This window comes from Microtus oregoni, unplaced genomic scaffold (assembly GCF_018167655.1).
Source record: "Microtus oregoni isolate MIOR12 unplaced genomic scaffold, Mior012 000010F_ref0000083, whole genome shotgun sequence".
In the NCBI taxonomy this organism is placed as follows: domain Eukaryota; kingdom Metazoa; phylum Chordata; class Mammalia; order Rodentia; family Cricetidae; genus Microtus; species Microtus oregoni.
The window spans coordinates 31,347,186-31,419,274 of record NW_024543069.1 but is presented as its reverse complement, the minus strand read 5'-3'; positions in this window follow the sequence as shown (position 1 = coordinate 31,419,274).

Below are 72,089 nucleotides of genomic sequence, written 5' to 3'. Positions count from 1 at the left end.
CTCCATCCATTTGCCTTCAAATCTCGAATGTCATTTTTTTCTGCTGTGTAGTACTACATTGTGTAAACGTACCGCATTTTCCTTATTCAATCTTTGATTGATTGGCATTTAGGTTGTTTCCAGATTCTGACTATAACAAATAAAGCTGCAATGAACATAGTTGAGCACATGTCCTTGTGGTACGATTGAGTATCCTTTGGGTACATACGCAAGTGATATTACTGGGTCTTGAGGAAGGTTGTTTCCTAATTTTTTGAGAGGTTGCCATACTGATATCCAAAGGGGTGTACCACCTTGAACTACCACCAGGAGTGTTCCCTTTTCCCTAGAACCTCTCCAGCATAATTTGCCACCAGTATTTTTGATCTTGGCCATTCTTACAGGTGTAAGATGGGATCTCAGAGTTGTTTTGATTTGCATTTCTCTGATGACTAAGGATGCTGAGCATTTCCTTAAGTGTCTCTCAGCCATTTTAGATTCCTCTGTTGAGAGTTCTCTGTTTAGGTCTATCCTCTATTTTTTTTATTGAATTATTTGTTCTTTTGATGACCAATTTCTTGAGTTCTTTGTATATTTTGGAGATCAGACCTCTGACTGATGTGGAGTTGGTGAAGATCTTTTCCCATTCTGTAGACTGCCTTAATTGTTTCTCTCAGTGTCTGTGCTACTGGGGTTATATTTAGGAAGTGGGCTCCTGTGCCAATACATTCAAGTGTACTTTCCATGCACAAAGTTCTGTGAACTTTTAATGAGTCAGATTCAAAGGCTTTCCATTCAATTGTTTTAATTCACAAGAGAACAAGCATGCCCTTGATTGATTCTGGAGTTTAGACACCTGTGCCCAAGATGAGACAAAAATCAATACTGGTGTTTTGGGTCTTTCTGGCTCATCCATTTGCCATTAAGTATTTTTCTGTATTAATATGCATTTGAATGCTCAATTATCTACTTATAATTTTGCATTTTAAAAATTAGTGTAGTTGAATGACTTCCAAATTTGAGTATGCAGATGAAGTACTATTCCAAGTTGTATTAGACAAATTAGGCTACTCTTGATTGAAGGCAATTAAGAAATCTTTAAGTATGACTTTTGCTATGTATGTTTTTAATTGATTCTTGCACATGGGAACTTTAGTATAACTGTGGGCCGGTCAAGATAAAGGCACACAGACAAGGGGATAGTTCAGTTAATATTTTAAAGAGGAGAGGGGATATGCAGGGTCACTTTGATATGCCAGGAATTCCAGAGGAAAAAAGCTTAAAATTGTTGAGAACCGCAGACAATAATTGACATGCAGTGTTCTGAGCAAAGCCGTGTGTGTGTGTGTGTGTGTGTGTGTGTGTGTGTGTGTGAAAGAGACTATAATGAAGGTTAAAATGACTTGTGCAGGTTCAAGGTAACAAAAGATTCAAAACCCACACTGAGAGGCTTTATTGAAAGTGACAGAATCTCTGCATTAGAAGCAAATGGTTTCTTCATGACCAGGTCTACATCATGGAATAAGCCTGGTATTACCTTTGACATGATGAAATTAATAATATGGAGTAAATCAGATAAAACTCAATCCCCTTTTATAAAGACTATTTTCCCAAAGGCTACATGGCATCTAATATTTCAGTGACTCGATAATCAACTAAATACTAAAATATAACTTAAATATAAGTGGTTTCACAAAAATATACTATGCTACTTTGAATTGTATAACATGGCAAAAGTAATTGATATATAATTAATGTTGATTGCAATTAGTTTTTCATTTTAATGAAATATAAGGTTCTAAAATTGATCAATAAATTCTAACTTGAGGTCCAGCTTGGCTTCAAGAACAACGAATCTTAGTATTTCCTCAACTTTAGTTTCTATATCACTGAATCTATGAAGTCAACTTAGCTTAATTAAAAATGTCAAGTTGATGATTGAGCCCAATGCAGGATTTTTTTAGGATTGCCATCCTCAGTGACTCTTAGTACTAATGGAAAACCTATATTTGTTCTTAAATTGGAACATCCTTTCCTTTCTTTGTTTTACAATTCTACCAAGTTTTCCAGGTCAGCATACTAAAAGTTTATTTGAAATAAGTAAATGCTAATGATCACAAAACACATTTAAATATATTTTCATTATGCAGAGGACATAACTATCTTAAATTTCAACTCTTCTAAGGATTACTCATTTGTGAATTGCATTTATTTTTCTAATTTATTAATACTTTGATTAGAATCCTTTTAATGTTCTCAACAGAATTGATGAATGCAAGAGAGGAAAACTGATAATTGGGAAGAAAGTGATTTTTCAGTTACAGATTACAGACAAATTGTGTAACCTTTGGAAAACTGAAAAGTCTTTGAACAACGAGTATGACGTTTAATTATTGCATATAATCCCAATTCTGTATACACTACTGTTACTGAAGAGAGCAAATCACTTTCAAATAGTAATGTAACAGAAATGAAACATGTCTTCCATTCTTTAATAGACTTTTTTGTTTAGATTAATCATAACCTAAAATTACTTTTCACAAGTTCTCCTGATAAATTTCAGTATAGGAAACAGCACCAAAGCAAGTACAAAGTCTTGGAAATTGTTTGAGAACCTAAAAATCAAATAATTTTACTTTCATTGTCAAGTCAGAATTCTTTATTGCAAATCAAAGTAATTTCCTGGTTACTTTAATTGGTAGAATACATTCATTATCAGAAGTTTCTTTTCCAAGGGCATTATATAATATGATTGAAAAATGACTAATAGGTAGCGTGTGAATGCTTAATTAGCTTGCTTCTGCCATCCCTGCCACTCTGCAGAAGGAAGTTTAAGTAAAAGCATTTTAATGCAGAAAACACTGTTTCTCTTATTGGGGCCTGATTATTCCTCCTCCACTGCCTTTCTTAGGCTTCTTTTTACCCCTGCAGTTAATTAAAGGTACTTCAAATTTAATTGCCTTTTCAAAAGTCCTGAAACTCATCACTCTTCATTATTTTAGACCCGAGTACTTAACTTTTCCCCACGTATTATCACTGATGACCTCTTTGATGCCTTCATTTCCTTCTCTTTCCTCTGTTGGTTTGATGCCAGATTTATTTGACCTCATGAGGGACCTTTCACCCAGCTCAGTAAAAATTTACAAGTCATAGGTGAGCCTTGATCCCTCAACACTAATTAGCCTTGCTCTTTGCCTTGGTTGGCGTGCCTTGCCATAACTGTAGTACTAATTATGAAGTAAAGTAATTCAAAGTATTGATGGAGTCATTTATACATTCCACTTTGTACTTGATATCCAGGATACCACTCAGGAGGCAGAGAAGTTATTTGTCCTTATTATTAATTGATACAATTTTCATACTTATTTTATATCTAATTATATATGGGCATTTAACTGTAATAAGAAGAATACTAAAAAGTTGAAACATAGAATTCTACTACTTGTTAAGTTTGAGAAATAAAACTAAGAATTAAGTCCTCTGGACATTTTTAATAGAGAAGTATTATTAATGAATAGTGTCGAAGTATAACTCAAAATCAAGCTAAAACCTGAGAAAAGAATGATGTTCACTTTAGCAATTACTTACAGACTGCTCCTTCCCAAACTCAATGACCTTCATTCCGACCTATAAATGTCTAAATGGGCTCCTGAAGGCAAGCTAAAACATGTGGGATCTCTGTCTTCTTGTCTGCCTCCTTTGTTACTTTGCTACTTTGGGTCAGTTTCCTGCTTGACTGTTCATTTAAACAGTGTTCTTGAGTTGGCTATTCTAGGAAGAACATATCAAGATAAGAGTAACTAAGCTATTTTTGTGATTCTATGTTATTTAATAGTCAGGTGATTGCCAACTACTTGCTTTAACATCCTCATTCTGAAAGACGAAAGGATTTTATTATTTTCTAATGTCATCTTGAGCTTCAAAAACCTTCCCAACAGATTGCCCCACTAGGAGACTATTCTTTTCACAGGATGAGTAGTGAATATTATTGGTTAATAAAAGAACTGCTTTGGGCAGTTATAGCGGAGCTATAGGTGAACAGAGCTAGACAGTGAAAACTAATCTGAATGCTAGGAGAAAGACGAGTAGTGTCAAAGAGAAGCCATGTAGCCCCACCAGAGACAGATGCTGGAACTTAAGCTGGTAAGCCACTACCACATGGTGATATACAGATTAATTGAGATGGATTAAATTAAGATGTAAAAGTTAGCCAATAAGAAGCTAGAGCTAATGTGCCAAGCAGTGATTTAATTAATACAGTTTCTGTGTGGTTATTTCAGAACTGAGCATCTGGGAAACAACAATCATCCACTCCTTCAAAAGTAATAGGCCACTGAAAACTAATAAAGGACAATAATTCAATATATATATATATATATATATGCAAACACAAAAACTCTAATATCTCAAGAAATAGCAAAAGTAATTGACCAGTGGAATTACCTAAAATTAAAAATAAGTTTGGGAAGCAACAGAAGTAATAAAACAAAATATATGCATAAAAATAAGAGACAAATTTTCACTAGCTATATATCAAAGAGGGGAAAAACCTGGCATACAGGGGCTGGGGAGTTTTATTATTCTTAAAGCTTGGGTATCTGAGTTTAGACTCACAGCACCCAAATAGAAAAGGCTAGTTGTGCCTGTAACTCCAGTGCTGAAGATGGTAAGCAAAAACAGTGAGATTAGTGGGTCTTGGTAAGCACACAGTATACTAAATGGGTGAGTGCTAGGTTCAGTGGGAGATCCCATCTCAAAACAACATGGAGGGAAACAGAAGAAGACCCCTAAAGTCTATCTTTGGTTTACACATGTATACAAATAGTTACAAGCATTCATTCATGTATGTGTACATACACTGCAAACACACAAGAAAATAGAATGGGGCTATCTGAGAAAAAGGAAGGGAGCAAACAGACGCAGGAAGGGAAAGGACTGGATGTGGGTAATGATTATCATCAGAGTACATATGAGTATATGTGAACAGAAACATCATTATGAAATCTAGCACTTTGTAAGAGATTTCTGCAAATCACTTAATAATAAATTATTAAGACTATGATTTTTTTCTCAACTGGGAGATTAAATCATATTACTTGAAAATATTCCAAGTAAGTGTGTAAGGTCTTTATTTCCTGTCCTCATGGACTTTTTTCTCCTCATTGCCTCCCTATACCTTTTGTTCTTTCTTTCTTTGATCTTCTTCATCTTTCCCCTTTTACTTTCATTGTTTCATTAGCTAAATCATTCCAATGAGTGACAGAGTTATAATTTAAACTATAGTCTCATTCCCACCATAGTATTATATGCTAATTCTGATAGTTTATAAAATAATACAAAATTAAAGAAATAACTTAAATAAAATATGATATGTTCAACACTGAAATATTTATTTAAATTTTCTGCTAGATATACCCCACATCTCTTAAACAACTATCATCCTTTCATAGCTTTTTCTGTCAGAATTAGAGGAGTTTATGTACAAAATAGATGCCATTAAGCACACAGTGAGCACAGAATACATGTCACATATAATTAGTTCGTAATAGAGGAACAGCTCCCTCACTTCCTAAATTGAAAATGTCCTCATAGTTTCACACAGAGAAGTTGTGATGGAACTGGAAAATATCATCTTGAGTGGTATGACCCAGACTCAGACTGATACATATGGTATATACACACTTATAAATGGACATTAATTGTTAAATAAAGGACAATCATGTTGCAATCTGCAGGACCTAGCGAGACTAAGTAACAAATAGTGCTCAAAGGAGATACATAGATCTCCCTGGCAAGGGAAAATAGAAGGATTTGCAGGTGGACTGGATTGGGGGTGGGGATGGGAACAGGAGGAATAAGGCAGGGATTGGCAGAGACAGCAGGAGGTATAGATTAGAAAGAAAACTGGAATCGTTGTATATATAATAGGTAATGAAGAAGCCTAGCACAATGGAAACTCCCTGGAATTCATTATAGTGACCATAGGGATGGCTCCTAGAAATGTGGGATATGAAGTCTGAACTGGTCACCTTCTATAACCAGACAAAGCTTCCAAAAGTGAAATTGGGGAACCAAACCACCAGAAAACCTTCATCCTACAATATGTCCTTCCTGCAAGATGTAATGATGTAATTTGGTACAGAATTTCTGGGAGTGATCAACAAATGGCTGATCCAACTTGAAGTCTACACCACAAGAGGGGAGCCATGTCTACCACTTGAACCAGAGGCCCAGGATTGAATCAAACACAACTGGGGAAGAGAAGTTAATGAAATGATTACTAATGATATTCTGCTATGATCATAAATAAATGCCTAGGCCAACTGTCATCAGAGGAGCATCATACAGCAACTGATGGGCAGATTCAGAGACCAAAAGTCAAATATTAGGTGGAGCCCAGGAAGCAAAGCCCACAGAAGAAAAGAGCAGAAGGATTGTAGGAGTTATAGGGGCTGATTACCATTAAAACTTTGGCCCCAGAGTTAAGAAAGCAATACTCATAGGGGCCCACAGAAATAGAAGTAACAAACGTGGACCCTGTATGTTTCTTAAATAGGTCCTTTGCATATATGTATAGTTGTGTAGCACAGCATTCTTTTGTGACCCCCAAAAATGGGAATATGGTGTGTCTCTGACCCTTTTAATTGTGCTTTAGACTACTTTTCTCCTACTGGGCTAGGCAATGTTTTGAAGATGGTAAATATTCCAGGAAGTTTGTTTGTTGTTTATTTTTTCTTTTCTTTTCTAAGAGAAAAAGAATGAGTTGTTCTGAGAGAAGGGTAAGGATGGGAAGGGACTGGTAGGAGTGGAAAAATGGAAAACTGCAGTTGGGATATGATATATGAAGGAAGAATAAAAGTAAAGCAAGCAATCAAGAAAGAAAGAAAGAAAGAAAGAAAGAAGGAAGGAATTTTTACATTCTTTCCCTCTTGACTTGCAGTGTTTGATTTCCAGATTCACCAAGCCTCAGCATTTAGTGTAAAATGAAGAAGTTTTGAAGAATGATTGAAGGAATTCAGCAAAATGTTCTTTCTCTTCTGTATTGTGCCTTGCTAACACTATCAGGGTCATAGTGACCTCTAGACATGCTATTATAAATGAGGAATCCCACCTTTCTTTAGTTCGCGAGAATCCTGCTGCTGAAAATGATTCTCAGAGTAGGTTTGTACACTTGTGTGTTTGCTTCAATGTCCATCCAGGGCAGTCATGCTTGCTATTTGATTGCTTATTTCTTGGATTGTGTGGGAAGCTATTTTCTATAAACAATTTTAATTGTATTTGCTTGGTCTTTGTCTGGTTTTGTTTTTACCTAGTTTTTTTTTATTATTATTATTAAATCTTCACAAGAGAAAGAGGATCAAGTAAAAGAGATTTTCCAGCCCCTCAGCCTCTGTGCCACATGTGTGAGCTTTAAGATAACCTAATCAGGCCCAGTGGTACTGTCCTGAAGTCTCAGGTCCCCAGGCAGCTGAAGCAACAGCATAACAAATTCTAGGATTGCTTGAAAGACAGATTGAGGTCAAGCCAATGCTGGGATGTTTAGGAATAACTTATTCCTGAATGAAAAGTAATAAAGGCCTGTGAATAGAATTGTTTACACTGCTCATCGCCCAGTGGACAACGCTTGTCTGTTTATCTCTCATGAGTGAAGCCTGCATTCTATCTCCATTTCCAAGAAAAGAGCCACATGTGGATGTGGCTAATAAAATAGTGAAAGTGTGGGGCCATGTTCTGTTACAACAATGAAATACACAGATTAACATTTCTGAAGTCTCAGAAATGGATCATAAACCAACCCATATTTCTGAGAGGGATATTTTAAGGTCCTACAAAAACTCCTTGACCATTCAGGCGGTACAAAAACATAGAACAAACAACTGGCAAAGTCTCAGAAGTACCAATGACCCTATGTTTAAAAAAGGTTGATAGAAAAACCTACCTGCATGCGTTAAGCAATAAGCTTTAATGATAGAGAGACTGCAGGCTTTAGAGGAGTTGGGACAGGAACAACTAGATGCTCAGCACATGGAAAAGCAACCAGCACTTGGAATTCTCTTGCATTTGTTGTTAAAATGAAATCTTGAAAATGGAAAATGGTAACTGATCTAAAATCTGTTAATGAGATGATTCAGCCAATAGTTTGTCTATAATCTGAAATTCCTTTGCCTTCCCAATTGCCGAAAGGATGACCTTTTTGTTATTGATTTGAAAGTTTGCTTCTTCACTATAACCTTACAAGAAAAAGACAGGAAAAATTTGCATTCACAGTACCTTTTTAATAATTCTCAGCCTGCTAAAAGATATAAAAGGAAGATTCTCGCACAGGAAATATTAAAGATCCCAATTTTGTGCCAATATTTTGTAAATCAGTCATTGTAAATGATGCATAACCAATTTTCTGAATCTATAGTTTATTATTACATGGATGGCAATTTACTATATGATTCAAATGCAAATCCTTTAAAACAAAAGTTTGAAGAAGTAAGAAAAGTGTTGATTGTTGGGGATTAAGAATTGCTCTTGAAAAAAATACAAAGAGGTGATGTTATTAATTATTAAGGTTATAAAATGGGCTTACAAAAAATAAGACCACAAAAAGTACAAATTAGGAGAGATTGATTGCAGACTCTTTAATGACTTCCAAAAATTGATAGGAGACATTTCCAATCTATGTTCCACTATTGTGATAAAGACTGATGAACTGATTAATTTAAACAAAATCTTAGATGGTCATAATGACTTAAATTGTCCCAGGGAATTATCACTTGAAGCTGAGAGAGAATTGACTTTGATTAAAGAGAAATTACAATAGACATAGATAAATTGTTTCGATCCAAATTTTAACTGCATTTTGGTCATATTACCCTCCACAAAATCTGTGTAGGAATTTTAATGCTGAGGAAAGACAATATCTTAAATTGAATTACTTTAGCACATAAACTGAATAACAATTAAAAGCTTATGTGGAAAAGTTCTCTGAGCTAATTCTGAAAGGAAAATTGAGACTTTGTCAATTAGCAGGAGCAGAACCAGCAGAAAGTAGCTGTCAAACATTGTCATGGCAAGGATGGTCAACCCTTTAGAATATCCTGCTTCACAGAAAAGTCTATCAGATATGCTAATCCTGTAGCAAAATAGATGCTCCAATGTTTCAGATGAACTTTGGATGACTTTGCAGGCAGACAACAGTTTCTGTCTTTTCTCACATTGTTTGGAAGCTGCTTAGTCTTACTTCCTGCTTTCTCAGTTATTATTATTTCTGTCTTTGATCCCTGAAGGAGTTGAATATTAGATAGTTATACTTTACCAGATGCGGAAAGCAAGTTATTATAGAAGGTAAATTAGGTATAATATTTTTGACTCACCGAGACAGGATACATTTGGAATATTTTCTCTAAATTTGTCAAATGCAAATTGACTAGACATTATTGATATATTTATTGCTTGTATGTATTATATATATAGTCATTATACTTATTGTATATAGTTTTTAATTTATTAATTATAGCCTTTCCCTTTCATTAAAAACTTTACACAAAAATGGGAAATGTAAAGATATTTCATTTGCATTTAATAAATAAAGGTTGAAGTTCAGAGAGTAAAACAGCCTCACTGATCAGCCTTACAGACCAGCAAGTAATGACACATGCCTTTATTCCCTGTAGCCATGCTAGTTTGCCATAGAAATTTAGCAGTAGTGGTGGACACTTTTGATCCCAGCACTAGAGAGCAATATAAGACAGGAGGAGACAGATCTTTCACAGCCTCATTCTGAGATTCCTGGAAGCAGAATCGCCATGTCTGACTGAGGTAAGAGCCAATAGCTGACTGCATTGTGCAGTATTCTATACACTTAAAAACAAGAAAAAAAAACCCTAAAACAAAATTTTCTATTTAAAGCTCTGTAATAACTCTGTAATAGGCTGAAATTATGGTTCATTAGGTTGAGTACTTTCTGTATAAGAATAAGGACCTGAGTTTGTATCTCAACACCTAAATGGAAAGGTAGGTGTGCATGCCTGTAACCCCAGCTTTTATTTATAGAGACTCGTAGGTCCCAGGTCTTACGCACTGATGCTCTAGCCAAAAATAAAAACTTATGTGCAGTGAAATACCCTATCCCCCAAAATAAGGTGAAGAGGGATTAAGGAAGATGCTGGAAAAACACGTGCTAACACTATGTGCACAAACACACACACACACACACACAAACACACGAGGCACACACACATATATCTCATTACCCTTTCATTATGTATTAAAATAAAAATATTCAAGATTTATTACCACACCCAGCTGTGTTACCTTTTGAAATCTGAATATTTTATGTTTCATTTCCTCAGTAGTTATTCTGTGTCTTAGGGATACGTGTGTGTGCATGCACATGTTTAACAGAATACATAATAATTAGTAAGAGGAAGGGCATAGCAGGGAGGGCAAGGGTGGAGAGAGGTAGGCAGAAGATTAGGATCATAATGAATGATGAAAATGTCTTGGTTTGAGGATGTTACAATCCATAAATTCCTTTATATGCTAACTAGAAAAGACAATTTAAAATAAAGAAAAACAAGGAAAAGACAATACTGCCAAACAGAGGCACAAGGCAAATCCTCCTGTGAGGTACAGATGCCAGAGATATTTTAGAATAGAGTCCACTTCACTCAACATGTGCAAGCTATTAACACTTCATCATGAAACAATGTAAAATGACAACGAATAAAGCAGTTTGCATCCTCAGATGGGGGGCCCTGATTCTTCAAAACTGATGCCTGCTTACTGCTGAGCACATTTTGACAGCCTTTGTATTTCAGTTATTTCATAGGCATCTGTGGATGCCAGGATACTACCCCTGTTCAGGCTTGGTATGATAATCACACCTCTAATACTGTGTTTCTATTTGTGTGTTTAACAATTGTTGAACCCTGAGCAGAGAGTATCTGTAAGAAGGCTGAAAATCTGAGCCTTGCTTTTAGAAGTGTATCTTTTTGAAATTTTAGGGAAAGGGGGAAATGCTCAAATAATCCTATTTCAGTGGAAACTCCAAAGCATTACTAAATATAGTCACAAAGTTGATCTGTAAAACAAGTCTTCTAAGAGCTAATCTGTAAGTAAAATCTATTTTAGATTAAATTAGGATGATTTATGATTGTTCCATATGTTTCTGAGGACAGCAACAAAGTCAATTATTTTCAGGATGAGCTAGATTAGTTTGTTCTTTGGTCAAAGAGCAAATACAGTTCAGTGCAGAAAGCACAGGTTCCAATCAACGGTGTTAAAAAAAAAAATGAGTGTCAACACAGAAGGTGCTTGCCAGAGATTATGATTACATAGAGAAAATGAACAGGGACCACTGGGTAGTCTAGACTGGTAGAGTTCCTCTGAATGAAGATGTAATTCACAACAGTGTGGATCCAGAGTGAAGCTACAGATTTCTAGAATGGCATCACCAATATCCATCCTGTTTTAAGTATTTCATGATTCGAACCCAAGGAGACACTTTCCTGAACCTCCGAGGAAGCTGAGGTAAAGTGGTAAGAGATAAGTGAGAAGTCTGTGAGATTTTCTCACTACTTGTGTGAGAAATTACCATTTTAGTAACATTGATAATACAAAACATGTTGGGACATCCTCATATTTAATTAGGAACGTATTACCTAATTAATTATTTTGGCATCACAGTTAGGTATTAATTTTCTTTATTTTATTTTAAATTTTATCCATTTTACATACCAACCACAGTTCCCTCTTCCTCCCTTCCTATTGCTCCCCTTCCACCTTTCTCCCAATCCACCTTCATCCACTCCTCAAAAAAAGTATGCCTCCCAAGGGGAGTCAACATAAGCCTTGTACATTAAGTTGAGGCAGAAATGCTGTACCAAGACACAACAAAGCACCCCACCATGGGGAGTGAGCTCCAAAAAGGTAGCTCAAGCACCAGGGATATATCCTGGTCCACTGCTTGTGGACTCTTAAACAGACCCAGCTACACAACTGTCTCCCATCTATTGCCTTTCATAGCATCCATGAACAAGTACAGAGCAATAATCATGAGGTAATAATATTTTGATTTCTTTTTCCAAACAAGAAGCCTGCTGGCCACATATCAAGAATTTTATGAAATTATTGCATCATTAACTGTACACTTTTAATCTACTGGTTAATATTTGAAACATTTTAACTTATAGATTAGGGTACCAGACTTTTTGAATGCACTTGCAAACATGGGACACAATTATCTCAGCAGGATATCTTTTCTGGTTTATATACCTATTGTTCTAGCTTTTGCTCCTAATTTGTCATTTCCATAGACTCAAGAAACTGATTTCTAAGTTCAGTAAGTGAAAAGGTCAAGGCCAGGTGTATGAAAACATATCTGCTATTTTATACTTGTTTTGAAAATTGACTGCCAGAGTATTATTTCCAAACAATAGAAATTTCTCCTTTGTATTCATTAAGCCTTCTTTAGTCCTTTTCACTTAATCACATCACGGACTTACGGCTTTCAAAACAAATAAATTGCATTTTCTGTAGCTTTTATACTATTAACTCCATGTTCTTTTTTTAAAAAAAATCTACTATATTGTTTATGTCTGATAGTTCTCCTTTAATATTATTCAATGCTTTATGGATTTTTTACATCTGTATTGTACATGGAAACATAGTTAATGAGCCCCAAATGTCCCTCTACTTATCCTTTTTTTCAGAGACCAATTACCTTCATGATCCTGAATGTATCACTGATACAGTGTCTGCAGTATTCATATTCTTAGTGCTTATGTCTCTATTGTATCTTCAACTTATTGGGCACTTTCCTGTGCACACTCATACCATTTTAAACACAGTATTTATTAAGCAAAATCAATTGTCTTCCCTCTAAATAAATGGCTCCATTTCACATCCTTCTTACCTGCTATAAATTCTAAAGATGGGCATTCATCAATAAATTCAAGGCCTTAACCTAATGTCTTTAAATATCCCTTTTAAACACATAATCTACTGTTTCTCAGGATGCTTGTCAAGCAATTATTTCCAACTCTACTTCAAACAATTATTTCCAAGTTCACTGTTGCCTGGTTAACTCAGCAGGTTCCAGATTGAGATTCTGCTTAATGATACAGTCATTCTTGTTTAAGTCTGTACTATAGACAATGTCTAGATTACTCTGTAATACCACGTCATTACCACTCTTTCCTATATATTATTAAGGTTTTGGCACAAATATTCTTAAGGATAAGCTTAATCAGATGTCCTCCTTGTTTTAAATGTATTTCTAAATTATATGCTACACTTATATTAAATTGCTAACCTTGGTCCAAACCCTAAATGCAAGAAACTGAAATAAAGTGGTGTTCAGACAAGAGGAGCCTTGACAGAAGCTATTTTCACTGTCTGATGTTTAAGTTTCCTTTTTTAACAACAGAGTTTTTCTTCCCTTTTGCAATTCAACATAATTTACTATTCTTGTTGGACAGAATTTGAATCTTCATTCTGAATTCAATTTTCCACAACTTTTGTTTACTGGGGATTCATCTTACCCCTGTACTTCAGTAGAATGGTTATACAATACCAGTTAATTTAAGAGCAAAATATAAACAAGTAATACCTATAGTTTCCATGTCAGAAAATAGCTAAGGGAAGATCAATAGGTTATCAGTAACTCAAGGCATGTGAGTAATATAATTAAAAAAAAATCGTGGCTACGATTCCCTTATAGTATAATTAAAAATCACCTAGTTTAGCAGGACCATTCTTGCTTTGAGACCTCTGTTTAGAAATTGGTGGGCACTCTCAAGCCTTTTAACAGTTTCTTTTTGAAATGAATGACTTCCTTTAGGAGTTAGCCTTTAAATACTGTACTTCATTCTGTTTGAAGCGTTCTTTTGATTATGGCTGAAGGAACATGTACTGAAGCTTACAGTAAATGGCATGACATCCTAAGACAGCATTGTGGCCCAGAAATGTCATTTCTTAAAGAAAAGCTGACCTTACCAAAGATTTAAGAAATATTATGCCTTTTAAGAAATGAAATCCACTTAATGCCCAGACTGTTATAACATCGTATAGAAGGAAGGAAAACAAATTCTTCTTATGGTAAATGAGTAGGCATTCTTTTTTTCTTTAAGACAGGACCTCTAGGTCAGGTTGACCTTGAGCACTCTACAAGTGAAAGTATGGTAACCTTGGACTTTTGTTTCACCACCTCCAAGTGCTGGGTTTACTTTTGTTCACAATAATGTAGAGTGTGTGTGGTGTAAGGGGTTAGGCTGTCAGGCTTGCTTTGTAGGTTTTCTGCCACCTAAGCTACATCTCCAGGATTTTTATTGATTTCTGCATAATTATATAAGCAACCAGCAAAATAAATTATTAAATATTGTTTTACACAGTTGTAAAATCATATACATTAAATTTGGCATTTTTGCCTAGTCACCTATGTCCTACATAGAGCTAAAGTTCCAGGGGATGACTTATCCTTTAAGAAACAAAGGGGGGGGGGGCAGAAAAAGAGCATCAGAAACAAAACACTTTGTGATCATTTGAAATTTCAGCCCTGAAATCACTGACTGTCTGACTACATAGAGAAGTACAGCTACAAAATAACAAAACAAAAATGAAAAACAAAATAAAAAAAGAAGAAAAGAAAGAAAATAAAAACAAAACCAACCAAAACCCCAATAAACAAATAATAATTAGAGAAACTCAGTATAAATGGAAAAATATGGCTCTACTCAATAACTTCCCTGTTGAGAAAAAAAAAGAAAGGAAGTCAGATAGATAGCATGGGAGCTCTAGGCAGGGAAGCAGGTGGAGCCCTCCTACAAAACATGAAGAAACCAGAGGAGACCACACAATCTAGGTGAAATCTGTCAGGCACCGGTCATCCCCCCTCCACCAAAGGACTGACAGCATGTCAGAGGAGTAGAAGGCATTAATAAAGGCCAATCTCACTCATGAACATCGACGCAAAAATTTTCAATAAAATACTGGCAAACCTAATCCAAGAACACATTAGAAAAATTATCCATTACGATCAAGTAGGCTTCATCCCAGAGATGCAGGGCTGGTTCAACATACACAATACTATCAATGTAATCCATCATATATGTAAACTGAAAGAAAAAAACCATATGATCATTTCATTAGATGCTGAAAAAGCATTCGACAAAATTCAACACCCCTTTATGATAAAGGTCTTGGAGAGATTAGGGATACAAGGGTGATACCTAAATATAATAAAAGCTATATATAGCAAGCCGACAGCCAACATTAAATTAAATGGAGAAAAACTCAAAGCCATCCCACTAAAATCAGGAACATGACAAGGCTATCCACTCTCGCCATACCTCTTCAATATAGTGCTTGAAGTTCTAGCAATAGCAATAAGACAACATAGGGGATCAAGGGGATTCGAATTGGAAAGGAAAAAGTGAAACTTTCGTTATTTGCAGATGATATGATAGTATACATAAGCAACCCCCAAAAACTCTACCAAAGAACTCCTACAACTGATAAAGACCTTTAGTAATGTGGCAGGATAAAGATCAACTCCAAAAAATCAGTTGCCTTCCTATACACTAAGCATCAGGAAACAGAGAGGGAAATCAGAGAAGCATCACCTTTCATGATAGCCACAAATAGCATAAAATACCTTGGGGTAACTCTAACCAAGGAAGTGAAAGAACTATTTGACAAGAACTTTAAGTCTTTGAAGAAAGAAATTGAAGAGGACACCAGAAAATGGAAGGACCTCCCTTGCCCTTGGATTGGGAGTATCAACATAGTAAAAATGGCAATTCTACCAAAAGCAATCTATAGATTCAATGCAATCCCCATCAAAATCCCACCAAAATTCTTCACAGTCTTTGAGAAGACAATAAATCAAGTTTATATGGAAAAACAAAAAACCCAGGATAGCCAAAACAATCTTTTACAATAAAGGATTGTCTGGAGGCATTACCATCCCTGACTTCAAACTCTACTACAGAGCTACAGTATTGAAAACAGCTTGATATTGGCATAAAAACAGAGAAGTCAACCAATGCAATAGAATAGAATACCCGGACATTAACCCACAAACATCTGAACACCTGATTTTCGATAAAGGAGCTAAAAGTATACAATGGAAAAAAGAGAGCATCTTCAACAAATTTTGCTGGCAAACTGGATGTCAGTGTGTAGAAGAATGAAAATAGATCCATTTCTATCACCATGCACAAAACTCAAGTCCAAATGGATTAAAGACCTCAATATCAGTCTGAACACACTGAACCTGATAGAAGAGAAAGTGGGAAGTACTCTACAACACATGGGCAAAGGAGACCACTTCCTACGTATAACCCCAGCAGCACAGACATTAAGGGCATCATTGAATAAATGGGACTGCCTGAGACTGAGAAGCTTCTGTAAAGCAAAGGACACTGTCACTAAGACAAAAAGGCAACCCACTGACTGGGAGAAGATCTTCACCAATCCTGCAGATGACAAAGGTCTGATCTCCAAAATATATAAAGAACTCAAGAAACTAGACTGTAAAAGGTTAATCAACCCAATTATAAAATGGGGTACTGAGCTGAACAGAGAATTCTCAACAGAAGAAGTTCAAATGGCCAAAAGACACTTAAGGTCATGCTCAACCTCCTTAGCGATCAGGGAAATGCAAATCAAGACAACTTTAAGATACAATCTTACACCTGTCAGAATGGCTAAAATCAAAAACACCTTTGCTGAAGAGGTTGTGGATAAAGGGGTACACTCATCCATTGCTGGTGGGAATGTAAATTTGTGCAACCACTTTGGAAAGCAGTGTGGCGGTTTCTCAGGAAATTCGGGATCAACTTACCCCTGGACCCAGCAATACCACTCTTGGGAATATACCTAAGAGATGCCCTATCATAAAACAAAAGTTTATGCTCAACTATGTTCATAGCAGCATTGTTTGTAATAGCCAGAACCTGGAAACAACCTAGATGCCCTTCAGTGGAAGAATGGATGAAGAAAGTATGGGATATATACATATTAGAGTACTACTCAGCAGTAAAAAACAATGACTTCTTCAATTTTGCTTGCAAATGCATGGAAATACAAAACACTATCCTGAGTGAGGTAAGCCAGACCCAAAAAGAGGAACATGGGATGTACTCACTCATAATTGGTTTCTAGCCGTAAATAAAGGACATTGAGCCTATAATTTGTGATTCTAGAGAAGCTAAATAAGGTGAACCCAAAGAAAAACATATAGTCATCCTCCTGGATATTAACCTTCATCAGGCGATGAAAGGAGACAGAGACAGAGTTCCACATTGGAGCACCGGACTGAAACCCCAAGGTCCAAATCAGGAGCAGAAGAAGAGAGAGCACGAGCAAGGAACTCAGGACCATGAGGGGTGCACCCACACACTGAGACAATGGGGATGTTCTATCCGGAACTCACCAAGGCCAGCTGGCCTGGGTCTGAAAAAACATAGGATAAAACCGGACTCGCTGAACATAGTGGACAATGAGGACTGCTGATAAGTCAAGAACAGTGGCACTGGGTTTTGATTCTACTGCACATACTGGCTTTGTGGGAGCCTAGGCAGTTTGGATGTTCACTTTACTAGACCTGGAAGGAGGTGGGAGGTCCTTGGACTCCCCACAGGGCAGGGAACCCTGACTGCTCTTTGGGTTGATTAGAGAGGGGTATTTGATTGGCGTAGGGGGAGGGAAATGGAAAGCGCTGGCAGGGAGGAGACAGAAATCTTTAATAAATAAATAAAAAAAAACAAAAAAAGAAAATAAAGTATTTTGTAACAACACAGCATTGCTAATTGTAAGCAACATAAAATCAGTCATATTCATTGGTGTTGCCCAGCAGATATGATTAACATGCCATCAATTACATTATTATTGAGCTAACAATAACCCACCATGGCTTATTTGCAATGATAAGGAACATGTGCTGAAGCTTACAGTAAATGGCATCACATCCTATGACAACATTGTGGCGCAGAAATGTCATTTCTTAAAGAAAAGCTGACCTTACCTCTCTTATTTGTTCATGCAGTATGTTGTTTGCAGAGGCCGCTCGTTTATTTCCTGGCTGCCCAGACCTGAAATAATCACACGGAAAATATATACTGCTTGGCCAATAGCTTAAGCTTATTTCAACTAGCTCTTATATCTTAAATTAGCCCATTTCTATTATTGTGTGTATTACCACAAGGATTGTGGCTTACTGACAAGGTTCCAGGGTAACTGTCTCTTTTGGTGGCTACATGGAATCTCTTCTGACTCAGCCTACTCTCTCTCTAAATCTCTGGATTTTCTACCTGGCTTTACACTGTTAAGTCATTGACCAAAAACAGCTTTTTATTAATTAATGGCAATAAAACATATTCACAGCATGTAGAGGGGAATACCATATCACCTCCCCTTTTCTGTCTAATTAGAAAGAAAGGTTTTAACTTTAGCATGGCATGAATACATACAACAAAAACAGTAAATAAGCAAGAATTACAGTTTCAATATTTAGTCCATTTACAGTTGACAAATTAAGGAAAATACATCTATCTTTGTGGGTCTAAAGTTTTATATCTAATTTATCTTTTATAATTGTGACTATCGTTCTTTAACCTCTTCACAGACTCCAGGAGGATATAATACTACCTAAGTAAACAAGAAATACATTGTAAGCAACCTCCAAGACTCTAAGATTGACAGTGATGCCTTACTGCCTGGACAGTCACCCAAAGTTCCTTTGTAACACAGTGATAGAGAAGAAAGAAGGCAGAGTCAGAGAGATGCCATGTAGTTGCCAAAGGAGAAAAATGTGAACCACCAGCGAGAACTTTACTTGTAAGCCGTGACCCTCATGGTAATATACAAAATAATAGAAATTGATTAATTTAAGATATAAGAGCTAGCTAGGAATATGCTAGAGTCATTGGTCAAGCAGTGTTGCAATTAAAACAATGTCTGTGTGATTATTTCTGATCTGGGTGGCTAGGAGTGAACAAGCAGTCTCCACCAATAGTATGTAATGTTAGTTTTCTGTTATAAATGCAGGATCTTGGAGCGAGGAACTATAAAGACTCACAGATATAAATATTTACCTAGTTCTTTCATAACAAAAAGAAAATACAAGACTATTGCAAAGAAAGAAAGAGACCCACACATTACTTAATGCAACAGGACTTTATACCTTGGTCCTGTTCCATGCCTGTTAATGATTTATGCAAATGATGCCACACATGGCTCATTAAACACACAAGCTGAATTCTGGATTTTCTAGATATTTCCCATTATATTCAAAGTCATGATAGTAAAAGAGCTTGGGTCCACAAAAGAAATCTATAAAGCTTCTGATTAGAAATTGTGTGTACTTTATTCACATCCTGTTTCTCAGAGTGAGACATTGCTAGCCTGCTATGATGGGCATGACAGGAGATAGAGAGCACCTGACCTGTGGGGAGGCAGGGAGAAGTCACTGGGTAAAATTTACATATTTACATAGAAGCAAATGATTGATGACTTAGTTTCCTGCTCCAAACCTTGAAATTTGAGTTATTTTCAAGTGATGTGTTTTCTCAGAAAAACAGTGATCAAGCGCATCATGTTGTTTTTTATTTAATTTTGATTTTAAGATAACTTCTTCATTTTATACTTTTATTTATATGTTATATTTAAATATCATGTACAAACCCTTGTATTTGTCAGATTTGGAAAAGGCAATGTTTTTCTCAAATATTCATTTGTAGTTTTAATCAGAAAATGAGTTTTTTGGCTATTATGGTGTATGTTTTATCATATTATATCTGAAGTCAATAAGATTAATTTAATTTATGTTATTTGTTGCTTTAGACTTTATACATTTTTAGATTTACATACATGACAAATTTTATTTAGATTTTTGTCTGAACTAGTTTTGATGTTTTTTTGTAATTTGCTTATTCATTGGAAATATTCAATGATTATTACAAAATACATATAACTTGTTTTTAAAATCCCTTATGTTTTTAATAAGCAGCAATACTTTATTGTGGATTTTTACATAGTTATCAAAACATCTTGAATGTAGATTCCTCTGGTTGTTTATTTGTGATTTAAAATAAATCAATATTTATTTGTATTGCACTTTTAAAATGATACTCTTTATTGCAGCAGCAATTTTTAAATACATGAAAAAATATTTTCTGATATGCAGATCAGCAGAGAAGTACTAATCCATTATGTCTTCTAATTGTGCAACATTATTTGAATTGTCTAAATTGTCATTTACCTTTATTTTGCTTAAATCATTCTTTGTTTTCAAAAATAATTAAAAAAATAATTTTTAATATTTAAATAATTTCAAAAGTCATTCAATAATTCAAGAAATTCTTTTCAAAATTTTCTCATATAGTACATTTTTATGTATACAAAGGTTGTGTGCATGTGTGTATGGGATCAATGAGTTCAAATTTCCTTGTGGAAAATCTTGAAGTTTGCTAATAATCTGTTGTCTAATGTTACAAAATGAACAACAACACATCTACTTTTATTATATATCCATGTTTGTTATTAAACTGTATTCTACTCATGTGATTTCGTTATAGCCTTGAGATGAAAATGTTTTGTCAAATTCTATTGTCCTTTTTGTGCCGTCAGATATTTCATCTATGTTGGATCAGGTTTCTTTTAATAATCTATTTTATTGACTCATTTCCATCTTGTTCTTTTATTTAAAACGATTCCAGTCTTTATCAGGGGAGAACTTTCTCTTGCATTACTTATATAATTACTGTTTATGATTTAATTTTCTCATGTTCATGCTATTGTTTTATACCTATAGTTTAAGTCTAGTTTCCTTTTAGCATTTTCAAATGGAATTATTTAAATGCAAAGTACCAAAAAGTCCCTGTTCATTTATAAACTATATTTATACCTATGCCTAACTATTATAAAAAATAATTGGGTATGGTCCCTTACATGTAGAAGTAATAGTGAACACATGTCAGTCATTTTCCAGACTGTCTAATGAAGACAACATTAAAATATCACAAATACATGTTGATTAGTGATTATAAGATACATTTACCAATAGCTATGAACAGACGACATAGTCATTAATATCAATATGACATAATTACATTTCATTTTATTGATGAGAATAGATTGCTCTTTTTAATAATAAAAAAATCTTTTAAGATGTAATGATATGGAATTCAAAAGTTTCATCAGTCTGCAGAGTATTTCTCTGTTAACTGAAATTATGGATATATTGTAAATATGTTTTGGAATAATACACCAGAATTTCTAAATTATGGCCATAGAATTGTATTTGGTAGTTTAAATGAGAACTATCTACATTTGAACACTATCAAGTATTTGAACACTTGTTTCCCAGTTAATTAAACAATTTGGGTAATTTTAGGTAGGAAGGAATGCACCATGGGATTTCTCATAGTATACCCTTATCCTACTACTGCTTATACTCTCTGCTTCATGCTTACAATAATAGATTAGATTTCTCTATTTCCTGCCCATGTCTCCATGCCTGTTACTGCCAGGCCTTCTTCATGAAGTAATTTATGATAAAAATGTTGTCAAGGTAATAGTTAGGGTCAAACCAGAAGAAGAAAATTGTGTTTGTTAATGACAAATCTCTTACACATTTACAGACATCTCTGCTATGCACTAAATGGTTTCCTTTGGGTTTATAAATAGTGTTTTAATTTGCATTTTATAATTATGTAATGCTTGTTTCAAGAGTTTCTTATTCAAACCTGCTCACTAGCTACAATGATAATGAAATATGTTTATGTCAGAGATGTGAAGTTATTGGTTAAATATTTAGTACTTAATAGATTTTTTCTACCCGCTGCGTCTTGCAAATATGCTGATGGTTTGCTTTACGTGGCGACCGCTCTGCAGATCTTTGCACGGGGAGCCAGATGGCCTTTCACCACGACCTTTGCCCAATGCTATTAGTATCCAAGGGAGTTGAGAAGCTCTGGCTCATTATCCAGGGCCAGATGTTTTCTACTTCTCTATCACTCCTGCTAAGTGGCAGCTAATGTCTGGCACAATGGGTATTTGCTTGAACCTATGATCCATGAAATTCTGTCTCTTAAAAAATACAAATACCACCCACGGACACAAACTTTTTCTTCTGCATTTGTAACTAAATCATTTTTCCTTTTAGAAAAGCCTGCTAAAAACCCAGAAACACTCAATTTAATAACGCCAATCTCTTGCCTCTTGCAGCAAGTAAAAATAAGAGAATGGTAAGAATTAATAAAATTAGACATGTGAATAGAACTTATTTTTTTACTTATATCTAGGTTATGTAAGTCATCCATTATAAAAACTCTGCAAAGAACAAATTTCAATTTACACTCGTCTGTTTGTAGAGAGCCTGACAATGAAATAGGAATGAGTATCAGTTATTGGAAAACTCTGTGTCATGGTGAATTTAATAGATTTATTTGATTTGGTTCATGCAAGTCCATCTTGCTCAATCTGAACTACCTCAGGTAAACTAACAAAACTGAAAGCAAAGTCTTAATTTATAGAAAAGAATATATATTGATAATACTAGGTTATCGGCTTGGTTATACATTCATGTTATTCTCAGACCAGCTATGGATAAACTCTTGTGTATGTTATAAATTATTGGAACTGTATTTACTTGTGAACTCCCCTCATAATTTACTCATCTATGATGAAAAATATATTCTTAATGCCATACAAACACATGCACATACAGACACACACATTATTATTATTATTAGATATTGAAGAAAATTTATGAATAGGGTCAGTGTCATACAAAAATGATTATTTTGTATATTTATTTATTGTGTGTGATTAAGTGTGTATGGAGGTCAGAGGATAACTTGTAGAACTCACTACTTTCCCGGGAATGGAATCAATTATCTTACTCAGATTGACATTTGGCAGCAATCTCATTTATCCACCGAGCACTGAGTCATCTTGCCAGACACACACACACACACACACACACACACACACACACAAACAATATATATTATTGGACTGTGGGATACTGACATAAGAAATTATTTTCTAATTCAATGAAGAATTTATTATATCACAGAGTTGAAATTTGTAGGACAAATATATTGTGGAGTGCTGTTCTCCAAGTATAACAGCCACCACTGTTTTAATCAGAGGACATGCAGTTACCCACTGAAGACCCTCAACAAGATGGGAACCTTGTAGCTTTCCTCATAGAAATAGAGAATGGGTACGGTAGACCCTACTGTGAGATTACAGACACTCTTTTAAGCGTATTCCTCCCAGCTATAAGGACTTTTACTCAAACTGTATGTGAGAGACAGAAAGTTAACTAAAATGGCAATTCGTCTGTTCTGCTCTGGGAAAGTCATCATCCATCCGGAGGTGATAAAGATTGGTAATAAATCTGCTTTAGGTTACCCATTCCTGCAAGTTACTGCTCACACATAATTTCAGAATTAACCTTGATAAACTCTTTGTATCATTAGGATAGAGCTGACTGGAACCTTTACTTTGGCCTGTTTAAGGTGCCGTATCTTAGTGGAATAGATGCTTGTTAGAACTTCCCGTGAATCATTTATACAGCCCATCTATAAATGCAGCATTTTGGTAAAAATCTACAAACCATGAAAAAGAGAGAAACCATTTTCTCTTTTTCTTTCATTTTTACTATAATATAGAGTTGTAGCCTTCCAAAACTAGTATATTTTTCTTATATATTAAATGTTAAACAAGCTATAATAATATATAATAGCAATTCTAATCTTGATATAACTTGATGTATTAGCAAAGTCAAACCCAGGAATAAGTCTGCCAATGTCCCTATTATAAAACACGTAAACATGTTAAGAGAGTAACATTTACTCTTAACAGGTATAGCTCTAAACTCATGCCAGTGACTTGACCACATATGACTGAGAGTGGATTTTAAACTGTTTCCTAGATTGAAGGCTTACATATAGCCTCATGACAATATATAAGCATACTGAGCCTCATGATTTGTCCTATGACTGAGTATTCCCTAATCTTACTTCCTAACTAACATTACAATGTGAAGAATTTGCTTTCAGGGTTCACTGCATTATCTTAAAGACACAAGTCACAATGCCAAATGTATTGCCTCTGGTAGAACACTTCTTCCACATCTCGAGGTTGATGTGCGATTGATTTCATATGTCACAGAGCACAAGAAAGTAAAAATGTGGTAATAGGAACCAATGAGTGAACAATGTGTGTGGCCACAGAACATTCTCAGTATATCCATTGATCCTCCCAGTTGTGGCTAAAGGCCAAAAGGTATCAGTTTTCAATATATCTCTTACATAAAGCCGTCTTCATGCTCATTGAAAACTCATCCTGAGCCAAGTATTGTTCTCATTTTTGTTCTTAGCATATTGCCTAAATTGCAATAGACAAAACGGAAACCATTACATCATTAATTACAATCAAGAGGTAGAGAGCAAAACAAAAAATTGTAGCTCTCACACAAGGAAATTAGCAGAGATACAGATATGGTTAATATGTCTAAGAACAAAGAAATAGATGTGACCTTCCCTAAGCCTTTTGGTTAGTTTGCTTGCAACTCTAAATGATATCCTCTTTTTCAGAAAATTTTTGCTCATCCAGTTTTCCTTCTCTGGACATCAGCCGAAAGAATGAAATAATATTGTCAAGATTTGAGTCATTTAGCAGTGTTGCCCTTATGTAGTTCAAATTCTGAGTGTCCTTGAAAGCAGGGGAGGATTCGTATACTACAAGAAGTCTCAGTGAGGAAACTTGAAGTTCGTGTTCATTCATAGCAATTGCACAAAACATCTATTTATTTAAAATCAGTGGACACTCGCAACTTTCTCATAAACTCTGAATGAGTCAGTCCATAGTTCGTAAAAAAGCATGCTATTGAATGCAGTATGCCTGTGTTCTTTTGTATTTAGTCCTTATGTATTTGTGAAACACTGATTATTTAAAGTCAAAGAGCCAAGTGATCAGATCAGGAAAGATACTGTAAATATAACAATAAACAGACTGAGCAGGTTGGATTTATATATTTAGGTATATATCACCTTTATCTCTATCGCTACCTATACCTATATTTATAGATATCATCCATCAGTTTATATCTATATCCATATCTACTCATATCTTTATCTTCTATCTAACCATCATTCTATGTGACAATGAAAGAAAAATGAGGTAATGTTTTTGAAAAAGAACAAGGGTAGTATATGGAAGTGAGTGGCAGGGGGAAAAAATAAGGAAGATAGTGCATTTTTTGAATTTTTGAAAAGTTTTTAAGCATTAATAAAAATTAAATATTTTTCAACTTTCTAATTTGCCACAGGCAGACAAAAATTATGCCACATCCTCTATGAACCTTTTAATGAGTATATTAATAAGTCAATGTTTGCAATATTTACTACAAAAAAGACTTGCTGCAAAATAAGTAACTGCTGAGCTATAAAACGAGATGGAAACCTGAAGTTTATTTTCTAATGTTTATTCCTGCATTTTCTTACAAACCACAGCTAATCAATTCTAATTTCAGGGCACCTATGAATCACCATATACTTTCCTGCTGGTTTGTTGTTGCATTTTTAAATATCCTATAGACTATTAAATTATTTCAGTTTACTGTGTGCAGTTCTTCCTTCCTGTTTTATTCATTCTTGTTCATTTTAGCTTTCTCTCCAATCATAGATGTTCAGTTTAGGAGCATATAATAAGTATTACTCTAGAAATAATTCAATAATAGGTAAATAGTTTAATAAAAATTTCCATGCTTTTAAAAATAGTTCATGTTTGTATATGAAGCAGATCATAAAAATAAATTAGTAATAGGACATGATCCAAAACAAAGATATCCTTCTGTGAATGTCCTGTGCAACCGTTCTGCAATAGAAAACTTTCTAGAAATCCAGTGTTGATGATTCTGATATTACCTCAGAGCTATAAAACTTGGGGTGTATAATAGACCTTTCAGGTTAGTACAATTATTTTGACTCTGATTCTGATTAGAGAAAAAAGGAAGTTGCCACAGACACCAGTGGACTCGAATAATGTGTGGTTGTGCTTCTTAATGTTGATTGTGCTGTATTGGAAAGGTAAGTAGTTCCCAAGGGTGACATGCGAGAAATGTTTCTGCTAGAAGTAGACGAACAGACTCCTTTTCTTCCGCACACCCTGGATTCTCTGCCCTTGCTCTTTTTTTTTTTTTTAACTTTTTTTTATTGAGAAAAGAGAAAAAAAAAAAACAAATTTCCTCCTCCTCCCAGCCTCCCATTTCCCTCCCCCTCCTCCCACCCTTCTCCCCCTCCCCCCACTCCTCTCCCCCTCCCTCTCCAGCCCAAAGAGCAGTCAGATTTCCCTGCCCTGTGGTAAGTCCTAGGTCCTCCCCCCTCCGTGCATTTCTAGGAAGGTGAACATCCAAACTGGCTAGGCTCCCACAAAGCCAGCACATTAAGTAGGTTCAAAACCCCGTGCCATTGTCCTTGGGTTCTCATCAGCCCTCATTGTTGGCCATATAAGTTAAGTTTCTATCAATTCTAAACTTGAGCATTTTAGACCTAACAGCTCCTGTGAACTCCCAGGACATAGTGCCTGTCTGTTTCTGTGTGACTAAGGGCCATTAAGATTCAATATTTGTATTCATTTAATTAGGCATTTTTTAATTTCCAGGGTCTTAAAAGACAGAACTCAGGAGAATAGAGGTCACGGTCCATTGCTACATACTTTGCCCTCTTGCTGCCTCATCAGTATATCATTTTAATTAATTCTGATTCAAATATCCACATTTTGTTCCCATCTTTGTTTTGCTGCAGGAACTTAATGCATAAAATGTCCCTCTATATATATTTTAAGTAATCTCTTTGTCAATTCAGAAACTGTCCTGATCCATTTAAAAAGGGTCACAAATAGATGGCATGATTACAACCCACACTCAGTATTATAACACATAAATGTTAAGTAATTAATTCTATTCAAATAATATGAGAAAACTAAGCCATTTGGTAAACAGTTCAAAGAAAAGAAGAATCACAAACTTCCATGGAAGAAAATAAACTTGTCATGAATTCCAAACAGGTACCAAACTCACTTTTCCGAATCAGAGAGGACCAGTGATGACCACAATTGACTAGGATATAATTTGTATATGTACTGGAAAGAACTTGTTTAGAGAAACAAGCCAAATGAGAAGATTATTAAACATGAGTAAATGAGGCTAAGCTTGAAGACTTATGGCTGTACAGGTGAGGCAGCATTGGGATATTGACAGAATAGGGAAAGAGAGTTGTATTTGCAATTAAGTTTTAGACATAAGGTTCAAAATAAACCAGTTGAAAGGTAGTCCTATTTTGTGTTCTTTATCAGTGACATGAGCACAGTGCCAACAGACATCATGACAGTATTTTCTGGAATCTACTTGTGCCGGATTGAAAGGCTTATTAACCTCTTCTAAAAGACCACAGAGTAAAAGAGGTAACTGGAAATTAAAGAATGTTAAAATAAATCAAGAAAATTGGGATGCATTGAATATGCCTATTTCAGTCTTTTGCAAATCCTGTATTTACTCAAATAAGGTTGATAGAGTCACTTCCTTTTAAAAGAAGTTGACTAAAAATATTTTGAATGCAGTCTGCCTTCAGAGTTAAAAGCTGTGCAAAATAACATTGAGAAATAAAATAAAAATGATACTCAGTAGCAGGTAGGTTCTTTTCTCCTTGGGGTATAGATTTGAAATGTGGGGACACAGCTCAGCACAAAGTGAAATTTTACAAGCAAGATACAAACTTCTCATTCTTGTAGAGAAGGGGTTCTTAAATCTTAGAGACTATGGACTCTATTTGATTTCTCTGTATTCTACCTAGTAATTTCCTTCCGTTCCCATTTCTACTGGTGTAAATTTGTCCGAGTCCCTGCTGTGGTGGAGATTGGATCTCAAGTTCAGTAAGTGTTGATTGGCTAGGATTAGGGCCTCAAATATTAACAAAGTTTTATTGTCATTACAGACAGCCTTCCTTCTAAAAATGTGATAATCATGCCCCTGAACACAATACATAAAGACATTTATGTCCATTGTCAGAAACCTCAAACTTAAGTAAAATCATCTTCACTGAAATATCACGCCAAATTCCCTTTTTGGAGCAGTTGTGCAAGGTTGTCAAACCCCAATGAGAAAATTCTGCTTTCAAGGCATCCTAATACAATTACTGTCCATCAGAGCCTGCATTGATTGTCATTGCTTTACCTGAATATTATAAGAAGTCTTGTTAATTCCATCTCGTAATTTTTTATCTTTAAAAAAACATTACTTCTTTGAGAATTCCATACAATGCAACTTCCTCTTTTTTAATTATGTACTTTTTTAAATTTTTTTTAACATCTAGACCACAGTTTACCCTCCGTTCTCTCTTTCTGTTTCCATGCCTGCCTGGCCTCTGTAACCCCCATCCACTCCTGCTTTGTTTTTATTCCTAAAGGAACAGGCCTCCATGGGTGTCAACAAAGCATGGCATATAAAGCTGAAGTGTGACTAAGCTCCTCCCTTTTTATTATAGTCCTTTCATACTTTTTCTACTCCAACTTACCCCAAATTACACCTTCTTCCCATAAAACAAACTTGCATCTGTCCTTTGAAGGAAAATTGACTCTTCCCTCTCCAAGCATCTAACAATTGCCAGTAGTTTCACTGATGGAGGTGTAATTTTGTGCTCATCTGTACTCTGCGTACTGAATTATGAGTCAGGCTTGACTTCACAAAGGTCTAGTATATGCTATACAACAGCTATGAGATTACATGTGTGTCACTGCCTTACTGTGTCCAGAGCCACGTTTTTCCTATACTCCTCCTCTACATCTGGCTCTTAAGGTCTTTGTGATACCTCTTATGAAATGATCTTTAAGCCTTAGGAGGACAGGTTATGGTTTATGTGTACCATTTACGGTTAAACATTCTGCAGTTTTTTATCTTCTAACTTAAGCTGAAATCTAATAAATAGAATACTGCAAAAGCAAATGAAAGTCACTCCAAGATTAGGTCACACTGAAACTTGGTACATTTATAAATGAAAGATAACTCATTCTGATGTAAGGATCCCATTCTCATTCAGCCAAACTTGGAGATTCCTATATACCATATAAAATATACTCTTATGAGTGACACCTACACAAAGGAGTCATGTAATCTGTTTTCAGATTCATAGTAATAGCAATGGTGTAAAAAGACTTCATTGTCACAGACTGATAACTTCTCAAGTGACTTTGGAACACTTATTCATAACTAATATAGTCCTGTGCTTTGCTAAATGGTATTATACAGCTAAACGTCCTTATCTGCTTCATATAAATTAGTTTTATACATGGGATGAATCCGGACTTTCTGAACGTGGCGGACAATGAAGGCTGATGAGAAGCCAAGGACGATGGCATTAGGTTTCGATCCTAATACATGAACTGGCTTTGGGGGAGCCTAGCCTATTTGGATGCTCACCTTCCTGGACCTGGATAGAAGTGAGAGGACCTTGGACTTCCCGCAGGGCAGGGAATCTGGACTGCTCTTCATTCTTGAAAGGGAGGGGGAATTGAGGGTGGGGGAGAGGGAAGTGAAGAGTGGGGGGAGGGTGCGATGTGTGGGAGGAGGGGGAGGAAAATGGGAAACAGGGAGGAGGCAGAATTTTTTTTTCAACAACTAAAAATAAAAATATAAATGAATCTCAAAGACTTTAAAAAAGTAAATTAGCTTTATATTAATATGGGGCTCAAGTAGTTCTTTAAAGTATATTTCTTCCTTAAGATATTTTAGAAAATGAAGCCTTTGGAACAATTTCCAATTTTACCCTAGTGTTTAAAGTTACATGAGCACAATAGCAATGATATCAATAACATTATAGATCTATTGTTATGTGTGCTAGGTTTTTTAAAAATACATCATTATAGAGTCTAATAAAAGAAGTAAAATATATTATGATTTTATTCTGTTCAAATGCAAAGTAGCAGTTAACTTTTAAGAACGTACATGTGTCTATGTGGTAATATCTTGTGCATTCTGTAAAGACGACCTCATATGCTGTGTACATAATTGCTAATTTAAGTAGGCATTCATTTGCATACACAAAAACTTTCTTTCAAAGATATTCTAACCCTATTTACATGCTTAAATCTTCCAAATACGTTCCTAAATTTGCCCCCCCAGGGACATTAAACCTACTTCTTTATTGCTTCACCATGGAGTTCCAGCAGTTCTGAATTTGGTATTTGGCTAATAGCTCTATTACCTTTCATGCTGAGTCCAAAGCTTTACCTCCCTCAAGCTTTACTTTTGCCAACTGGAAAATGTTCCATCATGTCAAGAAAACCCACTGTGCAGTATGCTTAGGGACTGGGCCCTCTCTTGCTGAGTGACAGCTATTCAATAGAGAAAAGAGCCACGGAGAGATGCCGATACGTATTAAGCTCAGTGAAGAGAATGAGCTTTGTATTTCAAAATGTCACTTTTCTTGGAGTTCAGTGGGAGTGAGTGGCTATAATAAGGTAATTTCTAGAGGGAACCATACTGTAGTTCATTGTATAAATAATTGATTTGATCAGCTGAAATTATTGTGCCTAGTACTGAATGACCTTTCAGATGAATTACTGGGTTTTCACTACAAAAGCAACCAGAGCTTATAGTAAGATGTCAAAGAAATCCATATACAGTAGTTTCCTATAAAAGAGGGGTTATAAAATGGCATTATTTCCTTTGAATAGCTAAAATATGATCACTTCTTTCCCTGTGTACAAGTAGAGACAGCATATTTTGGATTTTATTTGTATGTTCAAGGTCAAACAGTAACAGTGAAGTATTTCAACCCTGTCTTAAATAAACATATTGTAGGGAAAATATTTTTAAATAAAAAGACAATACAGATTATTTTCCAATACAGAGGAAAGGGGTTTTTAAATAATATGTACAAATATAATTAAAATATATCAAGAAATTATCCTTTTAGAAATTATCAAACTTGAAAGCTATAGAACATGACTTAAATTCTTAAGTTATGTCCTGATTCTTTATTTAATAAGTTTTTAATTAACAAGTAATTATATTACTTTCCATCATCCCATTTCTTGCTCTAGCCATCTGAGATAATTTCTTTGGAAGCTCCCTCAAGACCCCATCCAACACTGTAGAGGTGATAGACCCCTCTCCTTTGACTATTGTTACATATGTAGCTTATGTATGTATGCATACACACATATATGTTTTTCCTGTGTATATTATTTTGTGTATGGCTTCAGGGCTGACTATTCTGCATTCTACCACCAATAAGAGAGTTTGGGGGTTAGGTGTTTCACCCATAGCAAAGGTTAATTCTCCTTACCCCAGCAGTAATCTAATATTATTTCTTATTCTGAATTAAAGAAGATGGCTGTACATATCCATCATCCAAATAATGCATCTATAAATAGGTAACAAAAATCAAAATAATCAATTACCCTCTCTTATTTTCAATGTCTACTCTGTCTGCAAAATCCAGTATGTACTTTGCTGTGCATTTTCTGAAACCTTTGCGAATTCAGAATCAAGATTTGTTTCTATAAATATGCATACATATAATTAAGTATGTTTATAATCTTATCAATTAAGTATTTATATATATAGGCATACAACTAAAAGATTGTTCCAAGTAAACTTTTCAGAATTTCATGTCACATTTATCTGCTTAAGTATAAGATTTTCTATTTTCAAAATGTAATGTATAGTATATTAATGTATAAATTCTATAGAGCATTATAATTTTACATAATATACATTATGAAAACTACTTATCCAGAAAGTAAAACTTTTGTTTCTAAAGAATAAAACTATGTTTAGATTGTAATTGTAATTATAGTATTAAGAGATTGATAACCAAAACAGTGGTTATAAAATTTATTAGAACCGAAATCTGAGAGAGAAGCCCAAGAGTTCAAAGTACAGCATAAAAGCCACTAGACAGGAAGCAAAATCCTGCAAGAACCTAACGTAATAAGGCTTGAGGATGACTTCTAAATTTCTCATTGTGCCCTGTTTTGAAATGTAGAATGAAATAAAGAGCCCAAACATGTTTTCTCCTATACCAAGAATTCACTGAAAATTTATGTAAAGTTAACCCCTTTGATAGTATCAAGTTACTCTATTTTCTCAGGTATTGTTATTCTTTCCAAACCTCTCCAAAAGTGAGTTATTGGAAACACTAACAAAAATAGTCTTTGATTATCCTTATTAGTCTCTTAAAATTTGCATTATAGGATTGAGTAAAATAAGTACTTTATGTTTATTTCTCTCCTTCTACTTCTGTGGATGTAATTGAGGTCCTTTCACTTATTAGGCAGGCTTTCCATCACTAAGCTACATATAAAACCCAAAAATGAACAAGAGGAACGTGATATCTTAGGCTGTACTACTTGTGTCTCTAGGTTACAACTAGAAGCATAAATTATCAATCATTTGTCTGAAGTTCACAGAGAAAGACTCATGATGATTTAGTGGTAGTACGTCAATATTTAAGCAATTTGAAAATAAAATTAATCCTTTAGGAAAGGATGTCACTCATTGTGTAGCCCAAGCTTCCCTAGAACTGCTAATCTTCCTGCCTTTACTCTGAGAGCTGAGATCACAGGCATTGCGTCATATTCGATATTTAAATGTAATCTTATTTAATGAAAACAGTATTTCTTTATTAAAAGTATATCTACACAATTGCTTTATTCATAATGACTAACTTCGCAATAATAAATAATCCCTGTTGTTTAAAACTTCCACCTGCCTGACCTGGAAGAACCCAATGTATTCCAGCAGAAATAGGGCAGCCTGACAAATTTAATTGGCCAGATCCAGTGCTTCCAGTTGGTTAATGCCAACACCTACTCCATCTACAAGCTGCAAGACCTTGAAGAGGAGCCAGTGCGGCAGAAACAGATCAAGAAGCATGTCATCACCACTCATGATGGAAATCTGATGTGTCAGTAATGGTCTGGTATTTATGGTGCTTCAGAATCAGAAGCCTGAGCCAGACTAATGAATTCTGTCGATGAGTATTTTTATGTAGAGTTGTGTGCATATAGATGCACTGGGATGGAAAGGTGAAAAGAACAAAGGAATGTAGCACACTTGAGGGAGAGATGCTTAAGTATGTTCATGCTGAAGTATGTTGATGTCTGAGGCCTAAGCTACCACCAGAGGCCATGTTGATGTGCATGACCTGTAATGCTGCCAGAGGTCATGTTCATATCCATGGACATTGATGCTGCAGGGATCATGTTTAGGTTCATGATTCTGCTTCAGTTTCCATGGTTAGTGTTACAGCAGAAGGCTATATGTCTGTGATCCATGCTGCTGCTGGGGTCATATTTGAATCCATGGTTGTGCTACAACTAGGGGTCATGTTGACATACATGGTGGCCTCTGTTACCATCAAAGGACATGCAGATATTTGTTGTCTGTGCTGCTATCTGAATCCACATTAATATTCATGGGTTAGGCTGCCACAAATCTTGTTGGTGTCTGTGACCCAAGTTGCCTAACAACGTTGCTATATATCTCTGTCCTGTGCTGCTACCAAAGGCTACGATGCTGTCCATGGCCCATTCTTTTGCAAAGGGCCATGTTGATGTGAACACTCTATATTGCCAATGGAGACCATGCTGATGTTAATAGCATATGCTGACTTGAGAAGCCATGTTGATATCCTTGTTCTACACCACTGCCTGGAACCCTGTCTGGATCCGTGGCTGTGCTGCAGTTGGGAGCCATATTGGTGTCTTTGGCCCATGTTACCACTGCAAATTATGCAAATGTTCATGATCTGTGCTATCTATCACCTGAAGTGTTGTTATTAGGTCATGTTGCCACCTGGGATCATTTTGATGTCTGTGGTCCATGCTGCCACTGAGGGCCACTTTAGGGTTCATAATCTTTCTGCAGCTAGCAGTCAAGTTGATGTGTATTGCCCATGTGATTACCCAAAGCCTGTGGATATCATAGTCTGTGCTACACCTGAAGCCATGTTGATGTTGAGTTGGGCTTTCTGCATGAAACCTTGTTGGTGTCTGTAGCCTGTACTGCCACTGGAGACCATGCTGAGGTCCATGATACTTGTTGAGATTGGAGGTCAAGTAGATGTCTGTGGTTCCCGCTGTCACTTGATACCATGTAGAATTTCATAATCCATGTTCTTAATGACTGTAAATGACAATTGAAGTTTCTTTTGCAGTGGAATTCAGACTGCAGACTCAAAATTGAGAAACAAGGACAAAGAAGTTTTTCTGTGACACCTCCTCCATAAGAGTAATAACCTAGATAGAGGAAGCCATAAAAAAAAAAAAACCTCTTAAAGATTGTGATAAGGATGGTGAAGTGTACCTCTGCACAATAGATGTATACTATTGTAAAGGGGTGGGGTAGGGAAAGACTCATTTTTTTTGTTAAGGACTGCCCATTAGGAGTTAGATGATGCTCCAGTGCCTTTATGGAGAGCACAAGTTGCACTTCTTTTTGATTTTTTTTTATTTGGGGTGAGGCCAGAATGTGAGTGGAGTGAACTTGGGAGGATTTGGAAGTAAGGGTCATCATAGTTCATGATGTGAAATTCCCAGATATTTGATAATAATATTCTGTTAAAAAAAGTTCTACCTGACTTCTTTGGTAGAATGATAAGAAACAAACTCTTTTATGTGAGAGAGTAAGTAAAACTAGTCAGAATAAGGAAAACAGTAAACTCTGGTGCAAAGGGAAAAGTCTTAGAACAATTATATGTAATAAAGGAGCTGAGAGTATCGCTGAAATACATGGAAAAACCTAAGAGCAATGGTGGTGGCTTGAATGGAATTGGCCCCCAAAAGTTCAAAGGGGATAATATTGGTGGGAGGTATGTCTTTGTTATTTAGTATGCCTTGTTGGCCAAGTTGCATTGGATAAGAAAAGGATATATTTTCAATGAGCAGAGAGATTGTCGGGGAGAGGGAGGCAAAAAAAAAAAAAAAAAAAACTACTTTGAGATTTCATTTTACACTACCCAGATTGGCCAGGTTCAAAAAATCTGTGACAGTTCATGCTGTCAGTGATGTGGAGCAGAAGGAACAAACAACCATTTATTCTTTATTGGTTGCAAACATATACAGAAAATATGAAAATGAGTGTGGCACTTTCTCTGGAAGATGGGAAACGTTCTAGCTCATGATCAAGCTACATAGCTTATGGACATTACCCAAAAGATGCTTCATCTTACTACACAGTCACTTGCTCAGTCCTATTCATTGCTGCTATGATATTCATCATAACCAGACATTGGAAGAAAACTTGGTGTCCATCAACAGATGAATAAATAAAAATATGTGTTACACTTTCAAAATGGACTATTACTTTTCCAAACAAAGCAAAACAAAGAAAAAAATAAAAATAACTCATGAAATTCCCAAGGAAATAGATGGAACTATCAAAATAAGACATTCTGAGTGAGGTATCAAACCCAGAAAAAGAAATACAGATAATGATTTGCATTTGCTTATTGTGGTATTAGCTGTTAAGTCAATGATAAGCCAGCTATAATACATAGAACTGCAGGGGATAGATATAGAGTAAATGACTTGATCAGGTGATAGAACTTCTTAGGAAAAGAAAATAGAGCATGTACTAATGTGTTGCAGAATATACAAATGTGCTACATTTGTTTATGTCGTGGAGTATTTGTTTAATGATATAAAGATGTGTTGCATTTTTTTCATGTTATATTTGTTTAACTCTGTGGAGCTGTGTTAGTTTGCCTGCTTAAAACGTGATTTTTCTAATAAAAAGATAAATTGCCAATAGGCAGGAGAAGGGAGCGGCAGGGCTGGCAAGCTGAGAATAAATAGGAAAAGAAAAAGAGTAGGAAGAGGAGTAATGAGAACAGGAGGAGAGGAGGATGCTAGGAGTCAGTCACCCAGCCAGACACAGAATAAGAAGGAAAGAAAAAATGTACAGAAATAGAGAAAAGTAAAATTGTAGAAACAAAAGGTAGATGTGATAATTTAAGAAAAGTTGGCTAAAAGTACGCCAAGCTAAGGCTGGGCATTCATAAGAAAGAATAAGTCTTTGACAGCTGGGTAAGGGCCCCCTAAACGGTAAGAGTAAAAAACAACCAAATTGTGGATTATGTGTGTGGATTATATGAAAGGATCAATTAGGTAGGAGAGGGCCTGAGAGAGGGAATATGGGAAAATAACTTAGTTAGGGATTTATTGTAGTAAACAGACACCATGACCACAGCAACTCTTTTGTTGTTGTGTTTTTTGAGACAGGGTTTCTCTGTGTAGCTTTGGAGCAGTCCTGACACTTGCACTGTAGACCAGGCCAGCTTTGAGGTAGTCAGAGATTGGCCTGACTCTGAATCCTAAGTGCTAGGACTAAAGGTACGAGCCACCACTGCCCTGCAAGTTTTGTGTTTTGTTTGTTTGTTTTTGTTGATGTTGTCCTTTTATTTTCATCGTTTATGTACTTGGGGCAGTGGTCTCTCTACATAGCCTGGAAAATCAGTACTTAGATCAGACCTGCCTCTAATTCGTAGAGATCTACCTACCTTTCTCCTCTGAGTAAGAAAAATATAGGTGTGCAAGGGGCTTCCTTTTATTTCTGTAACTCCTGGAAAGTTTTTTTTTTCTCTGACTCTTTTAAATTTCTTGTCCTGTTACTTTATCATACATTATGCTTAATTTCAAATTTGTTTGTTGTTGCTAGGTGTTCCCATGTGTGCCCATGTGTGTCTGTTTGTGTGTGGGGCTGGGAGAAAAGTTCAAACATTTTAGTAACTGTGCTTAGCATACAATACACATATACTCTTATAAAGGAAAACAATGGAGCTGGCTTATTATTGTTTCGGCGTAAATAATTGCAAAAGCAGATATCAAAGAATATATATATATATAGTTTTATAATATAATATATTTATATATAATATAAATATAATACATATAATATATTAATAATTATATATTATATATAAATATATAATATATTTATAATTATATATATTATTATATATAATATATAATAATATATAATTATATATAAATATATATAATTATATATACAATATATATATACAATTTATATATATACAATTATAAATATATATAAACAAAAATAAGTTTGTTATATATTTATAAACAAACTTACAGAACCGAGGTTCCAGTGTGGAGCTGTTTTCCCAGGAGGCAGTAAAAAAGGGAGGGCGCAGCCTCCCTGCACTTGATTTATCCATCAACAAACGCCCGAGGCAAACCCCGCCCCCTAAAGGGGCTGACTTAACCCTACATATTATTATCATGGCTGGAAGGACAACAGCATGAAGGCAGACTTAGAACTAGAAAGGTAGCTGAGATTTCTACATCACATTCACAGGAAGCAGATTCAGCTGCCAGGCCTGACTTGATCTTCTGAGACCTGAAAGCCCATCCTCACAATGACAAAATTTTTCAAACAATGCCACAGCTATTCTAAGACTACACCTAATAGTATCTCTCCCAGATGGCCAAGTATTTAAATACACCAGTCTCTGGGGGACATTTCTATTCAAACCAGCACAGAAAGACTGCAAAAATGAAGGGACATTTGAGGGATAATATGAAAACCTAATGCAGCAGAAGCTTCCTAAAATATATAAATTATAAGACAAGCTAAATAAAATTCCCAGATAACAAAGAGGACACAAAACCCCAACTGGATATTTCTTGTTATCAAAATAAAGCTTCTAGTCCCAGGATTGAGTTACATTTAATTGAGTTGGCCAAAGGAATGTCATGGGAACCTCCTAACAACCCCAGCAATTGCCTGGCTCCAAATTGGCTGACTAGTCCCATATCTCTAATTAAAATGAATCCATTCTACAGCTTTGACTCTTCTTGGTGAAAATCTATCCACCATCCTGGTTCACCTTCACTAGTGGTCTTTCAGGGCATCTCTGAGGAGACTCTGAACCATGTTGTATAACTTAGTCGGTCTCCATGACCCTTTCATGCCTTCACAATAGATACCATATGGACTAATTTTACTCATTTGCATAACAGCCACTTGACACCCATAGACAAAGGCTCCTGTGTCTTCAACCTGAGGAATTATTTTCCTATTGTCTCAGAAAAGTACAGGTGTCACTGCAATGGTGCTGAGTTCATTAATCATAACCGATTCTACTGCCTCAGCTGAGCAGCACACACAGACATTTAGACTAAATGTTAAGGAATGGTCCATAGCCCAGTTCCAGTTATTATCCCCTCTGGAATTCCATGACAGAAAACACCATTGTCTTCATTTCTCTCATAGGCTTTTGTCATCTAAGATTACAAGATAACAGACCATTAGAATCTGACTCTAATGCTCCACAGCTTCCCCCTCCCTAAGTTCCAAATGCTTCAACTGTTCTTCCACAGAAATAATTTAAGAAAAATATGCCACATAATCAGGGTATCTCAACATCCAAATCCTTCAGTAATAAGTTCTGTTCTAGTTTTTTTCTATTGCTCTGGTTAAAAACTTTGTAGTCCAAAGCCACCTAGGTTTAGAAAGTGTTTGTTTTGTCTTACAGGTTACAGTCCATCACTTAAGAAATTTAAGACTTGAAGGCACTGGGTTCAAGACACATCTACTTATTATTCCACGCACCATAAACTCTGATTGAGAAACTTATTCACAGCCAAGAAATTAAACATTTTAGCTGTTTGGGCACATTCTTACTTGGCTAACTTTCTTATAAATCCTGGCCAGATCCAGATTCCCAAGGAATAATTCAACCACAAAGTGAGATAGACAGTCCTACATCAAATAACGATAAAGACAATGTCCCAAAAACAATCTCCACAGGCCAATATGATCTGGACAGTGGTTCAATTAAGAATCCCATCTTAGTGTTTATAGGCTGAGTAAAGTTGGCAGAATAAACTAACTGAAGTGAACATTTACAGTAACCAGTAAGCACAATGTGTTTAATGTAAAGTACTTAGACTTGTATTATGGATCTGTCCATAAAAAATATTTCAAAATTGTAATGGAAAGCTGTTTGTTAGGGATCTGATACCACTGTCACCATCTGAAAATTATAATATAAAATTTACTTCCCTGATAGAATTTTTGGGGTCCCTTATGTTTACTAACTTACCATCAGTAAATAGTGAAAGTTTGATATCTTCCTTTTCAATTTGTATCACGTCGATTGTCTTTTGTTTTCTCATTGCTCTAGCTAGAACTTGGAGTACTATAGTGAATTTTAGATATGGAGAGAATAGACAGCCTTGTCTTGTTCCTGATTTTAGTGGAATCGCTTTGAGTTTATTTTCATTTGATGTTGTTTGACTTGCTGTATATTGCCTTTATTATGTTTAACATGCTCCTGTATTCCTGATCATTCTAAGACCTTTATCATGAAAGAGGGTTGGAGTTTGTCAAAGGCATTTTCAGCAACTAGTGAGATGATTATGTGTTTTTTTCTTTACTATATTTATATGGTAAATCACCTTGATGGGTTTTCAGAAGAAAAAATAATGACATCTTGAGATTTGCAGGCAAATGAATGGATCTAGAAAACATCATACTGAGTGAGGTAACTCAGACACAGAAAAAAAAATCATATGTGCTCACTCAGAAGTGGCTTTTAGACATAAAGCAAAGAAAGACAAGTTCACAATCCCAGAGAACCTAGACAATAATGAGGATTATAATAGTGAGATACATGGATCTAATCTGCATGGGAAGTAGAAAAAGACTAGAATTTCATATGTTGAACTGTCCCTTCTGGGATGATGCCTACTTGTTCATTGTGGATCATGTTTCTGATGTGTTCTTGAATTCAGTTTATCAGTATTTTATTGAGTATTTTTGCATTAATGTATATGTGGTAAATTGGTCTGTAATTCTTTTTCTTAGTTGTATCTTTGTGTTATTTGGGTATCAGGGTAACTATAGCCTTGTAAGGAATTTAGCAGTGTTCTTTCTTTTTCTATTTTTTAGAACAATTTGATAAGCATCTGTATTAGCTCTTCTTTGAAATTCTGGTGGAATTTTGTGCTGAAACAATCTGGCCCTGAGCTTCTTTTGGTTGGGAAGTTTTTGATGACGGTTTCTATTTCCTTATGAGGTATAGGTCTAATTTTTTTTATCTTGTCTTGAATGTGGTTCTTATGTAAAGAATTGTCAATTTTGTAGAATACAGGTTTTTGAAGTATGATCTGATGATTCTCTGGATTTCCTCCGTGTCTGTTGTTAAGTCATCTTTTCATTTCTGATTTTGTTACTTTGGAAATTCTTTCTCTGCCTTTTGCTTAGTTTGGATAAAGGTTTGTCCATCTTGTTTATTTTATCAAAGAACCAACTTTTTGTCTCATTGATTCTTTGTATGGTTTTCTTTTTTTTTTCTATTTTATTGATTTCAGACCTCAATTTGATTATTTCCCACCATCCTGGGTGAGTTTGTTTCTTTTTTTGTAGAACTTTCAAGTGTTCTGCTAATTCACTACTGTAGGATTTTTCCAGCTTCTTTATGTAGGCATTTAATGCTATGAAATATCTTTTTACCACTACTTTCATTGTGTCCCATATGTTTGGCTATATGGCGCAGTGATTTTCATTAAATTTTAGCCGTTAATTTCTTTCTCATGTCTTCATTAACCCAGGGGTGACTCAGTTGAGCATTGTTCAATTTTCGTGTGTTTGTGGGACTTCTGAAATTAGTATTTTTGTTGAATTCCAACTTTAATCCATTGGGTACCCTATAAAATACATGGGGTTCTTCCATTTTTTGAATCTTTTGATGTTTTCTTTGTTACCTTATATGTGATCATTTTTTTGAAAAGCTTCTATGAGGTGTTAATAAGAAGCTATATTCTTCGATGCTTGGGTGGAATGTTCTATATATGTCTGGTAAGTCCATATGAGTTATAACATCTATTATTTCTTTTATTTCTCTGTTAAGTTTCTGTCTGATTGATCTTCTATTGGGAACAGTGAAGTCTTGAAGTCTCCTTTTATTAATGTGTGGGGTCTGATGTGTAATTAAAGCTTTAGTAATGTTTCTTTTGCAAATGTGGGTACCCTTGTATTTGGGCCATAGATGTTCAGAAGTGAGACTACCTCTTTATGGTTTTTTCCTGTGATGATATGAAATGTCCCCTTTTCATATCTTTTGATTGACTTTAGTTTGAAGTCCTTAAGGAATTTAGACTTAATTCTTTATGAAGTATTGGTTCTTTCCTTTTTTCCTCCCTCACAAATAGGTATTTTGGTAATCCCTGCTTTTGGTTCTTTTTTAAACCCCAAACTTTATTCTTTTCTTCATTCAAGAATTCTCAGACTCTAATTCCTAGAATATATGTACCTAGAAGAGTTTATTATGCCTATTTCTTTATGAAGCCCTAGAGTTTCATCAAATCTCAGTAGAAAAATACATAATTTATTGTCAGAAAAGCAATATCTAGCAAACAGTGCAAATATTGTTTTTCAGTTGGAATTTTAGCAGAGATAGTTTAACTCCATATATATTTCAGTAGTGTTTAAAAGCAATGCATAAATCATATAAAAGTTAAAAGTCACTCTGAAAAAAGGCATTTCCCTTATTTTTATTCTTTGAGTACTTAGTGTTTTTTGCACATGGTCAATCCACCTAGTCAATAATTCATTATTATTTAAATCTTAAATGTAAAAAACTTTGCTCAATAGAAAATATAGCTTCACTGAAACACTCCCCTAAATGTTAAGCTTTGGATATTATTTGTAAATTTGTGCTTTCTTAAAAAAAGGGCTTATGCTTATTTTTTTGTGTATTATTTGGGGTTATCATATACTCATGTCCATCATGTATATAGTCGATACCCAAGAAGGCCATGAAGGTTTTTCTTGTGGATGATGGGAACAGAACTTGGTTCTAACTGATGAGCCATCCTTACAGCCCTGCCTTTAAATAATTTAAGTTAACTATAGGATCTACTCCTTAAAAATGTATAATACCATGTGCACTGCTATAGAGTAGATAAGATCACCTTTGCAGAAAGGAAAAGTTGAAAAAACCTTTTAAAACATAAAAAGCTGTGTGATTTTAGAGAGCAATGATAAATAAAGACCGGGAGTGGACAAAGTAGTCATGTAGATGATTAGTACACTCGTAATAAAAAAATTTAAAAAACAATAGTTACAATCTGTTAGATGGTTGTCACTATAAAACAAAACTCATTTATGAAAAATAAGTATTCAAGTAAAACCAGGATGACTTTTAAAACTGAGAAAAAAAGTCTGGTTTTTGTACATCCTCCATTTATGATAAAAGAATATTATACCACAAGATAATATAATCCATATGAAGCAGGTGGTTAAGAATCAAATAAATTACCAACAGATTTCTTATTATAATACACTCTTAGTCTTTCATGATAAACAACAGATGTGTGTTTACAAAAATACATTATAGTAGAATCAGGTCAATAGAGTCTAAATGAACAAGGCTTAATTTATCTGTACTCTCTTTTGAATTTTAGGGGAGAGCCTATTTAAAAGAGACACCATATAATGGAGCCTGAGTTCAAAGGAGATTAATTTAAATGGGCCACATAATATTATTTTCATTAACTGTCTGAATAGAAAGGGAGGTATTTCAGAATGCAAACACACAGGGAAAATAAAAGAACAATATATTAGAGCAGAGGAATGAAGGGATATTCCAGAATAACAGAGAATTAAATGCAACTATCCATTTATTTTATGTTTACTTGTATTTGTTTTGTGTGTGTGTATGTGTGTATTTTCAGACATGAATATTTCATTATAGATTCATGGCCATAAGAGGACAATTTCTAGGAGTTGGTTCTTTCCTTCCACCATAAGGGTGCCAAAGATAGAATTTAGGTCATCTGGCTATGTAACAAGTATCTTTACCTGACTCTTTTATTTCATTGGCCTGTCTATTTGTAAATATGGTTAGTAAGTGGAGGGAGTTCTATCTGAATTTATCTAAAAAAAAATCAGAGATATTTATTCGTCATATTATCCTAAGTTCAAAGTGTTGTTAAATGAGGAGTCACATTTACTTTTATGAAAATTTTTTTAAATTAGTTAAGAAAACTACTAGTATCAGCAAAATGCATCAAAAGGAAATCAGTACAATGAAAGCTTTAAGTCAAGGGCTCACCAATACCAATTGTATTATTATTGTGTCTCAACACTCAAAACTAAATTTTAAAAATCTTAGGCTTAACATGCAGGTTTGAAATGAATCTATAAACTAGAATGAATATGGGAAATGATTCTCTTTGAACTGGGATTTAGCCCCTTTGAGTTCTGACGAAAATTAAGTGTATATCCAGTGTATTCACTATAGTGTACTTAAAGAGCCACCTGCCACACTTAAAACTACTTAATTCATATAATATCACTCTTGAGTATACTACCGAAAAATGTTCATTGAGAAAAGCAGAAGCAAATAGTTTTAGTTTATTTAATATCCCCCCACTAGAAGAAAAGTTTGCATGAGCAACACTGAAGAGGTATTTTTGGCGTAAGTCACAAACAATGCCACACCAATTCGGGGTTATGATTATTAGGGTGGTATTTATTTAAAGGGGAAAAAAACTTACAGATCACTGTCCCAGGCAACAGCCCTCTACGCAACCAGGAAAGGAGTCTAGTCGCAGGCGGAGCAGGAAGTGAAGAGAGAGAGAAGAGGGAAGTGGCCGCTTTTTTAAAGGGAGAGAAACCACGCCCCAGTGGGCTGGTACCTCAGCGGTGATAGGCTGGAGGAGTGGGAGGACCTCCCGCAACACCTCCCCCTTTTGTTTAAATAAGAGAGTTCTAAACCTACTATGAAATTATATACAATAAGTACAAATATCCTATTCTAACTAGCTTAGGTCTTGTATAATAAATAACTTGGCCAAGTCATGAGAGAAAGTAACTACATTTATATAGTCTTCAACCCCATCGAAGATCTGAGAAGGGAAATAATGTTACCTGGGTAATTAGGAAGTTCAGTAAAACAACTTCCAAAACATGCAACAAATTACAGAGACAACTAGCTACCTGGGCAATCACCCAAAGTCACATTAGCAGCGTTGAAGCAACCAACTTTGGCTAAGGCCTAAAATAACTGACATACCATTTTCTAAGGCAAGCAACTTTTCAAAACTATCTTACCCTGTCTTGGCAGGATATGACAGTCCTGTTTTATCCATTGATGCATGCTCTGTATCTTTGTCAGTTGTTGAGGTATGGGCATTTCTTTGCCCAAACGCCAGTTCTGCCAAAAAGAAAGGCTCCAGGTGGAGTGTCTTTGGTGCTCAACATTCTCTCGGGAATAGAGTGGTGTTGCCAGGAGCAATTGTGTCTCACTACCACAAAACTCTGAGTTAGATTAAAGGCCATTTTCTACAGCTCTTTGAAGAAGTTGAAGATTATCTATCTATACTGAGTATAATCTCTATATATCTAAAGAACCTGATTAGTCTATTATAAATGACAAACTTAGATGACTATTAGTCTATATAATTCTCAATATCTATCTAACTTAAAGACTAAGACAATAAACGACTGTGAAACAAATGAGGACAATGACCTCCAAATATAAACAATGTACAAATATACATTGCAGTAGGCAAATATATATCAATACACAATCATTATATAAGTATCTTAATCAGAGGTAGAAATGTACACTGCAATATGGTAAATATATACAATATATATATATATCAATACAATATATGTCAATACATAAAAAATGTTTTAAACAGAGGTAGAAACATGCATGCGTACAATAGTCAATATAATTTAACTTTGTATCAATATACAAGAATCTATACCAATGTATTTGTCTAAAAACAGTAACTCACAATTACAAATCTATTATCCCATCATCCCTCTTTTTTTTTTTTCAAAATGATCCCTGAGCGTATAAAATTCCTGCCCCAACCCTCAATCGTATACTAATTATAATCAACCCCTAAATGATGTCCCTAAACCCAAGGGCAAGTTTTACTGGGAAAGGGGACGTCGTCCTCTAGAATTACTTCCAGCTGTCATGGGGGCGACGTTCTTTCTGGGGGATCCTGTGAAAGTGAAATGATGGTTAAATTTCAAGATCAATATCTTTTAAAATTGCCAATAGTCTCTGAGTATTTTGTGCAGGTCTGGCCAAAATGTTGTATAAGATGTGCACCATTTCAGCTAACCAAGTTGGAACTGTCTTGTGCAGCTGGTACCAAAAGCAGGTCTTGTAGTAGCGCTATCAGTATCATGACGTCATATCAACCAGGTGGAGTTGTTGTTATGGGGCCCCATCTTCTTCCTGGAAACTTCAAATGTCACTTCAGGAAAAACTCATTGTTCATTATGAAAAACTTAAACATTAATCATATAGACATATATAAACACATATATATATATATTCAATGAAAGGCATGATAGATATATTCAATGAAAAGTATGATAGATATGAAGAAAAGCAAAGATGTTTTCTAAACTCATATTTCTTTCTGTCCCATATCATGGCTCTTGACATGAGACAGAAACTCCAGAAACTCTGGGTTTTTCTCTTACTAACAGGCTTGGAATTGGAGAGGGACTGAGCCAAAGTCCAACTTCAAAACCAGCTTTATAAATTTAGAAATATGGTTTAATATTACTTACACAATCCATTCAGTTGTCTTCATATTTCCTATTGGGCAGGTATTTTTCCATCTGTCAGTATCCAAACATGCAGGGTCCCTTGAATTTCTCAAAGATGAGTGTTTTCCTGTGGAGATAAGAACAGAACCCTGCCCCCATTCTATATGTTTTTCTTACCACCTGTATGAATATCATCGTTGTGGATGAGTTGTCATTTCTCCTTTCCAAGAGGTTTCTCCTCTTCAAATCGAAACTTTATTAATTTTGATGGTATCCACAATTTTTCTTCTCCTGTGGAAACAAGAGCAAAACCCCTTCCCCAACGTAGCACATCTCCTGGCTTCCACTGAGAGGTCAGCACATCTTTGAAATAAATCGGTTGATTTAGTTCAGCAGACTTTTCCATTATCCAATGTCTTTCTGCTGCTGTCGTTCCTTTCTCATTAGCGTTAAGAAAATTCAAGGTTAATAAAGCATTATGTAATCTATTTCTGGGGGTATTTTCAGTCCCTTTCTGTTTGTTCAGCATATCCTTTATAGTATGATTTGATCTTTCTATAACTGCCTGACCTGTAGGATTATTTGGTATACCTGTAATGTGTTTTATATTATAATAATCAAAAAAGCATTTCATTTTCTTAGATACATATGCTGGACCATTATCTGTCTTTATTTGCGCAGGTATACCCATGATGGCCATAACTTCCAATAAATGTGTGATTACTGAATCAGCCTTTTCTAAGCTCAGGGCAGTAGCCCATTGAAAAGCTGAATACGTGTCTATGGTGTGGTGTACATATTTTAATTTACCAAATTCCATAAAGTGGAACACATCCATCTGCCAGATTTCATTTCTCTTAGTACCCTTTGGGTTACTCCCTGCAGACAACGGTGTTTGATTATAGAAAGAACAAGTAGGACATCTCTTTATAATGTCCTTAGCTTGTTGCCAAGTAATGGAAAATTCTTTCTTTAGGCCTTTACTATTGACATGATGCTTCTTATGAAATTCCGAGGCCTGCAACACACTTCCAATCAATAATTGATCAATCTCAGCATTGCCTTGGGCTAGAGGACCAGGCAGACCTGTATGGGACCGGATGTGTGTTATGTACATCGGACAAAGCCTGTTCCTGATTATGTCTTGTACCTGGATAAACAATGAAGTCAACTCTGTGTCATCTGGTATAAATTCAGCGGTTTCAATATGCAAGATAACTCTTTCTGCATATTGGCAATCCGAATTTCACAAACTCATCTTGCAAAACGGATCCCCCAGCTTCCTTTAGAGTTAGAGACTACTCTCGATTATTCATTGGTTGCCTGTGAAATTTTTGGCCAAAATAACCCAAAAATTCCTACAATACTAATCATATCCACCCTCCCAAGCTGTTCTGACCGCTGTAGCTGGTCCCACCGCAGCTGGCTCTCCCATGCCTTGCTGCACCTGGCAGCTACAAGTCCTATTGGTAGCCACAGCTGTTGAATTTAGGAAGACTTCTATATTTCTGTGTTGCATGTTTTTCCTGTCTTTGACATGGCTGCCACTGCTTTTCTATGGATGACAATGTCAACTTCTCCTGTCACTCTTCCATTAGGGCCAATCTCAATATGAACTCTCACAGGGTTCAAGGGAGAGAAGTTGTAAATCTCATTCTTTTTTGTTCTTTGTTTGGTTTGCTTTTTGCTATTTTTGTTTTTTCAAGACAGGGTTTCTCTACAGCTTTGGTGCCTGTCATGGAATTAGCTCACTTAGACCAGGCTGGCCTCAAACTCACAGAGATCCACCTTCCTCTGCCTCCCAAGTGCTGGGATTAAAGGCATGTGCCACCACCGCCTGGTTTAAAAGTCGTTCTTAGTTGCTTTGTAGGGCAGCCCTCTCAGGTGGACACACTAGTGGGTGGTGCTCTGCCTTGTGAGGCAGATGAGAGCCTCCTCCAAATATAATGCGATTCTATTTGGCACATTTTCCAACCCTGAGAAGAACTGAATTATTTCTTCCTTTGTGCAGACAAATGCAAGCCTCATAAAGCGTCACAAAACCATCATCGGCACTGTCAGCGATGCTTGGACCACTGTGCATCAACCCTCAATCCTTGTTGGTTCTATGTGGCTTGAGCACCTCAATATACTAGTGTACAAGACTTTCCCTGTCTTTTTTCAGAGCTAATTTTATATCATATTCTGTAAACTCAAATTAACAAAAACCTCATCACTATACCTTCCTTCTTTAGTATAATGAAATGAACACATGAGACCCCATCATCATCATCAGTTGGAGAGGAAGTGCTATATATACATCCTCAACTAAGCATGAGCAGGGTAGTCCACAGAGTTTGACCACATAGTCTTCACCTCCCTTAGTCCCACCATTGTGGATCATGGACATTTAAAAGGGCTGGTGTCACACTAGTTTGGGCAACATTTTTGTAGCTTAAGGCTCCACCACAGATGCCTTTGGTATGAAAACTTTATGGAACGTAACAAATTTTCCATGGAGGAAGGCAGAAGTAACTTCGATTTTTAATAAACAGCTTGATTTTTGAACCCCAACTCTAACTGACACTTTCAAAATGCAGCTTTACTCGTAATGGAATCTAGAAACAGCCTAGATGCCCATAATCCACATTTACTTTTAAAATGGAATTCAAGTGAGAGAATTAAGTTTAACACTAACGTAGACTGTAAATAATTTGATAAGATTTTTTTAAAAATGTGCATTTACATAAGAAAGTGTTACTGAGCTGTTTAAAAAAACATGAAATTTGCAAGCAAATGGATGGAACTAGATAAATGCAGAAACATTTATTCCACAGTTAAATATTATGTGGAAAGAGTCTAAATTGGAATTCTCCATCAGGTCTCTCCCCTGAAAGCTTAGGAATCCCAATGAAGAGGGAGAGGCAAGAGTATAGGCATCAGAGCGATAGAGGACACCAGGGGTACATGACCTGCTGGATCTGCTAAGCAGGGTTCACGTAGGCTTACAGAAGCTGAAGCAGCAAGCATAGGACCTGCACAAGTCTGTGTCAGATCCTCTGTGTTTGTGGCTATTATCTTGGTGTTTTTGTAGGACTTCTAACTGTGGGAGCCAGTGTGTCTTTGACTCATTTGCCTGCCCTTGCCACTTTTTTCCTCCTCTTGTTTTTTCTCTGTGTGAAGGCTGGTGCTTAGTTCTATTGTATTTGGTTTTGTTTTGTTAGGTACTTGCTGTCTTTTAGAGGCTGACCTTTTCTGAAGAAAGACCGAGAGAAGTGGATCCAGGGCAGAGGAAGGCTTTTTTAGGGGAGCTTGGAAGACTGGAGGGAGGGGAAACTTTTCTTAGGACATATTTTATCAGAGAAGAATCTATCCTCAATCAAAAAAATAATAATAAATAAATAATGTATATGTAACTCAAATATTTTGGTTGCTCATCTGTTCCTATCATTGGCTGTTAAAATATAATTTCAGTTCATTTTAAAATGCTAATTATCTATAACTTCAAGGCCTGCAATATGATATTAAGTAGAACTAATGTGTTAAATTTCTGGGGGCTTCAACTTATTCCCATATTTATGTCATGTTAATGGATTTTAAGTGATTGCATTGATGATGTCAAAATATTTTCTGTTTAATGAAATGAATTACTCATTACTAAAGTTTTAGCTCGTTAACATTTTACAAACTATTTTTTCAGTTTTCTAAATAATGAATTTTCCATGGGTAAAATCAATACCTTACAAAATCATTTCTTTTATTCAAATTGATATGCTAATATTATGATTATTCAGTATTGATGCAAACAAATAACAAAAAAAAGTATAGAACCTGATTGCTCTCTAAAAAATTATAGCACAATCGATATTTTTAGGGTTTATTTTACATTAAATCACAACAAAGCAGCTAGAAATGATTGTTGACAGTTGTTTAGGGGCTTTAAAACTTCAGATAAGTTAAAGAATTATAAGCAAGATTAGAGCTTAAATGTTAGTAAGTTCTTTACTAGGGACTGTGTAAACATATCCTAAATATGTAACTTAATCTTTTCTAGGATTTACTAATGGAAAAAGTCACCCAAAATAAAAGCAAATGTCTAATTTGCATGTTGAACATCAGAAAACAACAGACGAACATCTCTGCTACGTCAGGTGGCAAAACTACTAGTTACAAGGAGCCTAGGGTGTAACTACAATTATAAAAATGAAGGGAAGAAACACATAGCTATTGAAGAACACTAAAATTTCTGTTCTTTGGTCTTTCTAGGTGTCAAAAGGAATTCTCAGAAACTTCTCATGCACATATATGATTCAGTTTAGAAAGTGTTTGTGAGCTGTTTCTGTATGTAACTGTATGCTGAGGATACTGATGAAATTTTATCAGCTCAGTTACATCCCTTCAGGCTTCATTATTAATTGAATATGTTCTTATTATTTATACAAGAGATTCTGAAATATAACTTGATGGTATGTGGGGTGTGTGTGTGTGTGTGTGTGTGTGTGTGTGTGTGTGCGTGCACCTGTGCACACACATGCACATTTGCATGGTCTCAGCAGTGTATAGATTAGTAGTAGTCAGAGGTTGGATGTTTTCCTCACTCAACCTGGAGTTCAGTCGTAGGCGAGATCAGATGTCAGGCCACTGAGTCCTTAGCATCTACCTGTCTCTTTTTCCTTGGGGCTTGATGTGGAGATTCACACTGCATTGTCTAGTATCTCACAAGAACTATGAGGACACAAACTTAAGTCCATCTATGTAACTAACAATTTTCTTATACACTGAATCATCTCTACAGAATAGGATTCATTTTATTCTTAGTTTTATAAGTAATATGTTGGTTGTTTATAAGGGAGTTTTTATTCTGTTGTAATTTAGAAAACTTAAAAGTTGGAGTTTTCTTTGTTTATTTCATAAATCAGTTGCATATACCTACTCATGTCTTGAAAGAAGTTTCAGTTTTTCTTGGTTTATTATAAGCAGTAATAATGATACATTTTGATCAATTATATTTCATTATTCCTCCTGTTACATTCTCATGAAATTGAAACACGGCTTCATGATGATAATGTGTTACAGCATATGGTATCTAATAAAGACAGAAAAATTCTCTTCTAAATTACTCATCCATGATTTTAGCATTCCTGCTTCATAAGTATACTTATAAATTCATGGTTCTATTTCTTGAAATAAAGAATAGCAGAACTTTATTTAAATCCTTGGATATTTACTAAGATATACAGTAAAAGTTAGACAGTATGTATTTACAGAATATGAATTTCAAAGCTATAGTATCACAGATCCATCTCTTACTGCCAATGTGAAAATTTTGGGTGAAAGTATAAAAGAATATATGAATTTGAAAGTTAGTAATAGTTTTTCATTTATTTCATTACTTAGGAAACACTGTTGTCCAAAATTTTAAGTTCTTATTTAAGGCAAGAACAGTTAGTGTTTTACACTTGTGTTAGCAATAATCGTGTGAAAGGTACCAATAGAGGATGGGTCATGAAATTGGCGTATGAATCTATGTGTTTCTTCAATTTACTAATGTATCGCCCATTCTAACTAATAAAGCATTGACAGAATTACAATGAGGTCTGTGACTGAAATAGTTCAACATCTGCCTGTACAAGATATAATATATATATATATATATATATATATATATATATAGTAAATTGTGACATTTTCAAAACTTTGATAAAAGACTGAACCTTCATGAAAACTTGTAAAATTAAAATGGAAACTAAAAAATGCTTAGATTATCTATATGAATGTATATATATATAATCAGATATATTATATCAGATATACCTTTACTGTGCTTTAATTTTAATTTGTCTAATATCATCCAAACAGGGAAATAGAAAACCAAATGATAAAATTGATGATATAACTTTGTCATTTTGACCCAACGTAGAATCTCTTTGAGAAGAGAATGACAGATTTATTTGATTGTCTTGTAGACATGTCTGTGGTAAATTGCCTTGATTGTTAATTGATGTGGGAAGACTAGGTCCACTGTGGGCAGCACCATTCTCTGGGCATGAGTACTGAACTATATAAGAGTGAAGAAAAATTAGTTTGAGCAATCAATCAGCATCCATGCATGAATACACTGCTCTTTGCTTTTGACTGGATATAATGTGATCAGATCTTTCAAGCTACGTAGCTGTCATTTCCTAAGAGTGATGAACCATAACATGAAATTGTGAGAAAGAGAAAAAAACAAAACCATCCTTCTCACCCATGTTGCTTTGTGTTGAAGTATTTTATTACAGCAACAGAAACAAAACCAGAGCAAATGTTTTAGGTTTACATTTTAGTCAAAATTAAAATATAATAGTGTTTCAAGTGCCAAATTGGTCTGCCAACTGTCAGGGACCAGCCTTGATGAAATTTGCACATTCTAGGTTAGAAGCATGAGTGTAACTGGAGTCTGCTCAACTCTTAATATCACAGTGCCATGGGCTTGAGCTGCATATATACCTAGAGACTGCTTGTTCATTTCCCGGCCACCCAGACCTGAATAATCACACAGAAACTATATTAATTACAAAGCTATTTGGTCTATTCATTCAGGCTTCTTATTGGCTAGCTCTTACATCTTAAAATTAACCCATTTCTACAAATCTGTGTTTACATGAGTCTGGGGTCTTCTGCTAAAATCTGGCATCTGTCTCCTTCGGCAGCTATACGGTATCTCCTTGACTCCACCTACTCTATGTATCTCTGTTTGGATTCCTGCCTGGCTGTTCTCTGCTAAGCCATTGGCTGAAACTGCTTTATTTATCAATAAATAAAAGCAACACATATAATGTAGGACACCCCACATCACAGGAGGATTAGATTATTAAGCAAAAGGAAGGGAGATATGAGAGAAATAGAAATTAGAAACACAGAGCATCATCAGGAGGGAAATTAAGTGAATACTGAATTGCCTGCATTTATTTTCCACATGCTTATATACATTACTCTAAAAGGGAAGGGAGATGCAACAGACTTCTTTAACATGATTTGCGAAATAGACTTGACTTCTCTGAACTTTCATCCAGGTGGAAGGGATCCACCACTATACTCAAAATACTAATTAACCACGCCCTAAATCATCCACAGCTGGTGTCAGCAACTTTGAAAGAGCAAAAATTGGCTCAAACTCTGACATTTAATCAAGGTGGAACAGACTCACAACTGTGGACCCTGACATAACAAATAAAGTAAATGGACTATATTGCTCTGAATGCCGACCCCCAGCCAGGCAAATCCTTTCACACAACGTTGGAAGCCAATGACTATGTTGTGCAAAATAACATAAAGAAAATAACATTAGGCAACTCACTTTACAGGGTCCTATATAGCTGCTGGGGTAGGTTCACCTAGAGGGGGAGGAGAAAGTACAGGCTTTCAGGACAAAGGAATGCTTCAGTAGGTCTTTGGAACAAATGACAACACTTGCCTGTTTTTTTAAAAATCATCTTATTTTCTTTTTCTTTCTTTCTTTTTTTATTTTTTAAAAGAAAACAATCATCCCATTTTTTTTACATACCAATCCCAGTTCCCACTCCCTCCCTTTCTCATACTCCCTCTACCTTCCTTCCACCCCACCCACCATCCACTCCTCCAAGAGAGTAAGGCACATTGATTTGGGGAAGGTTCAAGGTTCTCCCTACTATGTCTAGACTGAGCAAGACTCCAAAGAGAATGAGTTCCCAAAATGACAGTACAACAAGTAGGGAAAAATCCTGGTGCTATTTCTTCCCTAGCCATACAACTGTCAGCCACATTCAGAGGGTCTAGCTTCAGCAACCATTCTGGGTAGTTACAAAACTTCCCTGGACAATACTTAGTATTTTAAGGAACAAGATTTTCAATCTTGAGGTAGAAGGGAAGAAAAAAAACATAAGTACTTTTAAAAGTTTGTGTTCTGTCTTTTAAATAATGGAAAGAATGTAGAGCTGGGGACTTATGGGTATGCTTATAATTTTAGATGAAATGCTACGGATTGATATAAACGTGTGATATTTTAGTGAATATTATGAGCATTCAGTGTTCTGATGAATAAATATGATAGGGCTTAGAAACTTAAACAATAATTTTTGAAGTTATAGAAGGCTTTCTTACTTTCTTTTTTTTTCTGTCGTTGCTTATTGAGACAGTGTCTCTTTATGCAGCTCTGACTGTCTTGGGACTCAGAATTTCTAACTAATAGAGATCTGCCTGCCCTCGCCTTCTCAGTGCTGGGATGAAAGGCAGGAACTACCACTCACAGTTAAGGAAATACCTAAGGTCTCTTAGTACCCTCCTAACATCACTCAGAAATTTTTTAAAAATAAATTTATCCCAGGTTTTCAACACAGATTTCAAAGAAAACCAAAAACAAGTATCACAACTTAACATAATAAAACATTCCATTTAAAAGCTGTTGTTTTACTTACATGCATGGATGTATCAAAGAATTGACTTCTTCTCATCTTGGAAAAAAACAGGTAACAAGTGTATTCTTAGATTCAGTAAAACTTTTCTAATTTGCATGCTAATAGTTAAAATATAAAATTAATGAATTGATGCTGTATATATGACTCTAAGCAGTGCTTCTAGATCAGTTTTCATTCACTGTGTAAAATTCCTCTTATAGTCAACTTATAAATTAATATTCATAAAAGTATTTAGTTGCAGTTATAATGTTGTAACTAGCTGCTCTAAACCAGGGGAATTCAGCAAGCATCAGTTTTTGTTTCTAATTTTAAATGCATTCATTTATTTGCTGTGTGTTGTGTCTACGTGTGTGTGTCTGCATGTGTGTCTGTGTGCTGTCTGTGTCACAGCATGGGTATAGAAATCAGAGGAAAATTTGGGGGCATGGGTTCTGTCCTTCTCCATATGAGTCCTAGTAACTGAGCACAGATTGCTGGGCTTAGTGGCAAGTGCTTTAAATACTGAGCCATCTGCCCCGTTCCATTTTATGTTCATAGAGTACAGTGGTCTCTGAGGCATCTGTGGCTTTGAGACACTTTGCTCCCAGAATTCACATGACAGGTTGTGAGCAAGTCTTCTTCACACTTGTCCTATTCTGCGGTTTGTTCTGTATGGTCAGTGGATCATTGTCATATGGAGTTCTCAAGATGAATGCCAGAAAAGGAAGAGGGATAGCAGGACTCTTGCAATGCGTAACGCTTCCTGGAAGAAAATGTAGAAACATATCTTCACCCCAGAGAGAGCACCAATGACAAAAAAAGAGAGAGAGAGAGAGAGAGAGAGAGAGAGAGATGTAATTTCAACGAAGTATACTTTAAGGAATAACTTTAAGTTCTTCAAGCACTTTAAGCAACATGAATCATGATGAATCAATGAATTAATTGTAGTCAATAACAGGAACACAAGTGTTTCAGGCCACTATCTGCATCACTGAATAGTCCACCTTATGCCTGGTGGTGACACACAAAAGCTCTGTTGTGGAAATACCCTGTAGCTCACACCATGGATGAGTCTCCTCTCTCCCAGCAATCACTGACTCCTTACATAACCTCAATTTGTGACTTCATGTGGCTTTCAGGGTTGGAGGCTTCCAGAGTCTTGTTAGCCTCCTTTCTTTCTCCAGAGGCTTCTTTCAGAGCAAGCAATTAACAGCGTGCTCTCAGCTGGGGCTGTGTCAGGTGCAGAATCTTTAAGAGCTATGAACCCCAGGCTAATGGAGTATTTAATTAATTGTTTATGTATGCTTCTGTTCCTAACAATTGGCTATTAGTTATTGTGCAGAACCATATGCTGCCATTGTTTTAACTGATCAAAATAAAAAGAAAGTATTTCACCAACTTTACAAGGAATGTTGGAAATCTTAGTAACAAAATATCTGGCTGTATGAATTTTAAAACAAAGTAAAGTTGAATGTTCATTTTTAGTATTTTTTAAACAATGTCAGTAATGAATTTGTATTGTGATTTCTTATGCCTTATAAGGTTATTCAAATTGGAGACATGATAAATTGGAGCTAAGAGAGTTAAATATATTACTCAAAGTTACAAAGTTGTTCATAGAGCATGCCAAGCATCCCAGTTGGGTGTAATGTAGTAGAATCAGTGTTTCTGCACTCTCTCTAGCATGCTTTAGTGTGATTTTGTCTAGTGCAGTCTTAATTAAAGAACAGCCTTACAAAACCTTTCTATGTCTATTTGAAAAATTAGAAAACAGCACCTTAAAAACTGATGTAATAGGTCTTTACATCTTTAGTTTTTCATTATCACATATTTCCTGTCTGTCTGATTGGTAATCCTTCTGAGAGTAACATTTTTTGAACAGTTAATTCTACTGAGTCAAACTGGGATGAAAATGAGTGGATAGCACTAAGAGATCCCGACTGAGACTCCCAATGAATTCCTGACATTAGTACACAAAGACTTGCTGAGTCACAGCTGATTGACTCAACTGACTAACTCAGCTGTCAGGCAATTACACTTTTCACAGACCTAGATTAAGTAATACTAATGTGTATTTGGAAGCATTAAAAACCTAGGACTTTAATAACCACAGTAAATCTGAATGAAAAGAACAAAGCTACAGAACTTCCAATGTATTCATACATTCCAAGGCAAACTACAGATCCTAGTAACAGAAACAAAACAAAGAATAGCATAACAGCAACAAAAATCTGACCATAATACAGGTAAATAAAAATAGGAAGTATTGAAAAGAATGGAACTGTGATTTCACAATAAACATACACAGCTACTGCTGTTCCTTTGCGGAACTACAGCTCCCAGCATTCTCCTGGACTATGGACATATTCCCAGAAGCCTTTGCATTCCCCATTAAAAAGCGAGAGCTGCCACGAGCTCTCTCTCTCTCTTCTTCCCTGCCTCTCCTGTTGTGTTTGCACACCTTTTACCTGCCAGCTGTTACCCCTCCCCCATTAAAAGTGCACCCACGTGGGACCGCCGCATGTCTGTGTCTTCTTCCTTGCTTAATGTCTTTACCCTCTAACCCGCAGACAAGAAAGTCAGCCAGAAATTAGGAACAACATTGGTCGAATTGGTAACCTTTCCGTCCCGGTGCCTGAGGCTTTGCCTCTGGGCTTCACCTGCACAAGGTCTGAACCTACCACCTGCAACCACCTCCAACTGTTTACCACGGCCATCTAACACCGACTAATCCATGAGTTAACCTAAGTTGGCTTCCTTCTCCCGGGGGCGCTCAGAGACTGTCCAGCCGGCTTTCTTTGGCACATGCTGGGCAAGGTCGCCGACCTCCCTCCCCTTTCTCCCGGGCTTTCTGCCCTCGGCTAAAACCTGCCTCCGTCTGTGCCTTGAAGCTTGGTGCTTCCAGCTTCTCCCTCTCTTTTTTCTGATCTTTCCTGTCTTCTTTCTGGCCCGCTATGGTGCGGTTGCCTCCGGGCTGTAAATCAGCCCCAAAAAGCTTAATTGTCTCCTCCCAGATGGGGCTTTCCCCCCCCTGTCGGTAGCTGGGCTCAGGCCAATTGAGCCCTAACACGCCCCTCGGGTACACGGACGCCTGTACTCTAGGCTGCCGTGTTTGGGGTACCCTGGTACATTTTTGTGGACAGGCTTACATTCTTAGTCATGGGTTCTAAGCCATCTAAAACAATTCCCCCATCCTCTCCTCTTGGGCAGCTTCTGGAAGCTCTGGAGCCCCCCAGGTTGACCTATTGGGTTTGGCCCTGGAAGACTGAAGGTTCCCTGGCTCCTCCATCGACAACCCGACCGCCACGCCCATCTGCAACCAGGAGCCACGGATACTTCTCACCATGTCGGGATGCCTCATCTTATTTCTCTTGGACACCGGAGCAACATATTCGGTTCTAGGGGAATTTTGGGGGCCAACCTCCCCCTCAAGCTCCCCTATCGTTGGGGTAGGGGGACAGCCTTATCTACCTCACCAAACTCTACCTCTCAATTGCATATTTAGAGGTATCTTTCTCACTCATTCATTCCTAGGTCTACCAACCTGTCCAGTCCCACTCTTGGGAAGAGATCTTCTGACCAAGCTGGGAGCCTCCATTTCTTTCGCACCCCCCACCCGTTTTGTTTCAGATTCGTCGGTGACACAGCTGCTGCTTCTCCTGGCCCCGCGATCCTCTGATACTAACATGCCTTTTCCTCTCCCAGCCTCCCAGGTGGACCCACTCGTGTGGGATATCCAAAACCCCACTGTCACTAAACACCATTCCCCCGTTGTTATTCAGTTAAAAAACCCCACTGGGTATATCACCCAAGCCCAATAACCCCTTTCTTCCCAAAGCCTCAGAGGACTAAAACCTATAATCTCTGATCTTTTGAGGAAGGGGCTGCTTCGCCCCACCTCCTCCCCCTTTTACACTCCTATATTGGCTGTCAAAAATTCTAACAGAACTTATCGTTTGGTTCAGGATCTCCGGCTCATCAATTCTGCTGTCGTTCCTTTGCACCCAGTCGAACCTAACCCCCTCACTCTTCTGTCCAACATTCCTTCATGACCTCCCACTTCTCAGTCTTAGACCTCAAGGATGCCTTTTTCTCTATTCCTCTCAGCCCCCAATCTCAGAACATCTTTGCCTTCACCTGGACAGATCCTGATACTAATTTCTCCACACAACTAACCTGGACCATTCTCCTTCAGGGATTCCGGGACAGCCCACACCTCTTTGGCCAGGCTCTGGCCTCTGATTTGCTCTCACTGTCCCTCCTTAAATAAAAACTGGTACTCTATGTCGATGACATTCTGCTGTGTAGCCCATCTTTGGAGACTAGCAGGACTGACACCGCCACCTTATTAAATTTTTTATCCAAAAAGGGCTACAGAGTCTCGCCTTCTAAGGCTCAATTGTCCACCACTCAGGTAACGTATTTGGGATTAACCATAACCCCAACACAAAAAGCTATCACCCTGGACAGAAAAAGACTACTTCAATCTCTTGCAGTTCCTTCCACCAAAGAAGAGGTTCTATCATTCCTGGGAGTGGCTGGTTTCCTGCGCTCCTGGATCCCCTCATTCTCCCTCCTCGCCTGTCCCCTATATGAAGCAGCTCTTGGCTCTCTGCATGAGCCCCTCCTTCACCCCATCACCAAACCTTTCCGGAGACTCCAACAGGCCCTTACCCAAGCCCCAGCTCTCCATCTTCCGGATTTAACCTGTCCTTTTTCTCTTTACATAGCAGAAAAAGAGGGCTATGCCCTGGGAGTCCTAGGCCATCAACTGGGACCTTCCTTCGCACCTGTAGCTTACCTGTCAAAGAAGATGGACCTCACCACTCATGGCTGGGCACCCTGCATATGTGCTTTGGCAGCTACTGAACTCCTTATTCGTGAGTCAAAAAAGCTAACCTTCGGAGCACCCACTACGGTTTTCTCTCATCATAACCTGTCTAACCTCTTAACTTACAAAGGCGTACAGACCCTACCTCCTTCTCTAGTTCTTTCCCTCCAGGTGGCGCTGGTGGAAGATACGAGTCTCACATTTCAGTGCTGCCCACCTCTTAATATTTCAAATCTTCTACCTCAACCTAATGTTAATATTTCCCCATCCCATTTCTGCATTGAGGTCCTAGAGTACCTACTGCCCCACCCCTCACATATACAGGAGGGCAGCCTGTCCCAGGCTACTCATACCTGGTACACGGACGGCAGCTCCTTTCTATGTGATGGGACTCGCAGAGCAGGTTATGCCATAGTGTCAGACACAGAGATAGTCGAGGCAAAGGCACTCCCTGCTCATACTACTAACCAGCAAACTGAGCTGATAGCCCTCACCCGTGCCTTTCAGTTAGCCGTGGGACAATCTTTAAATGTCTACACAGATTCTAAATATGCTTTTCATATCCCGTTATCTCACGTGGCCATCTGGAAGGAACGTGGGTTTCTCACGGCAAAGGGGGGTCTATTACCAACTCAGAGCATATTATGGACTTACTAAGAGCTTCCCATCTCCCTAAAGCTATAGGAATTATTCACTGTCGGTCTCATCAGTCTGACAGTTCTATTGTTTCCAAGGGAAATAACCAGGCTGACAGAGCAGCTAAGACAGCAGCACTTAGCCCAGATCTGCCTCAGTTACCTCAGGGAGTCCTTACAGCACAGCCCACAACCTCACAGACACCTCCTAACACTCAACAGATCCTGTCCTACCTACACCAGCTTTTTCATCCCAATGAGAAAGCTCTACTTCATTTTGTAAAAACACATATCAAACCCACTCCTGAGGATATCAGGTTCCTAAAAGCCACCACTGCCTCCTGTCAGATCTGCCAAAAGTCAGATCCCAGGACCAAATATCGTAGCTTCCCTTTCCCTACCCACCAGGCAAGGGGCTCCCTTCTAGGAACTGACTGGCAGCTGGATTTTACTCATATGCCCACAGTCAGGAAGATTAAATATCTCCTGGTTCTGGTGGATACAATGTCTGGGTGGGTTGAAGCCTTCCCCAGACAGACTCTGATGTTCTTCTCCCAGAGATTATTCCCCGGTTTGGACTCCCAACTTCTCTTCAGTCAGATAACGGTCCAGAGTTTACTTCTCAGATTTCTCAAAATTTGTCTAAAGCGCTTGGAATCCCCTGGAATTTTCACATACTGTACCACCCTTAGTCGTCAGGTAAGGTAAAACGAACTAACCACTCTTTAAAGGAAGCTCTTGTTAAGATGTCACAGGAACTTCACCTCGACTGGGTAAGACTTCTGCCCCTCACTCTTCTCAGGCTTCGGGCTCTCCCAAAGGGCCCCCTTTATATTTCACCCTTTGAACTCATGTATGGGCGGCCAGTCTTAACCCCCAGCCTCTCATCGGGGACCTCTCCCCTTCCTGACCACCTGCTCAATCCCCTTCTTTTCCACTTACGTTCGCTGCTGTGGGACTTCACAGATCACTCACTACCTCAACTATGTGTGATGGAGGAAGGTCATTGGCTAATAAAGGAACTGCCCTGGCCCATTTTATTGGTTAGAGGAAAGGTGGGAGGAGTAAACAGAACAGAACGCTGGGAGGAAGAGGAAGTGAGGTCAGACTCCACAGCTCTGCTCTCTGGAGCAGACGCTTCAGCAGAGACGCCATGCCCCGCTCCCGGGATGAAGCTCCGACCCAGGATGGACATAGGCTAGAATCTCCCCGGTAAGCGCACCTTGGGGTGCTACACACAGATGATTAAAAATGGGCTAAATTAATATGTGAGAATTAGCCTAGAAGAGAATTTGCCAAGCAGTAATTAAATGAATACAGTGTCCGTGTAATTATTTCGGGGCATAAGTTAGCCAAGCAGGCGGCCGGGGTGCTGGGAACGCAGCGCCGCCGCCCTTATCGCTTCATATGTGCTAATACATGTCCACCGTCGGTTAACATAGGAGATAAGATATTACTCTCACCCCCAGGCCAGCGTCCCTTACCTCTTTCTCCTAAATGGCAGGGCCCTTTCAGAGTAATTCTTCTGACTCCCACAGCTGCCAAGCTTGAAGGAATTCCTCATTGGATTCACCTGTCACATCTTAAACCATTTATCTCCACAGCTCAAGATAATCCTTCATACACGGTAACTCAGACGGGACCTTGTTCTCTTAAATTCCAAAGGACACTGGATTCAGCCCCCTCTACTCCAGTCTAAGGAAGACAGTGGTCCCATCCATCACTGTGTTAACACACCCTCCCTTCTTTAAATTCACAAATAACCAACCAGCTGTCGTTACAGGTACCATCATCAAATACGGAGTCAAGGACTCAGGTGGCAAGCAGATTCTCAACAAAGTTCTTTGACATAACAGGTCAGCCACTGACTGCAGCAGTGGCCCCTGAAATGTTAAGGAATATACGGTTAAAATCTATTTCTTTTAAGAAATTCTCTTTAAGCTCCAGGATGCCAGCCCAACCCACCTAAACAAATCAAACACAAGCAGATCATTAATGGAATAAGTATCATTTAATTTTTTATCATTCTTAACCCCAGACATCCTAAGACTCCCTCACCCCAGATCTCCTCTCCCCTTTAACTTTTTTTTTCTTCTACTAATACAACTTTTGCCTTCCAGCATCTTAATGATGACCCAGCTATTTAGAAAAAGCCAGACAGATTTCTTCAATCAGCCACCTCAGCTGCCAGCCAAGACTTCAAACGCCAGCAGGACGATCAGCCACCCCAGACAACAGTGATCAGCAACACCAGTGACCTCAAATGCCAGGGGGACATCGCCAGAATGATTGGACATTCCCTGGATCCCCCGACACCCAAAGCCAGCAGGAAGCAGTCATGAGAGACCAGGCTATGCCCCCATTCCCTACCCTTTAAGGTCCCCCAATTTTTTTTAATCAAACCAAAAGGGTGAAATGTTGTTCATTTGCGGAACTACAGCTCCCAGCATTCTCCTGGACTACGGACATATTCCCAGAAGCCTTTGCATTCCCCATTAAAAAGCGAGGGCCGCCATGAGCTCTCTCTCTCTCTTCTTCCCCGCCTCTCCTGTTGTGTTCGCACACCTTTTACCTGCCCTCTGTTACCCCTCCCCCATTAAAAATGCACCCACGCGGGACCGCCGCATGTCTGTGTCTTCTTCCCCGTGTAATGTCTTTACCCTCTAACCTGCAGACAAGAAAGTCAGCCAGAAATTAGGAACAACAGCTACAACCTACTGAGTCATAAAAGGCCAGGTGTGCATTCCCCAAAGGACAACTGCTGTAATCTACAATGCTGAGAAACTGGATCTTCACAAGAAGGAAGTTGAGAGGTAACTCTCATTCTTTATCCTGTACACAAATCCACAAAAAAAGAGACCAAAGGCTCAGTGTAAGACTTGATACTATGACAAAACAAAACAAAACAAAACAAACAAACAAGCAAACAAACAAAACATCTAGTTGGCACTGATCTTGTTTTATGGTTTCACAGGTAGGTCATTTTATTGCAGTATTATTTTATCTAAACAAACAATAAAGAAGTATATTGAGTAACAAGTAATTCTCTGTCTTTGCAATTATTTCTCCCATACTCAGAATCCTTGGATTTCTTTTATATGTTTTTGTAGTGTGGAGTCCTCTAGCTGTTACCCATGTAAATATTGCACTATCCATTGTCAGCTTTTTAAAATTTTTATTGAGCTATACATTTTTCTCTTCTTTCCTCCCTTCCCCTCCCCTCCCCTTCAACCCTCTACTGAGATCCCCATGCTCCCAATTTACTCAGTAGATCTTGACTTTTTCTACTTCCCATGTATCTATGTATGTCTCTTTTAGGATCTTCATTGCTGTCTAGGTTCTCTGGGATTGTGATTTGTGGACTTTTCTTTATGTTTAAAAATCACTTATGAGTAAGTACATGTGATAACTGTCTTTCTGGGTCTGGGTTACCTCACCCAAAATGATGTTTTCTAGCTCCATCCAATTTTTATTTAATGTTTTAATTGATTCTTTGGGAATTTCACATCATGTACCTCAAATCTACTCACTTTTGTTCACTTCCTTATCCCTGTATATCTTCCTCTTACGCCTGCAGGTCTTCCCCTGCAAAAGAAACTTTAAAAAACAAAACAAGCAAGCAAACAAAATGAAGAACAAAACACCCCCCCAAATAAGCCCACAAAATAAAAATAGAGAAAAAAAAACCTCTTCATTTCTACTTCCCGCCTTTCCAGCACCACTTTATTCATGTTAGTGGCATGGGGGGGAGGGGGTTTCTCAGTGTGCACATACTTTTTCCTATCAGCTTTGCTAGCAAATGTTCATGCAATGAGTCACTGGTCTAGTTCAACGCCTTCTGTATCTGGTACACCATCATCATTGGATCCTCACTGAAACTCCTCTGGCATATCCTGTAGCTGTACCAAGTCATGGAGATACTGTGAGAATTCTTCCATAGGACCAGTCCTTTTATAAGCTCCAGAAGGTCCTAGATGGGGTAGCTGTTAGGCTGGGCCACAATTCAGTTGTGGGTCTCAGTGGTAGCTGAGTTGATCATTCTGGACCATTGGGGCCACCTACAGTAGGTAAAGAGGTAGATTTGGCTCATCCATGCCTATGTCCTCAGGGTATAATCACCCTCTCCTCTGACCGTAACTCCAGAGTGCAGGGGCCAGCTCTCCTGGGTCTAGGGCAGATCTCTTGCTTCAGTGTCTAACCAGAGGCAAGACCAGCCTTCTCTGTGCCAGAATAGGTAGGGCTGGCTCAGCATGTCCTGTGATTTCATCTTTCATGGTTCCTATTACCCCCTGAGGTGACAATGGCCATAGACATCAGCACAGATCCCTTGGCAGCTGGACCAGAAAACCAGACCTGGAATTTGAGTAGGTTTGGCTCTGGGTAGAAGCACTGGCCACTCAGATAGGAAATGGTTGTGGTGGCAACATGGCCCTTGAATGCCACCAAGGTAACATACAGCCCCAGCTGTTGCCAAGGACCATGTCTGGGTCCATTGTCCTACTGTGGCTGGGGCTGTGATAAAACCTGAGTCCTGTATTGCCACAAAGGTCACAAAGAAGCCCGGTGTTTGGGCAGCAATGGAATTTTTAATGTGACTCCTAACGTCATGCATCAAATGCAAACCAAAAGTGTGTGTATGTCAGGGTCAAGGTGAGGGAGTGATTCACATCAATGTAAAAAGCTCACAAGAAATATAAACAAATGGTGAAGCAAAAAATTCTCCAAACTGTAGAAAACTTGCCCCAAAATGGTGCAATTAAAGTAAGAAAATGACCTGACTGGAACTGCTACTTTTGTTTAAAATTATTTTACTGTGTGTTTGTGACTGTTTTGCCTGCACATATATCTGCCTACCAACTGAATAGTTGGTGCCCTTGTAGTGGATATGCACAAGAAGGTACAGACAGAATTAGAGATGCCTGGAAGCTACTTACTATATGAATGCTACGAACTGAACGTGAGACCTCTAAAACTTTGGCTAATGATCTTAACCTCAGAGTCACATCTCCAGCATGTTGTTGTTGTCGTCTTCTTCTTCTTCTTCTTCTTCTTCTTCTTCTTCTTCTTCTTCTTCTTCTTCTCTCCTCCTCCTTCTTCTTCCTCTCTCCTCCTCCTCTTCCTTCCTTCCTTCCTTCCTTCCTTCCTTCCTTCCTTTCTTCTCCCTTTTTTTATTTTCTTCCTTTCCTTTTCATTTTATTTTATATTTATGATGTTTGAGACAAGGTTTACCAGCATACCCCTGGTTGTGCTGGAACTCTGTAGATCAAGATGGTATTAAGCTTACAGAGATTCACCCACCTCTGCTTCTCTAGTTCTTGTACCACTATGCCTGGAAGAGTTTTCTTGAAAAAGGATGAAAGAAAGAAAGTTTTTCCTATAGCTGTGAAAATGCTTATTATTGTGTTTAAAAATACTGAGGGAAAAACAGTATTTATACACACACACATACACACACACACACACACACACACACAGAGAGAGAGAGAGAGAGAGAGAGAGAGAGAGAGAGAGAGAGATACTATTTCATCTGAGAACGAGTGATTAAAATAAATTTCAAAGTCAAATATCAAAGGCTGTGCTGGAGTAATCATGCATTAAGAACGCTTTCTACTTCTGTGGATGACCATATATTGGCTCCCAATACACAATCAGACAAATCAGAAATACCCATACATCCATCTTTAGGGCATCTGACACCCTCTTCTGACCTCTGCAGGAATCTGTACTTAAGAGTGCACAAACAGGAACATAAATATACACATAACTTAAATATATAATACCAAATGTTAATAAGGATATAAAAATAAGGAACTCATGTTCCCTTGATGGTAATTCAAATTATCGACACTGATATTATGGAAAAGTTTGGAAGTTCCTCAGAAATCTAAAAGTAGTTCTGGGATAGGATCCAACTATATGAGTTCTGGGCATTTAGCCAAAGAAAATGAAGTCATCATGGCAAAGATAACTTGTAAGTCCACTATTTACAATTGCTAAAACATAGACTCAGTGTAGAAACCCATTTGTAGATGAATGAGTAAAACTTGGAGTGTGTACAAAAATAAAGTGATTCAGCCACATTCATAGAAGTGGAGAGAACTGAAGCAATTTGTGCCAAGGTCAAAAACTATGCTTAGAAAGATAAATGTCACTTGATCAGTCCCTTACATGAAGTATTATGAAAATTAAATGAATCCTGAGTGAATATGTTGTACACAGAGGCTAGATTTGACTTGCACATTTTCTATAGATGCTACTTCATGCATTTAAGATAAGTTATTTAAAGCATGCTTATGTAACTTTTTGCTCATTATATTAATGACAGAAAACACAAGGCATAGTGTAAGAACAAAAGTATCTGAGTCTTTCTGTGATCACTGTATACATTAATAACAGTCAGGCTTTAGAAAAGCATTTCAACTATAAACTTATTTTTCTATGTCTATTATATCTTTTAAATTCTAATTAGATCTAATTTTTTTGTTATCAAAACTTTAAAATTACACTAAGGACACTTGAAATAACAATTTTAATTTGACAAACAAAATTGTAAAATAAACTCTGCGATGTGAGGAACTTTGAACATTTACTGTCACATTTATTTAAAAAAATTCATGAGTTTTTTATTGTCAGTTACTTATTCTAAAATAGTTTCTAGTAATAAAATTTTTGTTTTGCATTTTTTGCTGTATATAACTCTAGACACACTAATATTTAGAAACTTTACAGCTGATCTATTTTTACTACTTAACTTATAGTTGTAAAATTTATTTAAATTAACAAAATATATTTACTTCTCCAAGATGTACTAATAAAAAATAGCCTCATGATTTTGAACATCTGAAACAATGGCATCTAAACAACCTCACCATTTCTAATCAGGTCCCTTCATCATTTATAAAGGTTTGGAAGAGTAAAGTAATTCTCAATAATTTCTTTAAAGGCTCTGAAATTATATTGCTTTCCAAATAGGTTTATATTCTTAACTGCTACAGAATTATTTCCAGTCATATAAAGCATAGTATTTAATGTCATTTGGGGATATGTAAATGCATTCTAAAGCCAGCACAACAGATAAATGTGTTCAAAGGAAGCGTCAGAATCAAAATTGCACTACTAAAATAGTTTTTTAAAAATTAGATAATAAAAGAAGATTTGGCATTGTGTAAGGAATGAAAAGAGCAGGTGACAAATTATCAAACAAGTTTGAAGAAATTTCCATTTTCATTAATATAAGACACAATGTTTGACTATGCAACATATTTTAAAAATAATAAAAAAATACTTCAAAAGGAAAGTACTGAAGCTTAAGAATCAGCCACAATATAACTCAGCAATATTGAGGGAAATTGTCATATCTGAAAAACCTATTTATACACACCTTCATGATTATAGTAGACACGCATACACAGATTTTTCATATAAATCTAAGTTTATATATTTCAACTTGTCTTCATGGTGTCAAAGTTTTTAGTAAGAGACATGACAGTGTCAACAGTGATGGAGTTTTATGTCACTTTGATCGATACGTTTCTACTTGTCTTCACGGCACAGTTTCCAATGAGAGACATGACAATGTCAATAGCGATGGCGTTCTAGATCACCTCGATTTGAGAATCATTATCATTATTATCTAAGCTTTAAGTTTCCTTCCGGAGCCAAGTAGATTGTGCAAAAGTAAGAAGACAAATAAACACAAGAAACAAAATCTAAGAGAGGTGTGACTAGTGTCAATGGATTTCACAGCAAAATTTTCAGTATTTCTGGAATTTTATACATATATCTTTGTGTTTAGTTATTACAAGGTTGAGCAGTTTTGTTTTTTCTGTTGCTTTGTTCATTGACACAAGTCTTGTTAGCCTAGAACTTGCTTTGTTGATCAAGTTGTTTCCAGATTTGTAGACATCCTTCTTCTACCGCTCACATCTCGGAGTTACAAGTGTGTGTCTTTACAGTGGTTTGAAAATAACAATTTTGTGATGAGGAAGAATAACTGGAATTATCAACTGAGAAAAAGCCTTCAATTTTATTTATTGTTGGCCAAAACTATTTAAAGAAGTTCAAATTCAGAAAAAAAATGTTTAAATTGATTTTTTAGTATGTCAAGTAAAATTTTCCGATCACATGAGTACTTTTCGATAGTCCTTGTTAGTCTGTACTATAAGATGCATGTTTTAAAAACAAATATAATTTTAAAGTCACTTCGCACCTAAACATGTCTCTGGCATACTGCTGCATCACACTTAGTAAAAAATTCAAGTAGTGATGGTGTCAAATGGTCCTGTAAACTTGTTTGAGGGAACATAGTAATATTCTTGAATTTCTTTTCCTTTCACTAGGCTGGTCTTTAGAATCACTGGATGTATTATGATGTACTGTATCTTGTATTTACATAAGCATAGTTCATCTCTTTCGGATTCTCCATCTGTTAAAACTCAAAGCTTTAAAGTGAGAAGATACCATATCTGGTAACTATGCTCCTACATACTTACTTGGTGATATAAAATCTTCTATTGTTTCCATGTGAATTGGGACCAAAGAATAGAAAGTCTCATCAGTACATACTGGTTGAGGTTTATGGCCTTTCCCTCTATAAGTAAAAGGTATAATATAAACCTTTGTAAATAGTATAATCAAAGAGGCTTCCTATAAAGAACATAGCAGCGCACGGTGCTCGGTTCTTCTAAACAAAAATTACAACATTTATCCTCCAAGTTAGAACACAAGACAAGGCTATTTATAGCATACTGGCATAAACCATTAAAAAAGATATTCGCTGGAGGAATTCTGAACATGGTCCAAACTAAGCATATCTTTTAAAGACTTTATGGTTAAAATGAGCATCACATATTGAGTTATTTAGATATATGAAAACATCATGTGAATACAGACTAATTAAAAGATTAGAATCTGAGACTGTGATATACAGAATGATCTACAGGGTAGGAGAAGGGCATGAGAATTCCTGTGCTGTGTGGTATTTCATTACCACAGGGGAACAACGGCGGGGGAATGGTTATAAAGCTCTCTTCACCATCTTAATCTGTTCCTTACACTCTTTGATAGGACTTGTTGCCCAAAGTACCTCACAGTAAAAGTCTACAATGTCTTAAGAGTGTACTACTCAGGTTTCCATTGAAATACTTCTTCATATACAGTTTTTCAGACCACAAACATTACTACTATTAAAACTGTTAAGTTTTACTTAGCCGCATACCCTGGAATATACAATGTATTTTCTCTTATTTACTCCTTTTAAAAGTTTTACTTGTACTTAATAGTACATTTCACTATATTTTCATGCAAATACATGATTTATTCTATTTGTATTTACACTTAATTATCCTCCCTTGGCACCCTCATGTTCTCATGCCCACTAATCAGCCTACTTTTCCTAACTATTCCTCTTCAGCTTGCATGTTCTGTGTATGTGTGTTTTGACAGAGAATGAGTTTTCTTGGGGTTAATTACAGGAGAGTGTTTGGGGAGCTCTTTTGCAGCATCATGTGAAAATCAACAGTAGCTTTACCACTGAAGAAAATGCCTCACCTTCCCCACCAATCATCACTGACACATAAATCCTCAGGGTTCTGGCAAGACAATAATATGAGGATTGCGCAAGTAGGTAAGGCTGTTGTAGATGCAAAAGTACAGCCATAGGTAAGCCATGTCTGAACTTCAGTATTCTGCACGGTTGTCTGCCTCTCTTCCTCCTGTTCTAACATTCGTTCTGCTCCTTATTCATCCACATTCCCAGAGCCTTGGGGGTGGGACTGTTGTTCATAGGGAAAGTATACTATAGTAATACAATCAAGGTAAATATTGAAACGGGAATTTTATTTACCAGATTACTTTTCTTTAAATTTGTATCATGAGCATTTTGCCCAGCAGTCTCTTTAACATGATAGGAAGTTTACAATGCTTTTCATGCTGAGTATTTACATTTGTATCACCCAGTTTAGCTTCCTTATTATGTACATATTTTAGCATTATTTGAAAATCTAAACTGTGAGATCAAGTTATAGGAGCTTTTTTCTATTAATACCCTGTGAAGGTTTATTTCTGATTGCATATTTAATAGCCACTGATTTTACTGATTCTAATATTTTGTGCATTCTTCTCAAGTTGCTTGGGTGCTTCTGATTTATTCAGACAATATTATTCATTTATTATGCAATCATTGGAAGATGTTTATTTTTCTGTTTATTTCCTTATTCTTGCTTAGTCACAAGGAAAACAAAGGCAAATCTATTAACTTTTTTTCAGATTTTCATTATCTAGCCTGGGGGTGCCTTCAATTCTGTTATCATGGGGGATGATTTTGCATGAGGAGATATTTTGTTTGTTTGATTGATTTTACGCAAGTTGGACAGGATGGTTGCTGAACTGCTTGGCATTCGGCATCCTTTAAGTCATGATTTTTTTTCCTCCAATCAGCAGAGTATGTCTGAAGATTAGTAATCTTTTGGCTCCTATTGTCTAAGCCTTACTGCTTTTCATTCTTAGAAGACTTGGTTGAATAATAGCGTTTGGATAGTTTTGGTATATAGGTATTTATGTTCATCTTTCATTTTATAGTAGACTCCCTAAAAAAGAAAAAATATGTATTCTAAAAATAATCCCCAAATCTTTCAAGATAGAGGAAAAATAACCTGTGCCCTGCTGTTTCCCAAGTACTCTCATGCTTTGATAATAGGTGTGGCAAACATGGAACGATATTTCAGCCTATCTTCATCTCTTAATGGGCACAGTTGTAGTTAAAGTCATGGCTTGGTTTGGCCAAGATGTATTTGATGATTTTGATGTGCCTAAATAGTATCATGTTGAAGAACTCTAAGTTTACATCAGGACACTTCTGAGGCTCATACACCAGATCTTAAAAGTGTGCTCTAAAAACAGTCTATTTCCAAATCTCTTGCCAAATAAGCTTTTTTTTTTTACAACAACAACAAACACTTTTTTCTGCTGAAAGATCAGATAGTAACTGCTAATGAAATACTTTATTGTCAAAATTACATCAGTTTTTGAGTTGAAGGATTTAGGCCAAAGCTAAACATTTAAAATATTTTTCACTGTGAAATCAGAACTAGTTATGACTGTTGATATTTTTCATTGCTTAAGAATTTCATAAAACTCTATCACTTCTAATGAAATTGTTAGTAACATAGGAGGAAAATGAACATTTTTAAACATCTCATCTGCAGTGTGATATAAAATGTATGGTTTTGTTCAATTAATTCAGTTTTTACTCAGAACAATTTAGAAACCAGAAACCAGTAAGTATATCTACCAAACCTTTAAAACATTATATAATTTCCATTATCATTTTAATAGATTTTAATGCTTTATAGTAGCAATTCGTGTAGATTTTTTTTTTTTTTGTAGGAATAAAAACCAGGTTTGGAAGCAGGCAGTGGTGGTGCAAACCTTTAATCCTGGCACTTAGAAGGCAAAGGCAGGCAGATCTCTGTGAATTTGAGGCCAGCCTGGTCTACAAAAGGTAGCTCCAGGACAGGCTCCAAAGCCACAGAGAAACAATGTCTCAACACCCTCCCCCCAAACACAACATAACAAAACAAAAAATAAAAAACAAAACTGGTATAAAAGAAAATTTCCTTTCCTCTAAATGGATTACTCAATAAAGATATTGCTTCAATTCATGATCAGTTAGTAGTGAATTATTTAGTTTGTATGTCTTATAATTTAAATAAATATGTTACTTCAGTTCCTGCTATAAGGCTGAGTCTATGGCATTTTCAGTAAAAGTACATGTTTCAAGAGAATGAAGCAGAGAGGAATAAAACAGGATACCAACCTGTTACTCTGAACTCTTCATGAATGTACACAGAATTGTACATGCATGTGTATATACAAATGCACATGTGCATGTACATACAAACAAATTAAAATTAAAAACAAAAATAACTTTAATCTTTGGTTTCTGGGGAAGCCTTTGTTACCCAGTCAGAAAAAGTTTTTTTTTTTTTCTGTCTGTCCTCACATGCTGTATTATATACAGCTAGAGAAAGAGTAGCTTACTGCCAACCCTCTTGTCTTATGAAGAGCCATCTTACTAAATTAGAGAGCAAATATTATAACTTCATCTAATTATATTGCCTCCCTAAAGGGCCTCTCTTAAATAGCAATCACATTATCAGTTGAAGTTTTAACAAGCACATTTAGAAGGAGACGTCCTCATCTGAAAAATACACAGCCCCTTTGGTCTTCATAGAGGTTACTGTTAAAGATAGGAAATATTTGGAAGTGTTATGGATATTTTTCTGTTGCTGTCACTCATGTATATAAGCTTCAAACACCTCCCTACCACCATCAACCTATAAAAATATCTTGTACCTTGCTTATTGTTATGCACCCAATATAGCCTGCACAAATTCAATCAGCTTGTATGTTAATACTCATCTCTCATGACTCATAAGTCTTCAGTGTGAAAATACAGATGCAGTTTAAGTTGGCATGCAGCTAAATCATTGCTATTGTAATGGTATCTTGAAATATCATCAGTGCTTTTAAGATCCTTCACACCATTCTTCAGTAAATTGAATGGTATGATGTGTTTCCAGCTCTATACACTTATTATACACTTATTAATAGATCCCTTAAGGCTT